The sequence below is a fragment of the Rana temporaria genome, chromosome 5 (genome assembly GCF_905171775.1).
Source record: "Rana temporaria chromosome 5, aRanTem1.1, whole genome shotgun sequence".
Classification (NCBI taxonomy): Eukaryota; Metazoa; Chordata; class Amphibia; order Anura; family Ranidae; genus Rana; species Rana temporaria.
This window is the reverse complement of record NC_053493.1, coordinates 303,751,819-303,823,907: the sequence shown is the minus strand read 5'-3', so window position 1 is coordinate 303,823,907 and position 72,089 is coordinate 303,751,819. Positions and strand designations below refer to the sequence as shown.

Here is a 72,089-nt window from a genome sequence, read left to right as displayed (position 1 = left end):
GGCCCCTTTACATTACACAGCACCCTGCACCTCTGGACCCCTTTACATTACACAGCACCCTGCACCTCTGGACCCATTTACATTACACAGCACCTTGCATCTCTGGACCCCTTTACATTAGACTGCACCTCTGGACCCTTTTACATTACACAGCACCCTGCATCTCTTGACCCCTTTACATTACACAGCACCTCTATATCCCTTTACATTACACTGCACCCTTGCACCCCTTTACATTAGACTGCACCTCTGGAAAGTGCAAACCCCTCCCTACAATACAGAACACCCCCCTACAATACAGACCCAACAACAATACAGAACCCCCCCCCCCCACAATACAGACCCACCCCTACAGTTCAGACCCCCTACAATACAGAACCCCCCTTATATACAGAACCCCCCCATACAGATACCACCCCCCTACAATACAGAACACCCCCCTACAATACATAACCCCCCCACAATACAGAACCCCCCACAATACAGAACCCCCCCTATACAGATACCACCCCCATGCAATACAGAACCCCCCCTACAGTTCAGACCCCCCTACAATACAGAACACCCCCCCACAATACTGAACCCCCCCTCATATACAGAACCCCCCTATACAGAACACCCCCCACAATACAGAACCCCCTTCATATACAGAACCCCCCCTCATATACAGAACCCCCTCTATACAGAACCCCCCCACAATACAGAACCCCCCCTCATATACATAACCCCCTATACAGAACACCCCCTCATATACCCCCTCATATACAGTACCCCCCTATACAGAACACCCCCTCCCCTCCTTACAATAGTGCAGAGTGACACCCCCCCTTCAGACCCGTAATGCTGCTGATGTAATGTGATGATCAGCGCGCCGCGTGTTAGAGCACTTGTACGGAGGAGGGGGAGGCGGCCGCAGCTTCATGCTGCTCGGGTCGGCTGTGTGACTGTCAGACAGCCACAGCCGATAGTATCAGAGCCACGGCGCTGCGCTGCCACGGAGAAGGGGGATCATTGCGGCCGGGTCCTGGGCGACAGGTATCACTCGGGTACGGCTCGCACGCCCCCCCCCCCTGAATAGCCAGGCTGTGTGTCACGGACGGTTACCTAGTCTGCCGTCAATCATGCTGTCACCGCGCTGTGCCTCAGTCGCGGAGGGGGGGCGTCGGCCTGACACCCCCCAAGTGTGTAGCACCCGGTGCAAAAAAACGGCATGGGTTCCCCTCCAAGAGCATACCAGGCCCATGGGTCTGGTGCGGATTTAAAGGGGAACCCCTACACCGAAAAAACGGCGAGGGGGTCCCCCCAAAATCCATACCAGACCCGTATGCGAGCAGCAGCCCGGCCGGTCAGGAAAGGGGGTGGGGACGAGCGAGCGCCCCCCCTCCTTAACCGTGCCAGGCCGCATGCCCTCAACATGGGGAGGTAGGTTCTATAGGGCAGGGGGGCGCACTGCGGCCCCGCCACCCCACAGCACCCTGCCCCCATGTTGATGAGGACAGGGCCTCTTCCCAACAACCCTGGCCGTTGGTTGTCGGGGTCTGCGGGCGGGGGGCTTATCGGAATTTGGGAGCCCCCTTTAACAAGGGGGCCCCCAGATACCAGCCCCCCACCCTAGGTGAATAAGTATGGGGTACATCGTACCCCTACCCAGCTGATATATACATATGTCCTACTACCCACTATAACAATGGAGTGAAGGAAACCCTGCCCTCTTCACCTTTGTGATGTGGGATTTTCCTTCACTTCATTGGAGATATGCAATCTTCATATTTACAAATGTGTCACTGGCTTAGGACACATGCTGCATTGCTCTGATGTTCTGGTGCCCCACCCTGGACTAGTGGGCCTGGGTCTTCTTCTCCATTTGCCCTTATTCAAAATGAATGGCATTCCAACACTAAGCTTTTAATTTGAGTTTCCACAATGTAAAGGACTGAATGGGCCTTTAGGCCGCATACACACGGTCGGTCAAAACCGTCAGTCAGTTATCCTTCGGTCAAAAATGTTAGAACTTGTTTTAAAATTGAACCGAAGGATGCCTAACCGATAGGTCAAAACCGACGGTTAGTATGCAAAAGCATCGGTTAAAAACCACGCATGCTCAGAATCTAGTCGACGCATGCTTGGAAGCATTGAACTTCATTTTTCTCAGCACGTCGTTGTGTTTTACGTCACCGCGTTGGACTCGATCGTTTTTTTAACTGATGGTGTGTAGGCACATCAGACCATCAGTCAGCTTCATCGGTTAACCTTCGGACCGTTCTCATCAGATGGACTGATCCAAAGCTTGATTGGGAACATTTTTTGTTGTTGTAGTAAGATCACAATGAGCATGCTTCCTTTCATCTCCTTCCCCATGCCTCAACTCTACATGTCAGATCTCTAAGTCAGACTAGACATGTGCAGTTGGTTTTGTTCTGAAATTTAATTCAGACAAATTTTTGCGAATCCGAATTACAATAGTAACAAATTTAAAACGAATCAGAAATAACTAAACTAAATTTGTCCGAAATTCGACTTTGAATCAAATTCAAATCAGATTAAAAAACAAATTTGAACTTGAAAACAAGAATAGAATAGAATTGAAAATAAAGGAATAGAATAGAGCAAAACAGAATAGAATATAAAATAAATAACAGAATAAAATAGATAATAAAGGAATACAAACCTCGGAAAGGCTCGGGAACAGAGTATTTCCATGTCTGAGCATGTGCGTTTGTACTTTGTACAAAAGTCAGATTGCTTGCTGTACACAAGGTTGGACTAGGCATCATCGGACTTATGTTGATGTAAAGTTTGTCCGTTTGCAGACCAACCTTTTTGACTGATGAAACTCGAAAAAGTTTGTCCGATGGAGCGTACACATGATCGGACTATTTTGAAAACGTGCTCATTTTGAAGTTTGTTGGCAAAAAGTCAGACCGTGTGTATGGGCCTTTATACTTACCTACTGTGTGCAATGGTTTTGCACAGAGCAATCCTGATCCTAGTCTTCTCAGTTCCTTGTTGGCATTCCTGCACCCCCCCCCCCCCCCGCTGAGTGCCCCATAAGACAGCAGTGGGAGCCAACGAGGGACAAATGAGAAGGGAAGCAGGACAGGGGGACCTTGTTCCAAATCAGGGACAGTCCCTGTAAATCAGGGACAGTTGGGAGCTATGTCTGAGCCCATCCATCGCTAGAACGAGATCAGGCTCAGGTATGTTTTTAGGGGGCTGCAGAGGAAGCTGTATGCAGAAAAAACCTTCTGCCCTTACAACTACTTTTGGTTTACATTAAAATAGGGGTTAAATGGGTGGGTGGTTTTAATTTTTTTTTATTTTAATTTTTTGGATGAATGGATGAGAGGATGAATGTATATGGAAGATAATATGCGTATAAGTAGATAAATTATGAAGGGTATATGGTTTTAAGGATAAAGTAACTAGTAGATACTAATCAAGATTTCTACATTTCTACATTAAGATTTGGTATACTGAATAACTAGTGGGAACAATGTATATTGTAACTGAATCTTGTATAATTGTAAAAGCGTTTTGTATTTGAGAAAAAGATTAATAAAAAGAAATTGAAAACAAAATTGGGGTTAAAGAGGTTCTAAAGCCTTAGGCCTCGTACACACGATAGGATAACCAGAGGACAGCGGTCTGAATGACCATTTTCATCAGTCCAAACCGATCGTGTGTGGGCCCCATAGGGTATTTAACCTTAGGTTAAAAAAATGAGAACTTGCTTTAGAATTTAACCGATGGACTGGTAACCGATAGGTCAAAACCGATCGTTAGTATGCAAAAGCATCGGTTAAAAACCTGCGCATGCTCAGAATAAAGTCGACGCATGCTTGGAAGCATTGTACTTCGTTTTTTTCAGCACGTCATTGTGTTTTACGTCACCGCGTTCTGACACGATCGTTTTTTTAACTGATGGTGTGTACGCACGACGGACCATCAGTCAGCTTCATCAGTTAACCTAGGACAACGGTCCTTCAGACCGCTTTCATCGGATGGACTGATCGTGTGTATGAGGCTTTAGGGTTTTTTTCACCTTCTATGCATCAAGGTAAAAAACCTTCTGTGCTGCATCTCATCCACAGCCCCCCCCCCCCCCGCCCTATTTTTCTTACCTGAGCCTGATCCGATCCAGCAATGTGCATGAGCGCAGCAGCTGCAGTCTTTCTCCTCATTGCTTCCCTGCTGTCCCGCTGCTGTCAATCAATACCAGTGACAAGGGAGCGGGGGGCAGGGCCAAGTCTACGGTTTGCACCTCATCCCTTTAAACCTGGACACATATGAATTACACAGGTTCTGAAGCTGATTTACTGTAAATAAGGCACAGAGTTCACCAAAATCAGCCACAGAACCTGTGTAATTAATACGTGTTTAGGTTTAAAGGGATGAGGTGGCAACCTGAGTCCTGAGACCTGAGTCCTGCACGCAGCAGCAGGACTCACGGGTGCTCCCAAGAGAAGCGGCCTTCCGTGGGGACACCCAATGAAGAAGAAGGGCATGGAGCACTTGTGGGGGACCCCATAAGAGGAGGATTGAGGCTGCTCTGTGCAAAACTATTACAAAGAGCAGGTAAGTATAGGCATGTTTGTGTTTTTTATAAAAAACAAAAAACAAAGGTTTACAACCGCTTGAAGGTTGCAGGGCTGGGTTAATGTGAGGGGTCTTAGGGTTGGACATTGCTTTCTGGCCTAAAAACTATCTACGTTGCACTTCCAGAGCCTCACTACTATCTACTCTATGCTTACTTAGGCTTGCTTACTTTTCAGCCTGGAAGCACAATTCTATCTAATCGCTATGAAAACTGCTCTCTCAGGTTAACGTCTGCCACGGTATTTCAGATTTTATTGTTCTGTAAAAGCTGTAGTATGTTTATATTCAGGGCCGTCTTTAATATGGTTTGGGCCCTGGGCAAACATTTTTTTTGGGCCCCCCTGGCTGGTTCACATGTATGTTTTGGCGGTCCTCATTTGTGCAGGTACAGCAGCCCATTGATTTGAATGGGCTGCCATGCCTTTGTTTCCTGCAGAAAAAAGGTGCATTCAGCATTTTAAAAATACAGTTGCCTTGAAATCCATTCTGCTTTTGCACCATGCTACTTACCTGCAGTTCTTGCACACACAAACGCACTGTGTTTTTAAAAGCGTGACCTAAACGTCTAAAAATGCAGCAAGTTTGACAGTGCGGGAACTGCAGATAAGTCACAGGAGACAGCAGAATGGACAGACAGTGCTGTATTTCAGTGCTTGATGGGCATAGGCGTGGTGTGTGCGCAGCCTATTACATGAGGCATGCGCTTTTCTTTGCAGGAAACGCAGGCATGGCGGCCCATTCAAATGAATGGGCTGCTGTGCCTGCGCAAATGTGGGCCTCCAAAACACATATATGTGAACCAGCCAGGCCCAAAAAAAGCCCATCAAGCAGTTAAATACAGACAGTAATGCCATGTGCTCTGAGGCCTTACTCAGCCTGGACTGCAGGTCTGGTCTGTGATTTAAAGAGTTCCTCTATTTTACACATGGCATGGCATGGGGTCCCATGGTGCTAAAGCAGAATGGACAGACGGTGCTGTGAACCCATGCCATGCCATGTGTAAAATAGAGGAACTTTTTAAAACACTGACCAGACCTGCAGTGAATCATCAAATATTATAAAGACTTTGGGCACACTCTACAGAAAACTTCTATTTACAATATAGATTAGCAAACAGTGACATACCTTGAGCAGCAGGACATGAAGAAGTCAGCCTCGGGAAGAGCAAACTGGGGATGTTATAAATTCACATTCTAATTCACTTTTATATACAAGCAGCACCCAGTGGCAGGAAGGGAGAAGCCAGGGGTGCTGTACATTTTAAAACACTGGGAAGGGAAGCAGTACTGTCACTGGCTGCGTGCCGCTGATGATTTTCAGCCTGATTTGTGGGCAGCACAGGGGCTTAACGGGCGGCAGGGCCGCCATCAGGAATTATGGGGCCACTTACACAGATTCAGGCATGGGCCCCCTGGAGCAGAGAACCCGGGATGGGGGGGTGCTGCCGCCAGAAATTGAGAAGCAGGGAGGGGGGCTGCCGCAAATTTAGAAGCAGGGGGCCCTTTACAAAAAAAGAAATAAAGAAAAATATATATAAAAAAGGGGTGTAGCCATTTAATAAAAAGAAAAAAAGAAATAAAAAAATATATAAAAAATATATTTTAAAAAGGGGGTTGCCATCTGGGGCCCTGGGGACCTCTGGGCCCTTTAATAGTTTTTTTAATAAAAATAAATTACAAAAAAAAGGGGGTTGCCATCCGGGACCTCTGGGCCCTTTAATAAAAAATAAAAAAAATATATATAAAAAAGAAACATTTATAAAAAAAAGGGGGGGTTGCCATCCAGGGCCCTGGGGACCTCTGGGCCCTTTAATAAAAATAAAATAAAAATATATATATAAACAAAAATAAAAAAATAAACATTTATAAAAAAAATAAAGTGTGTTTGCCACATGGGGCCCTGGGGACCTCTGAGCCCTTTAATAATAATAATAATAATAATAATAATAATAATAATATAATAAAAAAAAGGGGCGTTGCCATCCGGGGCCCTGGGGACCTCTGGGTCCTTTAATAATAATAATAATAATAATAATAATAATAACATTTATATAATATATATATATATATATATATATATATATATATATATATATATATATATATATATATATATATATATATAAAAGAAATAAAGAAATATATATAAAAAAAAAAAATTATATAAAAAAGGGGGGTTGTCATCCGGGACCCTGGGGAACTACGGGCCCCTGGGGACCCCCAGACCTCTAAAAAAAAATGTCCCTTTAATAAAAAATAAAATAAACCCCTAAAAAAAATTGTCCCTTTAATAAAAAATAAAAATATATTAAAAAAAAATTTTTTTTTTAATTTAAAAATAAATAAAAAAAAGGGGGGTTGCCATCTGGGGCCCTGGGGGCCTCCGGGCCCCTGGGGGCCTCCGAACCCCTAAAAAAAAAAAAAAAAAAAAATATTTTTTTTTTTTTTTTTTTTAAAGGGGGTTGCTTTGGGCCCCCAACAGTGACAGGGCCCAGGGCACCTGCCCCATTTGCCCTGCAGTAAAGACGGCCCTGTTTATATTAAAAGACAACAAACACCACAGATGGATATTAGTATCCATTTTGTAGCCCAAGCACGGCCATGATTATTTCAGGGTACATGGAGCCTGTAAGTATCATATATGGAACAGCGGCGACATCTTGTGGTCTAATACAGCAAATGACATTTGACGAATTGTGGAAATTGAAATTCAAACTATTGTACATTAAATATGTTCATACAGATTAACGGACAAAGAAATGATTTACAGATTAATATCCACATGCTTTAGACCCATGCAGTATGAGAAAACATTGAACTGAATTGTTAAGGGCCCATTTACACAAACAAAATGAGAGCACCCATTACACACCTAATGCATGACACGATAATGTTGCATTTTTAATGTCACATTGAAATAGTGGCAATAGTTGTGGTACACTGCAGGGAACTGAAAAGGTTAAAATGGTTGTAAACCCTTACATATACACAGTGAAGGGATTAACCCTTAGGTGATACACAGAGATAAAACAAAGCCTCATACATACATTGTATCTTTCTATCTGCAGTCTTCTCTTCTCTACAGCCATTCAAAGTGCTGAATTTATAAGCTTGCCTGAGGCCTCGTACACACGACAGAGTTTCTCGGCAGAATTCACCGAGAAACTCGGTCAAACCCGGATTCTGCCGAGAAACTCTGTCGTCTGTACACTTTTGGCCCGATGGAGCCGTCGAGGAACTCGTCGAGAAAATAGAGAACATGTTCTCTATTTTCTCGTTGTTCTATGGGAGAAGGCGTCCCGCCGAGCTCCTCGGCAGCTTCATCCCTGAACTCACCGAGGAACTCGACGTGTTTGGCACGTCGAGTTCCTCGGCCGTGTGTACGAGGCCTGAGACTTTAGAAAAGAGGGGACAGATAGCTGAAGTTACACTCTGCAGAACTCAGTGAGGAGAGGTCTGAGAGCTGATTTGAGGGAAAAGACACCCCCACCCCCCCTACACACACACACACACAGCTCACAGGAGCAGAGGTGAGTCTATCAATCTGCTGGAGGTCCCTCCCTGTCACCATTTTTCTCTTGGTGTCAGAAAAAATTGTCAGAAGTGATTCATTCTAATAGCAGAGGAACAAAGCAGCAGACAGAAACGACACTTAAGCCCCGTACACAAAATTAGAAAAAAGAATGAAAATGGCAGATTTCAGAGCGATCATACAATAATCTGATCATTAGTACAGAGCTTTCGAGAGCCGAAATTGGTGCACAAATATGGAGCTCAGAGTCAAAGGTAAAAATCTCCCTGCATCGGTGGTGTCACTGAAAGGGAAAATATTCTTGCATCAGCGGTGTCACTTAAGGAAAGAATTTACAATGTGATGCCACTGACCAGTAGGGATGAGCCAAACACCCCTCGGTTCGGTTTGCATGCGAACATGCGAACAGACCAAAATTTCCCCATGAACATTCGAACACTGTTAAAGTCTATGGGACTCAAATGTGAGAAATCAAAAGTGTAAGTTTTAAAGGCTAATAAATGTTTGAGGACCCGGGTCCTGCCCCAGGGGACATGTATCAATGCAAAAAAAGTTTTAAAAACTGCATTTTTTTCGGGAGCAGTGATTTTAATAATGCTTAAAGTGAAACAAAAAAAGTGAAATATTCCTTTAAGTTTCGTACCTTGGGGGTGTGTATAGTATGCCTGTTAAGTGGCGCGTGTTTCCTGTGCTTAGAACTGTCCCTGCACAAAATGTCATTTTTTAAGGAAAAAAAAGTAATTTAAAATGAATTGTCGGGTCCTGCCAACACAGATACAAATCATGCCATTTTTTTCAATGACTTTTATCTGTATTGCTGGAACCCAACAATTCATTAATAGCCGCGAGTAGTTTTAAATGACTTTTTTTCCATCAAAAATGACATTTTGTGCAGGGAACCAACATTTTTTTTTAAACAAGGAAAAGAGGGGGGGACAAGAGAGCGCCCCCCCTCCTGAACCGTACCAGGCCACATGCTCTCAACATGGGGAGGATGCTTTGGGGGTCTGTGACCCCCAAAGCACCTTGCCCTCATGTTGATGGAGAGAAGGGCCTCATCCCCACAATCCTTGCCCGGTGGTTGTGGGGGTCTGCGGGCGGAGGGCTTATCGGAATCTTAAAGGCCCCTTTAACAAAGAGGACCCCTAGATCCCTGCCCCCCTATGTGAATTGCTAACGGGGTACATTGTACCCCTACCATTTCACAAATTGTTAAAAACCACACAGACAGCTTGGGACAAGTCCTTTATTAAAAATAAAGAAATAAATAAAGATTCCAGCGATGTAATCCATCCTCGGTATCCAGCGATGGATGATCTCCACTCCAGCGATGTACATTCTCAGTATCCATCGATGGATGATCTCCACTCTCCAGTGATGATATACAGTGAGGAACACGCACACGATCCTGACTCCACCAGAGACACCCCGTGAATCACGCAGCGCTAGCCTGACAGCTCTTATGTAGCTGAGGGCGTTTTTTTTCCCCTGGAGCAGGACCCAGGTCTCCAAACACTGTTTATGACAATAACTTGCATATTAACCTTTAAAATTAGCACTTTAGAATTCTCCCATAGACTTTTACAGGGTGTTCCGTGGCTTTTTGAATTTGCCGTGAACACCCCAAATTGTTCGTTGTTCGAACTCGAAGCTCATCCCTACTGACCAGTTACAATCTATCTGTTCCATCCTAGAAGTGCTAATAAAGAAGAGGAAGAGCAATGGGGAGATTTCAAATCCCTGGACAACTAAACCACTGAGGAGCCATGACAGACCAGGATCCCCAGAGAAGAGTACAGCAAGGACCTGGTAGGTGGATGGGGGGGGGGGGGTCTGGTGTTCACTTCTGAATGTTTTCTGTATGTGAACTAACACTTTAAAAACATGTACATTTCTATGGAAATTGGGAATAGTTATAATCTTCTGTATGTACATATAAAGATATTTTCTTCCTGTACTGTCCCACTTGCAACTGTCCCTGATTTTGAGGGACTGTCCCTGATTTGGAACAAAGTCCCCCCCCCCCTTCCTCCTCATTTGTCCCCCATTTTGGTCTGATATATATAGTTGTATATAAAATGCACTATTTAGCTTTCAAAAAGTGTTAAACCTTTCATCCAGTTTTTTAATTTCTGCATTTGTCAAATTCAAAAGTCAGTTTATAATTCTCGTTTAAAGCGGTAGTTCACCCTCTTGTACTTGATTTTACCATCGAGACAGGCATTGTAGCGCGAGCTACTGTATGCCTGTCCCGATTTTTTTAACCCCGTACTCACCTCGTAGTCGTCCATCGTAGATTTCGGCTCCCGCGGGGAATGGGCGTGCCTATGGAGAGGGAGGATGATTGACGGCCGGCCCTGGCACGTCACTCTCCCCGAAGACAGCCGGAGTAGGTCTCGGCTCTTCACGGCGCCTGCGCACAGGCTATGCGCACGCGTCGTGAAGACCAAGCCTATTTCGGCTATTTCCGGAGAAGCGTGACGCGCCAGAGCCGGCCGTCAATCATCCTCCGTCTCCAGAGGCACGCCCATTCCCCGGTATCTTCGATGGACGACTACAAGGTGAGTATGGGGGGAAAAAATTCGGGACAGGCATACTGTAGCTCGCGCTACAATGCCTGATTTAAAGGTAAAAGAAAAAAAAAATTTTTTTTTCCCGTCGATAGGGTGAACCCCCGCTTTAAGGGGCATGGCAGATGATATGTCCTTTGCCTATATCCTTTTCCTAATAGATGTCCCTCTTTCCCATCTCAAAAATGATTGCCACAGTGAAGTAATACTTGTCTTAGGGCAGGCAGGACTCATTTACACTAGTGGTAATCAGCAGTAAAATGTAATTTTAATGTGTGACACACAGCACCTAAATGCACAACATACTTGCAATATAGTACACTACAATGCAGAGATGTACACCATTTGTGTGTTATTGTGTATTGCTTTAAAAAGTAGTATGTCTGATATTAGTATATTGCAATGTGTTGGCAGTCTGTGTTATCATGCTTCATTTACACACTACCCATGTGAATGGACCCTAATGCCGCGTACACAGGGTCGGAATTTCCGACAAGAAAAGTTTGATGTGAGATTTTGGTCGAAAATTTCGTAGGAATTCCGACAGCAAAAATTTGAGAGCTGGTTCTCAAATTTTCCGACGGGAAAAGTTCTTGTCGGAAATTCCGATTGTCTGTATGCAATTCCGACTTGCAAAAAAACATGCATGCTCAGAATCAATTTGACGCACATTCGAATCATTGAACTTCATTTTTCTCGGCTCGTTATAGTGTTGTACATCACCACATTCTTGATGGTTGGAATTTTGTGTGACCCTGTGTATGCAACACAAGTTTGAGCCAAAATTATGTCTGAAAAAAATCCACGGATTTCTTGTCGGAATTTCTGATCGTGTGTACACGGCATAATACTTTCTAAATCCCTGACCTGAAACAATTACATTATGTTTCATGTTTAAGGTTAGGAGTTTCGACCTCCACTTTCTTCATACTTTCTTCATACTATTTTAGGGTCATTATTAAAGCCAGTGACAGTCAGGCAACTAGTATTTTTCAGAAGATTGTGGTTCTATCAAGCTCAGTAGATTACTTTAAAAAGGGCCTGGATTATTTCTTAAATGTACATAAATAACTGGTTACTGACATTTACGTATATGTAACGTTGATCCAGGGAAAATCAAATTGCCTTTCGGGGGATCAGGAAGGAATATTTTCTCCCTGCTGTAACAAATTGGATCATGCTTTGCTGGTGTTTTTCGCCTTCCTCTGGATCAACTGTGGGTGAAGGAATGTGTATATGGAATTGTATTATTTATTTTTTTGGTTGAACTAGATGGACTTTTTCTTTTTTTCAATCTAGCTATGTAAAATCAGGCAGTGGCAGTGGATCAACTGTGGGTGAAGGAATGTGTATATGGAATTGTATTTTTTATTCTTTTTTGGTTGAACTAGATGGACTTTTTCTTTTTTTCAATCTAGCTATGTAAAATCAGGCAGTGGCATATTTCTCTCAGTTCAAGTTTCTTTTAAAGGGGACACTTTTGTATTACAGCAATTTAGGTACCTGCTGTAAGAGAACACAGAAAATGACTAATGCCGTGTACACACGATCTGACATTCCAACAACAAAACCGTGGATTTTTTTCCGACTAAATGTTGGCTCAAACTTGTGTCGGATACGGTCACATACGGTCACATAAATGTTGTCGGAAATTCTGAACATCAAAAACGCAGTCACGTACAACACTACGACTAGCCGAGAAAAATAAAGTTCAGTGATTCCAAGCATGCGTCGAATTGATTCAGAGCATGCGTAGGATTTTTGTGTGTTGGAACTGCATACAGACAATCGGAATTTCCAACAAGAACTTTTGTTGTCGGAAAAATTGAGAACCAGCTCTCAAATATTTGTTGTTGGAAATTCCAACAGCAAATGTTCGATGGAGCATACACACGGTCGGAATATCCGACCAAAAGCTCACATCGAAAATCTGTGTGTACGCGGCATAAGTATTAGTCTAGGTTCACATCTATGCGGCTGCGCTTGATGCGTTTTTCAGGAACGTTCTTTATGCGTTTTTGCATGCAGTATTCATGCATTTTGCATTTTTTTCTTAAACGCACTGTAAACACACTGTATATAGCTGGTTGCTAAGCAGGGGGCCAGGAAGCCAGTCGCTGTGTCCTTAACAACCGATGAGTCATCAGCTGTCAGCGGGCTTCACTGCTGAGAGTTGAATGTAAAAGAAAAGAAACGCTAAAAAAACAGCACAGCCCCCCCCCCCCCCGGTCTATACCAGGCCCTTCAGGTCTAGTATACACCAAAATCGTTTTATTAAATGGCGTGGTGCCTCCCCCAAATTTCATACCAGACCCTTATCCGAGCATTCTGCCCGGTAGGTCAGGAAAGAGGGGACGAGCAAGGGCCCCCCCCAAACCATACCAGGCCACATGCCCTCAACATAGGGGGGGTGGTTGCTTTGGTTGCCCCCCTCATGTTGATGAGGACATGGTCCTCTTCCCAACAACCCTGGCTGGTGGTTGTCGGGGTTTGCAGGCAGGGGGCTTATCGGAATCTGGAATCCCCCATTAACAAGGCAGCCCCCAGATCTCGTCCCCCTTATGTGAATGGGTATCGGGTACATCCTACCTCTACCCATTCACCAAAAAAAAATGAAATGTTAACAAACTACAAGAGCTGGCTTTTGACAAGTCCTTTATTAAATAAGAAGCCTGGAGCCATCGTCTCCCAGAGCTGTCTTTTCCCGTAGCCGTCAACTCCCAGTGCCGTCATCTTTCAGTTCCGTCATTTACCGGTGCCGTCTTCTTCCTTGCCACTACCATCTTCTTCTTCCTCACTGCTGCCATCTTTGTATTCTTCATCGCCGAAAAAAAAAAAAAGCCGGTCTTGTGCTGAAGCTGTTTTTCTCCGTTGGGATGTTGCCGCTGTCCGGCATCTCTTATATAGGCATGGGTTGTGGCCATCCAATGCCATCGCCCACAGAGCCCGCCCCTTGTGACGTCATGTTAAATGGACTGTAGTGCATTTCTGAAAACTGCAAAAGGCACTAAAAAACACATAGGTTTGAACCTAGGGTTACTTAGTGACATATTTCCTTAAGAATAGGGCTACAGGTAAATTTAGTTGTGCTGGATGGTAGCCAGCCTGGCTAATTTGTAGTGTTTAATAGTTAAATGATTTCTGTGCTAATTCCATGTGTTTGTAGCTTCTCCCTTTTGTCAGTAGGTGGCACTGCTGCCTTTAACATTAGTATGATGATCTACAGTATATGCAAGTTATGGATAAACATAGTTGTCTCAGCCAATCATATTCTCTGCGATGCATGCTGGGAAAAGCTATTTAATGGAATGAAGTTAGCTGACCAGGGTCAGTCTTCCTGCCCAGGGCTTCGGCCTGGGTGGATGTGTATACAGTTCCTGGCTGCTAGACCTGAAGCCTAAGACCTATCCAGGTGCCTGCCGGCTTCTAGGCCTATCCAAGGCCTATGTGGGTGTTCAAGTTTATGCAGAGGAAAGCCTGCCAAAGATCTGAAAATGATTCTTGAGAGATGGAGTTCTAAGGGAGCACCAGAGAGGACTTTTCATGAGCTGGAGGCTATGAAATGGCTCATCCAAGGGAATCTGAGAATGAAGCTGTGAGTAAAGTTCAGTTACTAGAGGAGACAGCCTGTCCTACAAAGTACAGATGTGCTGGTTGAGCTTAAAGGCTCTTTTTTATTATTATTATTATTATTCAGGATTTATATAGCACCAACAGTTTGCGCAAACAAAATAATAAAGGCAGACATTAGTTACATTAGATTTTGGTACAAGAGGAATCAGAGGGCCCTGCTCATTAGAGTTTACGATCTAAAAAGGGAGGGTCAATTGATACAAAAGGTAATAGCTGTGGGGGATGAGCTGATTCAGGGATTGTCTAAAGATGGATAGATTAGGGGGCAGTCTGACAGATTGGGGTAGGGAGTTTCAAAGGATGGGAGAAGCTCTGGAGAATTCCTGAAGACGAGTATGGGAGGAGGTGACAAGGGAGCTAGAGAGCAGGAGGTCTTGGGAGGACTGAAGAGAGCGGCTTGGTTCCTCTACTGCTGTCTACCTTATCTCACCTATTTTTGTCTAAGGAGTCTGCCAATCTGCCTGTTTCTGATCATTATTAAGGGGGTCCTGTGCCCTATTCCTTTCTCTCCCACACTTTTCCTGTTCTTTTTTAAAGCATAAAAGTGACTGGTGCCCAATGTTCTTTCTTAATTATCACCCACCATGCCCGCAAACCTGCACCCTGAAAATGTATGTCAGCCATCCCTACCCCGGTGTCACCATCAGGCTCCCAGAAAAACGGGATAGGCGCTACAAGTATAAAGTCCTGTACACACGATCGGATATCTGATGGAATTTAATCCGATAGATTTTTTCGTCGGATATCCGATGAAGCTGACTTTCCTCAGTCTTGCCTACACACCTTCGGTCAAAAATCCGACCTTGTCCAATCGCGGTGACGTAAAACACTACAACGTGCTGAGAAAAAAAAAGTTCAATGCTTCCGAGCATGCGTCGACTTGATTCTGAGCATGCATGGATTTTTGACCGATGGACTTCCATACAGACGATAATTTTTTTCTAGCGTTTTTTTATCTATAGGAAAAATTTAAAACATGTTCTATTTATTTTAACAGATGGAAAACAAACCGATGGGGCCCACACACTATCGGTTTGACCGATGAAAACAGTCCATCGGTCTGTTTTCATCGGACAAACCGATCGTGTGTACAGGGCTTCACAGTTGATTTCTGCTAAAAGCATTTATTCTACTTTCTCGAACACTATAAAGTAAAGAAGGAAATGTGTCACCATCTGTTTAAAGAGAATAAACATTTCCAATGACATGAAGGTAAGAAAGTGAGACAAGCACAGGAAGCATGAAGAGCACAGAGATAATCTGCTCATAATCAGAATTAATTCACATCACTGTGTGAACACTCAACAAATGGATATCCATCTCATTCTGATTAAACACAATACACTTTATTAAAGCAGATAGTATAACGCAGTATAAACATTTGCCCCTTTTTTTTCATAAAATGCTGATTTACCTATTTTTATAGGCAGGGCCGCCATCAGGGGGGTACAGGCAGTACACCTGTAAGGGGCCCGGAGGTCCCCAGGGGCCGGGATGGCAACCCTCTTTTTTTTAGGGGTCCGGAGATTCCCAGGGGCCCGGAGGCCCACAGGGCCCCAGATGGCAACCCGCTTGTTTTTATTTATTTTTTATAAAAAAATATATATATTTTTTAATATATTTTTATTTTATTTTTTATTAAAGGGCCAATTTTTTTTTTAGGGGTCCGGAAGTCCCCAGGGGCCCGGAGATCCCCAGGGCCCTGGATGACAACCCCCCTTTTTTATAAAAAAAAAATATATTTTTTTTATATATTTTTTTATTTCTTTTATTTTTTATATATATATATTATATTATTATTATTATTATTATTATTATTATTATTATTATTATTAATAAAGGGCCCAGAGGGCCCTGGATGGCAACCCCCCTTTTTTATAAAAAAAATTATTTATGGCTGTTGAGAACCAGGTACTGAAGGACCGGGGCCTGTCGGGCCCGGTAATCTCTACCATGCTGCGTGCACGGAAGTCCACTTCTCGAAAAATTTACCATCGTACATGGAAAGCATACATCTCTAGGTGTGAGGAGATGAAGTGGCACCCCCGTACTTACGTGGTGTCCCGGATCCTGCTGTTCCTACAGCGGGGAGTGGACCAGGCTCTTGCCTTGAGCACGATCAAGAGTCAGATTTCTGCTCTGGCTGTTTATTTTCAGCGTCCCTTGGCAGCGAATTCTTTGGTTCGCACGTTTGTGCAGGGGGTCCGGCATGTGGCCCCCCCGGTGCGCCCTCCGCTACCTTCTTGGGACTTGAAGTTGGTCCTCTCGGCGCTTCAGCGTGCCCCCTTTGAGGACATTCGGGAGATCCCTTTGCTGACCTTGTCGCAGAAGGTGGTCTTTCTGGTAGCTATTACCTCTATCAGACGAGTGTCTGAACTGGCAGCCTTGTCTTGCAAGGCCCCCTACTTGGTCATCCATCAGGATAAGGCGGTGCTGCGCCCGCAGCCCTCTTTTCTTCCGAAGGTCGTTTCGGCCTTTCACATTAACGAGGACATTGTTGTTCCATCATTATGTCCTCAGCCGAAGAACCCGAAGGAAGCCATTTTACATTCTCTGGATGTGGTTCGGGCCCTTCGAGTTTACTTGTCGGCGACAGCTCCGTTCCGGAAGTCGGACTCGCTGTTCGTGTCTGTGTCCGGTCCCAGTAAGGGCCTGGCAGTCTCGTCGGCCACCATTTCCAGGTGGATCCAACAGGTTGTGCTTCAGGCCTATGCCCTGAAGGGGCGGGCGCCTCCCTTTCGGGTCACGGCGCATTCGACCAGGACGATCGGGGCCTCCTGGGCTTTCCGTCATCAAGCCTCTGTGTTACAGGTGTGTAAGGCTGCGACCTGGTCGTCGGTCCACACTTTTTCAAAGTTTTATAAGGTGGATGTGAGTGCATCTTCTGATGCCTCCTTCGGCCGCAGGGTGTTACAGGCGGCAGTTTACGGTTGGAGTTCCTCCGTTGAGTAACTCCGGTTTTGTTTGGGGTGTAACCTGTTTTTGCTGTGTTATTTTCCCACCCCTCGAATTTTTTTGACACTGCTTGGGGACGTCCCTAAGGTCAATGAAGGCTGTGTCCGTCTATGAACGAAAGAGAAAAAAGGATTTTTGTACTCACCGTAAAATCCATTTCTCTGAGTTCATAGACGGACACAGCACCCACCCCTCCTTGGTTTGTACTGCTTGTTACGAACTGAAGCTGCTAGAGCAGAGTGGGGGTTATGCCTGGGGGAGCCACGCCCCCTGGGAGGAGCGGCATGAAGGAAAGTTTTTAACACCTTAAGTGCTGTAGAATTCTGCCTAAATCTCCTGGTAGGAAGAAGCATAACCCTAAGGTCAATGAAGGCTGTGTCCGTCTATGAACGAAAGAGAAATGGATTTTACGGTGAGTACAAAAATCCTTTTATTTATTTACATATATATATATATATATATATATATATATATATATATATATATATATATATATATATATATATATATATATATATATATATTTATTAATGGGCTCAGAGGTCCCTAGGGCCCCATGTGGCAAACCCCCCCCCCCTTTTTTTTATTAAAGGGCCCAGAGGTCCCCAGGGCCCTGGATGGCAAGCCCCCCTTTTTTTTAATAAATGTTTATTTTTATTTTTTTTATATATTTTTTTTATTTTATTTTTTTATTTAAAGGGCCCATAGGTTTCTTTTTTTTTTATTAAAGGGCCCAGAGGTCCGGGATGGCAACCCCCCTTTTTTGTAATTTCTTTAAAAAAAAAAAATTGTGTGTGTATATATATATATATATATTATTAAAGGGCCCAGAGGTCCCCAGGGCCCCAGATGGCAACCCCCCTTTTTAAAAATAAATACATTTAAATATCTATTTTTTATATATATATATTTTTCTTTTTATTAAAGGGCCCAGCCAGAGGCCCCCAGGGCCCTGGATGGCTACCCCCCTTTTTTTATATACATTTTTCTTTATTTCTTATTTTTTTTGTAAAGGCCCCACCCCCCCGCTTCTCAATTTGTGGCAGCCTCCCCGCTTCTCAATTTCAGGCGGCAGTACCCCCCCCCCCCCAGGTTCTCTTCTCCAGGGGGCCCATGCCTGAAGCTGGGTAAGGGGCCCCATAATTCCTGATGGCGGCCCTGTTTATAGGTACAATGAACTAGACCAGCACCCAGGGATCTTGCAGTGGAGCTTGTGTGAGCCACACAGTGCAGTGTATATATTAACTTGTGGATCCCATCTACATGCACACCTCTCCGCCATCATCTGCACATGATTGCTTTAGACAGAGTTACTGATAGTGAAAAAGTGTTTGTACAGCCACCTATAGTGTTCATCAAAATTACATTTGAACGTATGAAAACACAAGAGAAAACTGGGAGACGCGTTTTTCCCCATAACAGGAATACTCCTCGGAGAATCAAGAATGGGGTAACCCTTGTGAAAAAGATGAACACTGCCTTGGAGTTGGCATGGTGGGCAAGATCACAATACTTGTGCTATCAAGTTGGGCCATCTCTAGAGAGACTGCCTCAAGGATACATAGAGGAAACCCCTAAACTTGAATGTCCTGCTTCCAGAAGTCAAGCACTGAGGCAGCAAAGTGGAACAATTCTTTATCCCACAGCCAAAGATGTGGTGGTCAATGGTTGTGTCAGAAACTATGAATCAGACCGAGACAGAAGTGCAGTTAAAATCACACTTGTTTATTATTAATAATAATAATAATAATAATAATAATAGTAAAAGGTGAACAGAGCAATGTAGTCAAATTATAGCCAGAGTTCAGTAACCAAAATGGATATTCAGACAAGCCAGGATGTCAGAAAGCAATAGATTAGCGTACAGGAAAACAGGAAACTGGAGAATCAGGAGCCAGAAGGGACATCAGCCAAGCAAGTCTTCAACAGGTACACAGGAGAGAGTCCCTGGATGTGTTGACCAAGGCAAAGGCAGAGAGGAACTGAACTGAACAGCTTAAGTAACCAGCAGGACTGATGAACAGGATATCATCATCAGGTGAATCACTGTGGAAAAGAGTGGAGCTGGCAATTACCCGACAGCTGAGCGGCCTGCTCTGAGAAGGAATGGCTGAGCCCAGCCCTGACACCAAGATATCTAGTGTCTTTTTGACAGCTTGCAAGTCTCTACCCTTCCAGACCTTATATTCCAGCAATACATTGCTAAGAATAAGATGAGCCCAGACACATATTTCATTGACAGCAACTAATGAACTCCCGATAAGATATCTGGACTTACCTGGATGCAGCCATGGCTGGTGCTACCTATCAGCAAGGTAGGCGTCAGCCTAGAGCACACAACAGTCAGGGGCAGCGTTCCGCTGGCGTGTTAAGCAAGATCTACAGAACTTTTTGTATAACGGCTGGGTCCACAGGCACAGGGGCAGGCACAGGGTCTGCGGTCCACAGTTGGCATAAGGAAGCGAGTCAGTGCCTTCACTATTTGTCTTCAGGCTGGGTCTAGAGGTGCAGGTGTAGGCTTGCGGACCACGGCTGAAGAAATAGGTGGAGAGTCAGGGGCAGAGCAAAATGAGGTTTCGCAAAATGAGGTTTCGCCTTGGGTGCCAAAAGTTCTTGCACCAGCCCTAGATGTAGTTCCACTGTTGCCTGGGCCCTTAAGGTGCTACTTAGAAACTGGAACTCCAAGACTCTTCCACTCCATCTGCTTCCCGAGACAGCGGGGATGGAACTGGCCCAGATCTTAAATGTGACTGCCCCCAAGGTGTGGCACAAAGAACTCAGAGTGTTTCATGGTAGTCACTACATTACAAGAGTAAATATGTCTCAGTGGTCAGCAGGAATAAGCCAAGAGTGTGCAGGAGAGAAAATATTACCACTACAATTTACTACCAAGGAACTGAGAACCACACATGATAGGTGGTCACAACGGTTCTCAAAAAGGGGGCCATGACCTGGTCTGTAGCAATCCAGGATAGATATTAAAGTAGATATTAAAGTATACCTCCACACCTCTACCAAGATGTCTAGTAGATACAAGAACAGATGATGCAACAACAGGTGATTTAAAAAGTAAGAGCGTATAAACAACTCCAACCATCTTAGCGAGGGCATCCCCTGATAATGTGTGGACTATAGGCGCCTGAATACTGTTATCTTGAAGGAAGATTATTGCTTTGTACAGATTGAGTAATCTTCTGCCACCCTAGGACAGGCCACATTTTCGATCCCACCGATGGATATTGGCGATTGCCTGTAGGGTTCAGCACTTTCTGCAACAACTTTGTCCCATGCTTAGCAAGTCCTAATCAATAGTCTTGCTTTTAAATGTATCCTCCACATTGCAGAACATCCCTTTATATCGGACTGTGGTGTCTGGGTTGAGTATGAGGGGCTGCCATAAGAAATCATGGGGCCTTGTACAGCCTGTCTTAACACCACCCTTCCTCCCACTGTACACCTATCTCCACCACCTAATACACAGCTTCTGCCTATCCCCACCAGTAAACACACAGCTCCAGCCCCCACCTGTACATAAACACAGCCTTCCCACCTGTTCATACACACACACAGCAACTCCGTCTCCCCCACTCGTAAACACACGGACCCCCTCATACACACACAGACTTACTATTTGTATATACACACACAGATCCTCCCCCACCTGTACACACATAGCTCCCCTACCTGTACATACACAGCCCTCCCACCTGTACATACACACACAGTTCCCTTCCACCTGTACACACACACATCTCCTCCACACCTGTATACACATAGCTCCTTCCCCCGACCTGTACACACACAGCCCCTCACCTGTACATACACACACAGATCCCTCCCACCTGTACATACACACACAGCTCCTCCTCACCTGTACATACACACACACAGCTCCTTCTCACCTGTATACACATAGCTCCCTCCCCACAAGTGTACATACACATGCAGCTCCTCCCCACCTGTATACACATAGCTCCCTCCCCCATCTGTAGACACAGCACCCCACCTGTACATAAACACACAGATCTCTCCACCTGTATACACATAGCTCCCTCCCCCCACCTGTACACACAGCACCCCACCTGTACATACTGTGACAGGAAGTCAGGTAAATCGGTGGGTGTTGTCACAGACGGGACATACATTTCTGCCTTGTTTAGACAATACACCAATTGTTATTAGGCGTCGGCTGCAAATGTAGCCAGAAAAGGCTAAAGGCCGTTGGAAGACTCCAGCTGTTCAGAATGAGGCAATTAAGGCCTCTATAAGTAGTCCAGAAGATTACCACTGTTTTGCATCATCCTGAGGCTTTGTGAGTAAGGAGAGCAGTACTGAAAGTCTTCTGAGGGGGTGAGGAGAGGATTGATTTTTCTGTGTGATAAAAATCAAAAGACTATTGTTTTTCTGCTGTATGACCAGCACTGTCTGCCCAGCACTAGGCTGAGCCAGACTCCATAGATAGGTTCCTGTGTGGAAGGTAGACGCCCAAAGTGGCCAGGGTTTATTTTATGTTTGATTTTGTTTATGCTGTTTGGATGCTTGCACTTGTTTTCAGCAAGATGAAAGAATAAACCAAAATCTTTGTTTTCAACCGTCTTCGACTGCCTGTCTGTATAAATTCAGTGTGTGGTGAACCCATCCAAGGGGTCACACACCCCGCTACCGAGCTGACCCCTTACAATACACACACAGATCCCTCCCAACTGTATACACATAGCTCCCTCCCCCACCTGTACACACAGCACCCCACCTGTACATACACACCCAGCTCACCCCAACGGTATACACATAGCTCCCTCCCCCCACCTGTAAACACAGCATCCCACCTGTACATACACACCCAGCTCCCCCTAACTGTATACACAAAGCTCCCTCCCACACCTGTACACACAGCACCCCACCTGTACATACACACCCAGCTCCCCCCAACTGTATACACACTACATAGCTAATCCCATTCCCCCATCTGTACACACACAGCTGGCCCCCCTCCCAACCTGTTCATGCACCATATGTTGTAATATGTTGGACGATTTATTTAGGATATTGTGTATTACATTATCATATTGACCAGGATTCAGTTGAACTGTCGAAGCCAGCTGAATTCTAACATATCAAAGGTACAGAAGACCCTTAGATGTGTTAATCTTATGCAATACTACCTAGGTGTGTAAGCTGGCCCGTTAACCTCAAAGGGTACATTGTTTACATACGTAAGGAGGTATTTATTGATGGTAATTAGACTTGAGGGGGTATTCATTCATGGGAAACATTTGGTTGGGGTCATTATCTGTCACTCTGAAAGACAGTATGTAGATCAAAGACGGCCAATCAAATTGCTCAGCTATTCAGTGGATAGGGAATATAATGCTGGAGGTCAGTCTTGTTACTCAGAATATTCTCTGTATATTCTCTTAATATAAAGGCACAGGTCTAGGAAAAGATGAGACTTTGAATTACTCTGTTGGATTCGTATCATCTGTGGAATTTGGACTTTATTCTGTATTGGAAGTCAAAGAAATGCACTCTCTGGAGAACTTGAGGTTACTGCGGAACAACATAACTTATAGTCATCATACTAATACCTAAATATCAATTATCTAACCGGACACCACTGGATATGACTTCACTACACCATACATTTATATCCCCTACCTGTACACACACAGCACCCCTTCCCACCTGTACCCTCTACTATTTAAGGTCACCTTCCTACTAGATGGACTTTGAACTAGATGGATGTGTCTTTTCTAAACCTGACTAACTATGATGTGGAATTCTCTACCACAGGCGGTGGTTTCAGCGGGGAGCATCGATAGGTTAAAAAAAACTATTAGATAAGCACCTGAACGACCACAATATGCATGGATATACAATGTAATACTGACCTATAATCACATAGCTTGGATTGATGGACTTGTGTCTTTTTTCAACCTCACCTAATATGTATATAACCAATGAGTTAAGACCAGAAATAGTCAAATTATAATTATTAAGTAAAAAAATTACATTAAATGTCTGCCATTAAAAAAAATGAAAATCAAATACTAAAAAACCCAATTCTAATAAAAATGCAAAAAGCACAGGTGCAGTGGCACGTGCAAATAAGATTTTATTTATTTTAAGCTGCTTATCGAGGTTAATTACACCTTGGGCAAGAAGGAAAATGAGACCACCATCTTTTTTATCAAGGAGGATGTAAAAAAAAAAACTTAATTCTAGATATTATGTACAGATATTACTCATATGATGCTGCATTACCTGCATGATGGCCATAAAATGAGGAAATGTTATGCGCTGGGTAAAGTGGAAGGAATCTAAGCACAGATATTTCTATGGATTTGTAAACATGAATCTTTAATGACATTGCCAATGCTTTCTAAAGAAAGCAATAGTACATATCTCACAACCTGCCTAGCTTCCAGAGTCAGCATTCCATCTAAACCCATTTGTATATTAACATTACTGGCATTTACTCATCAGGGTACTGTGAACACACTCAGGCTTACATAATATGAAAATGCAAGTAGAAGTGATAACTCACATGAATTAAATATACATAAATTATGTAGAACAGAAGAGTAAAAGTATTTTTCTCCAGTAGTCCATTGCTTATTCCCAAGAGGTCCAGCAAGATTCACTGACTTTCAGAGAATCAAATGCTGCTAACACCTACACAGAAGAAAGCAGCTCAGGCTCTTGTCTGTCTGAATTGGGCACTGAACCATCATCTGCTTCTATGGGATGTATGACAATATAATTAGTAAACAGAGGTAGGATTAAACCAAATGGAAAACACACACATAAACACCAACTACACCAGGAGGCAACTGCGTAATAGCATATAAAACCAAATGCAATTTTGCTGAGAATGGTGCACTTAGATACAATAGAAAAGGAAGTGTTGTAGTTCGTTCTTTCTGTCTGCTGTGCCTTTCTTGTTCACCTGTTAGGTTTGAGTGAATTTCTTAAAGTTATCCCAGAATAAAGCTAAAATCATCCTGGAAAAGGGGAAGATTAATACTTACTGTTTTGGCAAGTGATGTGCATTCCTGGGAACTTGACGGCTTTTTGTGTTGCATGGCATGCTTGTAACCTAAAAATCAGAGCCGGTGGGCAAGGCTACCATACTACTGGCTCTGCTGGACTGCTGCAGGCCCTTGCGAATCACACTGTACTGCCTGCCTGTCACTGGTTGGAGGAAGGGGAGGGGTTTGCTGAAGGTTTCCTGGGTCACTGTGGCAGAAAACTGATTGGATGCCGTCAGCCCATGTGACTCTGGTGGCCATCTTGGGTCAGGCAGAGTCTATTTAGGTCCCTGGTTCCTGGTCTTGGCTCGCATTTTGTGTGTGGGTAGTGTAACAGAGTGAGCGCCTGGAAGAAAATGAAACCTGCTGTGCTGATGCTGCTGACTGATCATCAATAATACTCAAAACATCTCTACTTTTTGTGCTGAGGTTTTATAGTTTCACCTACAGTGACTCCTACAGCCATTCAAGCTTTCTGCGCCTTCTAATGGAAGCCTACCCATGCCATCCAAGGGAACATTTCTGCACCCTGTAACCACAGTCAAACCTGCATCTGCCTTCTGCCAAAGTCTGATCAAGCTTGGCACTGTCCCCAACATCACCTGTGAGTTTTTCTTTGTCCTCATCCTTAATGGTCATGCTCATTTATATGTACCTGGTGGAGGAGATTGGAACAATGTAGGGTCTTCTCTTGCACCTTCTGCCAAACGCTAAAGGTGGAGACAGAGAGTTTGTAGGCAGTGGCACAAGTTCGGTGGTAGCTGGCTGACAGAATCCTCACTATAGGTGGTGTAGCACCCCCCTGACCCCCAGCATCAGGGAGGGCTAACATTTCACCTCAGGGTGCTCAGGGTGCTAGGCATGGTGGGTGTAGATGGTTGCAGAAAGGATGTGCACCAGTCACTTTTAGGATGAACAAAAGTAAGTTTATTGTTCACAACAGAAAAATGCGGGAGAGAGGGTTAGGGCACAGGACACCCTAGGACCGTAGGCATACAGATCAGCAGATTCCAAAAATAAAATAGCCAGGCAGACAGAAATACAGAACAAGGACCTTAGGCCTGCATCCAATGTTCTACATGAATGAGTCCCTTTTTTTACACTTTCCCAGCCTTTTCACAGTCCCCCGCTCATGTACCTCTGGTATTTCATCTCAGAACTCCATCCTTTTCCTGATGCCTTTAGGCAAAACGGGTCTCTCTCTCTCTGCAGCTCATCACACTAATGCCAAAGGCAACAGTGTCACCTATTGACAGAAGGGAGGAACCACAGTTAAACCAGATTTAGGAGAAAACCCAAATGATCACAAAGGCTATAAATCAGCCAGATTAGTTCCTACCTACAGGGCCATCTTAATAGCATCATGGGCCCCTGGGCAAGGTAATGCTCTGGGGCCCCTACAATGATGACAGTGCAGGTAAACAGACATCAAGTAGGTAGGAGGCAGACTGCCTCCCCTGTGTATTTATCACTCTCAATGCCATCATGGGGGCCCCCAATTACGGGGCAGTGTGGGCTCAAGGACCAGATGCTTTGGGGAAAGTGCAGGGGCCCCCCATGCAGTTGGGGCCCATGGGCAGTGCCCAGGTGTGCCCTCTCATTAAGACAGCCCTGCCTACCTAGCACAGCTAAATTTACCAGTAGTCCTTGTTTAACCACCTTCCACCTGCCCGACGACTTTTTACGACTGCAATGTGGATCTTAATTGCCGGGAGGCCGTCTATATATGGCCTCCGGCCTCCAGCGCACGCCCGCCACGTCACTCAGGTGCCGATACGCGTGCCTGGCGGCCGCAATGTCTGCCAGGCACCCGCGCTCGGCAGTCACAGAGACAGGGATGTGGAGCTCTGTGTGTAAACACAGAGCTCCAAGTCCTGTCAGGGAGAGGAGACCGATGGTGTGTCCCTTGTATATAGGGATAACCATCGGTCACCTCCCCCAAGTCATTCCCCTCCCCCACAGTAAGAATCACCTAGCAGGGCACACATTAACCCCTTCCTCGCCCCCTAGTGTTAACCCCTTCCCTGCCAGTTACATTTATACAGTAATCAGTGCATATTTATAGCACTGTTCGCTGTATAAATGTGAATGGTCCCAAAAATGTGTCAAAAGTGTCCGATGTGTCCACCGTAATATCGCAAGTCCTGACAAAAATCACAGATCGCCGTCATTACTAGTAAAAAAAAAAATGTCATAATTCTATCCCCTATTTTGTAGGCGCTATAATTTTTGCGCAAACCAATCACTATACGCTTATTGCGATTTTTTTTTTTTTTTACCAAAAATATGTAGAAGAATACGTATCGGACTAAACAGAGAAAAACATTTTTTTTTTTTATTGGATATTTGTCATAGCAAAAAGTAAAAAATTGATTTTTTTTTCACAATTGTCGCTCTATTTTTGTTTATATCGCAAAAAATAAAAACCGCAGAGGTGATCAAATACCACCGAAAGAAAGCTCTATTTGTGAGAAAAAAAGGACGTCAATTTTGTTTGGGAGCCACGTCGCACGACCGTGCAATTGTCATTCAAAGCGTGACAGTGCTGAAAGCTGAAATTTCGCCTGGGCAGGAAGGGGGTATATGTGCCCAGTAAGCAAGTGGTTAAAGAGAATAAAAAGATAAACCTTGTGAGCTGAGATTAGCTAAATAAGCATAACAATTCATTAAATTAAACTATAATCAGCTGCCCGCACTTCCCACACTTCCCCAAGATGTGATAATACAATATATATAACACCCTGTGCAGCCCTAATATTCAACCCTTAAAATAAGTGATGATCAGATTTCCAGTAAGAAAATATTATATACATTATCTCACAAAAGTGAGTACACCCCTGTACCCTTGTTGTCTTTGGGAAATAGCCTTTTGAGTGCTGCCAGTCTTGCTGCAGAGGTTGAAGGGATGGGGGGTCAGCCTGTCAGTGCTCAGACCATATGCCACACACTGTATAAAATTGGTCTTCATGGCTGTCGTCCCAGAAGGAAGCCTCTTCTAAAGACGATGCACAAGAAAGCCTGCAAATGGTCGAAGACAACTAGACTAAGGACTTGGATTACTGGTACCATGTTCTGTGGTCTGATGAGACCAAGATAAACTTATTTGGTTCAGATGGTGTCAAGTGTGTGTGGCGGCAACCAGGTGAGGACTACAAAGACAAGTGTGTCTTGCCTACAGTCAATCATTGTGGTGGGAGTGTCATGGTCTGGGGCTGCATGCGTGCTGAGGGCACTGGGGAGCTACAGTTCATTGAGGGAACCATCAATGCCAACATATACTGTGACATACTGAAGCAGAGCATGATCCCCTCCCTTCAGAGACTGGACCGCAGGGCAGTATTCCAACATGAATTCCCAGAGGAAGTCAAGAGATTGTGACAAAACCTGTAGGAGGAGCTTGATCGGGTGATGTTGTGGTACCAGGAAGTGTTGCAGAGCAGGCACAGGACACAGTGTAACCAAGGCTGCAGATCTGGATCACGGGTGAATCATCACCCCTCAGCACTCCAGCATTTAAAAGGCGATTTTTATTCATGTGAAACGTGAGTTGTATGTGAGTGGAGTTTTGTTTACAATTAAACCTTTTTTAAAAACGTTATTACGCTATTGCATGCCTCTGTCATTTTTCGCATGTGGTGTATATGAGGCAAGTCTTTGCACAAACCAGGAGCAAATAGTGGCTTTTGAGCTGGGCTATCATCGGGAGGATCAATATACCTGTGTTTTACATCAAGGCTCCATAACCTATATAGAACAATGGTAATAAAGAAGGATCTCAGCAGGCTAATGCTATTAATTACAGGCTTATTGTTTAAGCCTATAAGGTGAGGGTACTTCTGGTGGGGGATCTGTGCACACCGCATGAAGACACAATTATAATAGATTATAAATTATAGATTGTATATAATATATAATAAATAATAGATGTTATTATGGACTTTCTTTGTTCCGTTTAATACTTTATTAAGGAATGAGTGTGAATCACAGAGCACAAGCACGTTATGTATTTATTTTCATATATATATATATATATATATATATATATATATATATATATATATATATATATATATATATATATATATATATATATATATATATATATATTTTTTTTTTAATGATGTTGCATTTTATATATTGTTATATATAATATTGTCTTACTGGAAATCTGATCATCACTTATTTTAAGGGTTGAATATTAGCACTGCACAGTGTGTTATATACCTTGTTTAAAGATTAAGTAAACTTCCTTTACTGACTTTTACCTATAGGTAAGCCTATAGTAAGGCAGGTGCCACTTCCCGGCTTTACCCCAGGCAAAAAGGTATTTTCTATGTATTTATCTTCTATAAATATTAAAACACAGGAAACAAATTATAAACTTTTGTCAAGGTGGTACAGGGTTCCAAAGATGCTGGCCATCGCATACCCCTCAGTCTTGGATAGATGTTGGTGGGGCTGCTGGCAACAAGGCTCCCATATTCACATCTAGGGGGAATATCCTAAGATTAGGCCATTCTGGGCCAAGCTCAGGAATGTGACCTCACAAATAATAATGGCCTCGATCAGGGATAACTTGGTGCAAACCCTCTTTCGTGGTACCCAAAGTTCCATTAGGGCATATAAAAAGAGTATAGCTCCACATTTGTTGGATGCAGCTACAGGGCTAATTCCGATCTATTGGAAAAAGCAGCAAGTACCTACTATAGAACAATGGGCGAGACAGGTTAACAAAATTATGAAAGATGAGAAATGGGTTTGTACTAATAGTAATAGATTGGAAGAGTTCCACGCTAAATGGGAACCATGGGATTAGTTATAGCACAGTGAACAGGAGTACATAGTTTCCTTTCCCATGAATGGAAAGGACATTAAATTCCCCCCTTTTTTTGTTTGTTTTTATCACTCTTTGCGTTTGTTGGTTATATGTTTGTTTAATGAGTGTAAAAAGAAAAATTAATAAATAAAGATTATAAAAAATAAATGTTTCCAAGTCCTGTATTTGAAGTTCCCCAAAGCTGGCTCAACAGTTGGCTCAACAGTGCTGAGATACAAGACTCAATACCATTAGGTCCCGCTGGACTGGGAGTGCCAAGGAGCGACCCCTGCAAGACTCGATATGTCAGTGCACCAAGCCCTCCTGGACTAATTCGGCTAACACTATTATCAGTGTTACCACCTCCCGGATTCTTCGCAAAAGATGTGGCAAAAGTTGAAACAGAGGGAAAGCTTAAAATAAGGTAGAACTAGGCCCTATGGTGTTACCAGTGCATCTACCCCTATTGCCAGTGGGACCCTCGTACCAGAAACAACCTGTCCCAACCTGTTGTAGAACTTGGAATCTAGTAGACCTGCAGAGTTCCCCCTGCCACTATACCTGGAATATGCACTGATGATAGAGACATCACTTGCCCCTGCAGAGGCTTTTCTGGATAAAACCTACAACTGGTTTGTCCAATAATCCAGAGCAAGGTGTACTGGCTAAAAGTTCCAAGATATTTATGGGAAGTATTTGCCCCTGTGGAGACCAAGTCCATTGAACTGTAGCCACCCTCAAACCAAATGCAGAAACTGGCATCAGTGGTTATTATCTTCCAATACCTGAAAGGAAGAATTCAACCTTTCTAGATTTCGAACCATCAACCACCAGTCTTTAGCTGTGCAACACCCCAGGAACAGAGCCCTCCGGCAATCCAATGCCTGGATCTTCAAGTTCCAGAAAGAGGGAATGAGCCTCTACCAAGACCTGGAGTAGGACTGTACATAAGGAACGTGCTTTGACCTAGATACAGATTCACACTGCATAATGTATCAAAGGAAATACTTTACCAACTGCTTCCTGAGCAAATGTTATTGAGGTATACAGAGATTGACTCCCCCTGTGTCTTAAGCAAGTCCAGCACCAGAGCTAAAAGCAAAAAAGAAAACAGACAACATTCCACTGCAATTACAGAATCCTTGATGAGGCTGAAAACAACCCGGCACAGAAGATGTGGGTTTACTGATGATTATGGGCCCTGCAATCTACCTCTTGCAGAGAGGTCATCGCTAGTGTTGAGCAGAATACGCCATATTCGATTTCGCGATATATCTCGAATATATAGTCGAATATTCGAGATATATTCGCTAAATTCGAATATTCGTGATATTTTATCGAAATGAAATGATTGCGAATTTTCGCTATTGCGAATGCGAAAATAATTGCGAATTTTCGATAACTGCGGTAGGAGCACTCTGATTGGCTCAGAATATTCGTGATATTTTACAACACAAAATAATTGCGAATATTCGGCAAATGCGGAAGGAGCACTCTGATTGGCTCAGAATATTCTTGATATTTTACAATACAAAATAATTGCGAATATTCGGCAAATGCGGAAGGAGCACTCTGATTGGCTCAGAATATTCTTGATATTTTACAATACAAAATAATTGCGAATATTCGGCAAATGCGGAAGGAGCACTCTGATTGGCTCAGAATATTCTTGATATTTTACAATACAAAATAATTGCGAATATTCGGCAAATGCGGAAGGAGCACTCTGATTGGCTCAGAATATTCTTGATATTTTACAATAGAAAATAAAAAGTGTTTTGCATTGGTGGTGATTCTTTACTCTATCCATCTGTCACAGCCGTTTGTCAATCAAACACCTTGAAGATTGAACACGTTCATGCTGCATGCTTTGGACTTTTTTTCACTTCACATATCAAAGACATGTTTATGAAAGATTATTTTTCTATTATTGGGACTATATTTCTTTATATATTTGTTTCACTGTGTATTTCACAAGTTATTTGCGCTTGCTTATTTTATAATTTGCCCACATGTCTTGTCACTAGACATATTTTTTATTCTTGTAGAGCGACTCCATTTTCTGTCTTGTATTAATTTATGTTGTATAACATTTTTGAGTTGCTGCTGTATTCTCCCCTTTTTTTAAGGTATGCGCAATTTTTTCCTTCTTACAAAAAAAAATAATATCAAACATACAAATATTCATAACAGAAACATACACAAAGCCCCCCCCTTTTGCATCAGAGACAATCAGAGTTCTCCTACCACAGTTATCGAAAATTCGCAATCATTTTCGCATTCGCATTAGCGAAAAATCGCAATTTTTTTTTTATATTCGGCAACATAAAAGGATCGCCTCAGCTTAGCTACTCGGCCCAGGGTCTCTAATCATACCAGCAATGCTTTTAGACGTCGATAGGATGTGATCTGTTTTAAAAATAAAATTGAAAAAATGCGAATATTCGGAATTGCGAATATTCATTGCGAAATTCGAAATATATCGCGAATACTCGAATATGCCATATTCGAGCCGAATATTCGCAATACGAATATTCGTGAGCAACACTAGTCATCGCTGAACAAACTGAGCCTATCTGAAACAAAAGGATGCCCAGTGGATTGAGATCTTATGAAAGACCTCACGTCCCTATTCAGTTTTGAAGCTGCTATCATTTAATTGTTTTACATTAATGAGCCCATAACTTTTGCTCCAAGAGCCAACGCAAGGCAAAGACTGACCCGACCAAGGAAGGAGCGAACCACCTCAGAAACTGCTCTAAAATCTTATGGTCTGAGATACTCTCACCAGTGCCGATCCTGACCTCCCTGGGGCCCTAAGCAAAATGACATGGCACATTAAAAATGAGAAGCGGGGGGCGCTGACGACAGTGACATGTCACACATGTCACATTAAAGAAAGTTGAGAAGCGGGGGGAGGGGGTGTTCTGCTGTCGGAAATGACATCTTACATTAAATTGAGAAGCAGGGGGTGCTGACTTATTACCTCTTCTCCCATGCAGCCAGCGAGTTGAGAAGCGGGGTGAGGGGGCGAAAATGACTTCTTACCAGATGGGGCCTCTAGTAATTTGAGGGGCCCTTCGCAGCTTTGCGGGGCCCTTAGCGGCTTGCATAGTGAGCCTATAGGGCGGATCGGCCATGACTCTCACACACAGCAATCTCAGATGCCTCCCTCATTTAGGAGGGAAACCTGGGCAGTCTCCCATCCAAGCACTAACCAGGCTTGATCCGAGATCAGGTACAACACAGTGGCTCAGATCAGGAAAATCAGACCAGGAAAATCAGATTAAAGTCAGATGTACTTAATCTCAATATATGTTCTAGGTTGGTGTTCTGCGTGATTAAGCTTCAAAGGGCAGAGTGAAACACATTGGCCCAGATTCAGGTAGATTTGCCCATTACTTACACCTGAGCCGCTCAGCTGAATTTCTCTGCGCTGGAGCAATTTTGCCAAATTGCCACCTGATTCAGGAATCGTTTGTTCATTTAATTTGCTCCTGTTTAAGGCAAAGCTGAGGGCGCAAGGCCGTGCAAGTCAAAGTGGGTGTGCCCCTATGTAAATGAGGAATTTTCGGCTCAGCAGAGGTTTGCTAGCATAATTTCAGGGCAAATCCTGCTCAGCTGCTTGCACTGAGCAAATAAATAGGAGCAGACTTGCGCAGGTTCTTTGCTGAATTTCATCCTGCTTTTTCCTACCCCCCCTGAGCAAGGAAATTCAGCCCTTTTGCAAGACATGGCACCTCCCAAAGGGACCAAAAAAAGGAAGGCCAACTTTGTGGCTGCAGAGATGGACATCCTGATTGCTGCACTCCAGCAGCATAAGGAAGTCCTATATGGTGCCCAGCGGGCAAACACCACCATTGCCCAAAGGAGGGCTATATATGAAGCCATTGCCCTGGACATCAATGCCCTGGGTAATGAAGTGCGTACCTGGGATGACATCCAGAAGAAATTAAATGATATGAGGCGCAGGGTCCGTGAAAAACTGGCTCTTATCAGGAAGCATACCGGTGGCACGGGAGGTGGTCCGCGATGTATGATCCGGCTCAATCAGGAGGAGCAGCTTATTGCACAAACGTTCGTGCAGGAGCAGGTGGAGGGACTTGAAGGGTACGACTCCACTGTTGGGAACTTGGGGACTGGTAAGTTATTTTTCTTTCATATCTGCTGTGCATCATGGGAGGGGGTACAAGTGAACATATTTGTGGGTAGAAGTGAAGATGTAAGTATTATTTTTCTTTCATATCTGCTGTGCATCATGGGAGGGGGTACAAGTGAACATATTTGTGGGTAGAAGTGAAGATGTAAGTATTATTTTTCTTTCATATCTGCTGTGCATCATGGGAGGGGGTACAAGTGAACATATTTGTGGGTAGAAGTGAAGATGTAAGTATTATTTTTCTTTCATATCTGCTGTGCATCATGGGAGGGGGTACAAGTGAACATATGAGAAGTGTGTTGCACCAGCAAAATATGTCGTTTTGGTGTCATCCACAGGTGGTGATGAGGAAGAAGAAGCTGGGCCGTCTTCGGCTGCGGCTCGACCCAGCCCATCCAGACCAGAGCCAGGGGTCCAGTCAGGCCCCATGGACATTTTGGCTATGCTGGTCCAGGAGGAGATCCTACCGGGGCCAAGTATGGTGGATGAAGTTGTGTTGGAGGAGGATACCTTTCTCCTCATCCAGGAGGACTCTGGCTCCCTCCAGGAGGATACCACCATCCCTGTGCAACCCACCACCCCCCCGCCCAGCACGTCATCCCCCTCCAGGGCAAGCCCCTCCCTTGTGGACCCCTCCCCTTTTCCCTCTGTCCGTGGCCGAGCCTCTCCTCCCAGGAAGGCTCTGTCCAAAACGAGGCATATATCCTCCAGCCTCCGTGACGGTCTGCTGGAGGAGCAGGCCCTGCAGACCCGCCATATAGGGGCCATGGTGGGAGAGGTGCGTCGTCTGGCGGACAGCATGGCATCCACCTCCACCTCTATGCAGCATGCCCTTACCCTGCATGAGGACCGGGACAAACATGTGGCACAGAGCCTGGGGGAAATTAGTGGCAACTCTAAGGCCATAGTCACCTGCTTGGTGGCTCTGGAGACCACACCAGCTTTGTTAAGCAGGATGACAGCTGCGGTGGAGGCCAATACCGCTGCTGTGCAGGCCAACACCGCTGCAGTGCAGGAGGAGGCGAGAGTTACCCGCCGGCATCAGCGGGATACCACCACCCGCCAAATGCGGATGTTGGCCCAGACCAACACCATCCTTGCCCGCCTGGCCGCCATGGAGGGCATGCAGCCACCACCTGCAAGGAGTGTGGAAGTAGGGGTTGATGCTCCTCCCCCCTCCTCCCCCCACCCCTCCATCCCCACCCCATGCCTCCTCCGCCCCACTGAGATTGAGGAGCCAGAGCCGGGGCACCCTTGGCCCAAAGAAAAAAACAAAAAAATAATTTTATGTCTACATTTTTTTGCTCAACACAATATGATTTTTTTATTATTTTTCTATATGCTCAGGGTATGAGATTATTATTTTTTTATATGCTCAGGATATGAGTTTCTATTTTTTTTATATGCTCAGGATATGAGTTTTTATATTTATTTGTAGTCCCTACACACGGTGAGGAGTGTATACTACAGTGTGACTGGTGTGTGAATGGGGGGGGGGTGGCACTCCTGCTGGAAAAGGGGTGTCACCCTCTGCCATGTGAAAGGTGTATGAATGGACAGCAACATAATTGGAGCCTTGACGCGGCGTTGCTGCTCCCTAATACCATGGGGTATTGTTGGGTCTAATCCAATTGGGGGTGCATGTGTCGGGTGTGTGCTAGGGACTACAGTGGTGTACATACATGCATTATACTTGTGACAAGATCAGGGTGTGTTTAATGTGCAAAGAGACGTTCCACAAGACCATTCCGGATTGCTCTTCCCTCAGAAGATCCGGTAGTGTTTCTTGGGGGGGGGGGGTTGCGTGGTTCGGGGGTAAGGTCATTGCGTAGCTCAATGTGCATGCCCCTTCTTTGAGCTAAATTGTGGAGAATACTACATGCCCCTACGATTTGGCATACAAAGTTGGGTGAATACAATAGGGTCCCCCCTGATTTATCCAGACATCTGAATTGAGATTTAATGAATGAATGAATGAATGAAAAACTTATATAGCGCGGCACATGCGAACTGAATCGCCTCTGGGAGATTTAAGGATGCCAAATGTGCGCTCCACCACCGCACGGGTACGTGCATGGGCTTCGTTATATCTTTCCTCTCCTGGTGTTTGAGGGTTACGAAATGGGGTCATCATGTGAGGTCCCAGGGCATAGGCAGAGTCACCTGGAAGGGAAAAGACAGGAGGATGTTAGTCGTGCATGTGCCCCTTGTGATGTGTGCATCATGGGGGGGGGGGCAGTCATACCTGACACCCATGTCACTCACCAATCAGCCAGCTGTCTCCATACATGTTCTGGTCAAACTCGGTTGGGATGGGGCTGTGTCGGTAAATAAAACTGTCATGGCTTGAGCCTGGGTGTTTGGCACGGACATGCCATATGAGGCCATGTGCATCCACAATCATCTGCACATTTATCGAATGCCAATGTTTCCTGTTGCAGTAGATATGCTCGAGGAGCCGGGGGGGGGCGTAGTGCCACATGGGTACAATCTATTGCACCCACAGTGCGTGGAAATCTGGCTAATAAATAAAAATCACTGATTGCCTTCTGCCGCACGTCAGCCGTGGTTGGTTTGATAAATTGTGTGCCCATTCGTCTGAGTATTGCAGGGATCACTTGGTGCACACACCTGCTCATGCTGGATTGGGACATCCCCGCCACCACTCCACCTGTGCGCTGAAATGAGCCAGTTGCCAAAAAATGAAGGGTTGCCACTACCTTCACCAGTGGCTGCACTGCCTGTCCCCGATGGGTCGGGCTGCTGATGTCATCCTGCAGGATTGTTACCAACTCAAGGATGACTTCAGGGCTAAAGCGAAACATGCGATACACCTCAGTATCACTCATCTGAAAAAGGTTGTAGCGCCCTCTGTAAATCCTCTCCCGTGCCCTCCTACGAGTCGGCTCAGTCAATAGAATATCAAGAACCATAGCTGCCCCTGGCATGTTGGTGCACAGATGTGAGGTCCCGAAAATGTGGGTGCTCTGCTTGTTCAGCTCGTCTGTCTAGGTGCTGCTGAAGTTGCGCGCTCCTTCAGATGACATTTGGCCATCTTTTGCTAACTTGCCCCTGCTTTTAACAGGAGCAAGTTTGCCCAGGGAAAAAAGCTTGCACGCTTCCAGTGCAAGATGCGCATCACACGCGCATGTTTCTGAATCATCGGCAGTACCTAATTTGCATATTCGCTGAGGGAATTCCATGAAGGCGCAACTTACACCCCGCGCAAAATTGCGCGAAAATTGAGCTGGAACAGCTAGGCTGCGTGCGCGGGAAAATGGCCGCATTTCAGGCTTAACTGGTTTACAGAATCAGCCGCAAATTTGCATAGGAGCAAATCAGTACTTGCGCGGCGCAAATCACACTTGTTCCCGCGCAAGTGCTTCTTGAATCTGGGCCATTGTTGGCATGGCCTGGATGGAGTTTGGACTGGGGATGCATTTCATCCCACTTCATGCATATGGGTTTGCTTCATGATGTGCAGCTTATGTATCTTTTCCTTTGACATTGCTGCAGCCTGGAGCTAGGAAGAGCGCCCTGTCCCTGCCTGCACCAGTGGTCTAGTTGCACTTTACCTCTCTACCCGAGCGTTACTTAAATTTTGTCTTTTTGGGTTCTAGATTGGTGACTCAAAGTACAACCAGGAAACAGGCAGACCACTAGCATTTTCTGAATTGCAGACTTCATGTTTATCCCTTTTAAAGGTTTCCTTTAACGGATTAAAGAGAGCTATGGCATGATACAATTATTATGCTAATAAATACAGTACTTTACCACCAACAACATAAAAATACATTTAATTTTGCAAGCAATCACTTTTAAATCTAAATGTTCCAAATGAATGTGATTGGTAAAATGGCTGACAATTGCATTTTAGCTACGTTACTCATTTGTTTTGTTTATAAATCCCAAGTGAATATCGCAAATCCAAGACAGGCAATTCTACAGATGTTTCCAAGCCCTTTGCCAAAGTCTAAGCCGCATTCTGCTAAATTTCAGAGGCATATCATCAGAGTGATTTCAATGGTTTAGAAAGATATACAGTAAATGTAGTGTTGAATCATAGCCTAGGCATCTGATAAGAATTTTCTACTAAAGTTGTAAAATGAAATAACATTCCACAAGTGCGTTAGGGTGTACATTGTACAGGTGTTACATTGCACACCAGTTACTAACAATCATCTTTGGGAACTGATTATGGAAGAAAACTAAAGAGAAGAATTCATAAAAAGTCTTTAAAAGTACGCTATAATAAATTCAGTATAAGTGAGACTGCAACATTACAGCATTTGACATCAGGAAAATGCATTATTGGGTGGGGAACAAAGTAGGACATATTTCTATACCTAAGTTAAATTAAGAGCAGATGCAGGGTCATAATACAAGGGATATATTGTTTTTTTTTCTATTTGGAGTTTAAACAAAGTCAGTTATGTCTATGTTATTCTACACTTGGTCAAATAGTCTTATAATCTGGTAATTCTGGTATGCTGGACTGGCTTTAACTTTTTTTTCTTCTACTGTACTATGTGATGTTTTGCCAGCAGCAACCAAAAAAAAACTACAGTACACACCAAGTGTCATCCCAATAGCATAATGTTGGTTTGGAGCTGTCTGCCCTGGCTGGTGTATTGTCTGTGGGATGCTTAAAGACAATAATAAAGCTTACACATTGTTTATTTTTTTTAAATATTATTTTAGGAACATGCTCTGGAAACAATATTATATGTTAAAATCAAGGGCATCACTGCTTAGTGACCTCACTTTGGTGTGCAGGCAATCCTGAGCAAATTCTTCTCCTGCACTAACATTACAGCCAGGGTGCTGGAGTGACATGGAGCCTCTTCTCTCAGGTAAGTAATTACAGCTGCAAGTCTTTTTGGAGATGTCTCTACCAGCTTTGCACATCTAGAGAGTGAGATTGGATGGAGAGCGTCTGTGAACAGCAATTTTCAAGTCTTGCCACAGATTCTCAATTGGATTTAGGTCTAGACTTTAACTGGGCCATTCCAACACATGAATATGCTTTAATCGAAATCATTCCATTGTAGCTCTGGCTATATGTTTAGGGTCGTTGTCTTTTGCAGACTCTAATGCCACGTACACACGATTGGTACATCCAATGAAAACGGACCGATGGATTTTTTCATCAGATATCCGATAAAGCTGACTTTCATCAGTCTTGCCTACACACCATCAGTTAAAAATCAGTTTGTGTCAGAACGCGGTGACGTAAAACACTACGACGTGCTGAGAAAAATGAAGTTCAATGCTTCCGAGCATGCGTCGACTTGATTCTGAGCATGCATGGATTTTTACCGATGGACTTGCCCACAGACGATCGTTTTTTTTCTATCAATTTTTTAACCATCAGATAATTTTAAAACAGGTTCTAAGTTTTTTCACCGATGGGGAAAAAACGATGGGGCCCACACACGATCGGTTCGTCCGATGAAAACGGTCCATAGGACCATTTTCATCAGAAGAACCGATTGTGTGTACGCGGCATAACAGGTTTTCTTCTAAGATTGCCATGTGTTTGGCTCCATCCATATTCCTATCAACTCTGACAAGCTTCCCTGTCTCTGCAGAAGAAAAGTATCCCCACAACATGATGCTGCCACCACCATGTTTCACGGTGGAGATGGTGTGTTCAGGTTGATAGACAGTGTTCGTTTTTTGCCACACACAGCATTTTGCTTTTAGGCCAAAAAGTTCAGTTTTGGTCTCATCTGACCTGAGCACCTTCTTCCACATGTTTGCTGTGTCCCCCACATGGGTACTTGTGAACTGCAAACGGGACTTCTTATGGCTTTCCTTCAACAATGGCTTTCTTCTTCACACTCTTCCACAGAGACCAGACTTTTGGAGAGCATGAATAATAGATTCTCCCGCCTGAGCTGTGGATCTCTGCAGCTCCTCCAGAGTTACCATGGTCCTCTTGGCTGCCTCTCTGATTAATGCTCTCCTTGACCAGCCTGTCAGTTCAGGTGGACGGCCATGTCTTGGTAGGTTTGAAGTTGTGCCATACTCTTTCAATTTTCAAATGATGGATTGAACAGTGCTCCATGACATGTTAAAATCTTGGGATATTTTTTTAACCTAACCCTGCTTTAAACATCTCCACAACTTTATATCTGACCTGTCTGGTGTGTTTCTTTGGCCTTCATGATAACATTTGTTCACTAAAGTTCTCTAACAAACCTCTGATGGCTGCACAGAACAGCTGTATTTATAGTGAGAATAAATTACACACACAGATGGACTCTATTCACTAATTAGGTGACGTCTGAAGGCAATTCGTTTCACTAGATTTTAGTTAGGGGTATCAGAGTAAAGGGGGGCTGAATACAAATGCACGTTACACTTTTCAGATATTTATTTGTAAAATAAATTGAAAACTATTTATCATTTTTTGCCCACTTCACAATTATGTGCTACTTTGTGTTGGTCTATCAAAAAAAATCCCAATAAAATACGTTAACATTTTTGGTTGTAACATGACAAAATGTGACAATTTCAAGTGGTATGAATACTTTTTCAAGGCACTGTAAGTGAGCACTACTGTCCATCACTGTAAGGCGGCTCGACTCCACTGACCATTAATGTAAAGGGGCTCTTTACCACTGACTATACTGACTACCAATGTAATGGTGGCACTACACTAACCACCAATGTAATAGTGGCCCTACATTGACTACTAATGTAATAGTGGCTCTACGCAGGTTACCATTGTGGCACCACTCTGGCCACCACGATAATGAGAAACTATTCTTACCAACAGTATAAGAATCCTCTACACTGACCACCAACGTAAGAGCAGCACTACATTGGACATCAATATTATGAATGCTGTACATTGACTATCAATGTGATAGCAGCACTACACTGACCATCACTGTAAAAATGCACTTTAATTTAGAAATAATTTGTGCATTGTAAGTAGAGGATTTGCAACCAAAGCTACATTTTTGACTATTGCCATTAAGTAAATGATTTAGGATGGATGGGGCTTAAACAAGAGCATGTATAAAAAAAAAGGGGTAAATCCTACCACATGGTTGTTGAGGCAGGAGATGTATTGACTATGCAAATTTGGTACACATAGACCTGTTGGATTGGATGAGTTTGCCTTTAAATGCTGTTTTTTTTTTTTTTTTTTTATATAATACATGGATTTCTATAGGTATGTTATCCCTACCAGCTCCATTTCTGATTATTAATGTAAGGGTGCACTACAATGACCATGAATGTAAGAGATTACTTTTCTTCTGACCACCACTGAAAAGATACACTTCTCAAACAACAATCAATGTAAGGAGGTAATACACCAACCAGCAATTTTACCTGCATTTCTTGTGTGTTCTAAAACTGTGACAGTTTTGGTGCCTAGGGCACCAAGGAGAGAAGAGCATCTGTGATTCCAGTAGACCACTGATGACAGGCTTAAACATTCTTAATCTGCCCGTCATATGCCTTTAATGCTTTAAAGCTGAATTCTAGGAATCCAGCTACTTTGTAAAAAAAAAAGCAGGGACACTATAAGTCACAGTAAGTCCAAGGAGGTGAAGGACAGATCATTCCCTGAATGTATCTCTATTCCTTATAGCTGGGGTTTTGGCTCTGCCGGAGCATATATTGACACCCGGGGCTGTGAGAGAAGGCAGAGAGGCACACGGAGCGTTTATGCCCACCCCTCCCCTTTTCTGCCCATTCATAGAAGCCTTTATATTTTATAATACAAAGTCTTCTGTGTTTGGTCAGAAAAAAAGGGTAGGGGGGTGGGCAGGCATAGCAGCTGCACCAACTCTTATATTGAAGATGCTTAGACCTGAAGTATCGGTGTCCAGCTCCCAGAAATACAGTAATAGCCTTCTCCTGGGAGTGCACTAAAACTGTCAGCTGTAAATGATAGAGATAAGCCCAGGAGATGTCATGCACCTCCTTGGACTTAACTCATAGTGTACCTTCACTTTTTTCAAAGGAGCTGAGTTCCTAGAATTCAGCTTTTGATATGTAAGGGTTCGCCACTTGATCAGATGACTGCTGCTTCAGCATTCTCAACCTTTAGCAGTCACCCTGTTATGTGATATGTACTTGGCTGCCCACAGATTCATATACACTAGAATACTTATTCCCTCTTGAGAAGAGGTCATTAAGGCAAAATGTTACCGTGTATAAATACATAAGCGGTCCATATGGTGAATTTTGTGGTGTAGATTTATTCATTTTCAGATCATTACAGAGGACAAGGGAGCATTTTTTACTGGAGGACATTTCTTTTTACCTCCACACAGAAAGGCTTATTCACAGTAAAAGCTGTGAAAATGTGGATTAGACTCCCTCAAGAGCTAGTATTAGCCTGCTCAGTAGATTGTTTTAAAAAAGAGCTGGATGCATTTCTAAATACACAAACTATAACTGGATAAATAACATTAACACCAGGAATTGTTGATCCAGTGAATATCCAATTGCCTCCTGGAAGGAATTTTCTTGTCTTATGCTGGAGCAAATTGGATCATGCTTTATTGTGTTTTTTGCCGTTCTCTGGATCAGCTGTGGGTATAGGGTTTTATATTTGGAGGTTTTCTATTTGCTTATACAGGGAGTGCAGAATTATTAGGCAAGTTGTATTTTTGAGGATTAATTTTATTATTGAACAACAACCATGTTCTCAATGAACCCAACAAACTCATTAATATCAAAGCTGAATATTTTTGGAAGTAGTTTTTAGTTTGTTTTTAGTGTTAGCTATTTTAGGGTGATATCTGTGTGTGCAGGTGACTATTACTGTGCATAATTATTAGGCAACTTAACAAAAAAAATATATATACCCATTTCAATTATTTATTTTTAACAGTGAAACCAATATAACATCTCAACATTCACACATATACATTTCTGACATTCAAAAACAAAACAAAAACAAATCAGTGACCAATATAGCCACCTTTCTTTGCAAGGACACTCAAAAGCCTGACATCCATGGATTCTGTCAGTGTTTTGATCTGTTCACCATCAACATTGCGTGCAGCAGCAACCACAGCCTCCCAGACACTGTTCAGAGAGGTGTACTGTTTTCCCTCCTTGTAAATCTCACATTTGATGATGGACCACAGGTTCTCAATGGGGTTCAGATCAGGTGAACAAGGAGGCCATGTCATTAGTTTTTCTTCTTTTATACCCTTTCTTGCCAGCCACGCTGTGGAGTACTTGGACGCGTGTGATGGAGCATTGTCCTGCATGAAAATCATGTTTTTCTTGAAGGATGCAGACTTCTTCCTGTACCACTGCTTGAAGAAGGTGTCTTCCAGAAACTGGCAGTAGGACTGGGAGTTGAGCTTGACTCCATCCTTAACCCGAAAAGGCCCCACAAGCTCATCTTTGATGATACCAGCCCAAACCAGTACTCCACCTCCACCTTGCTGGCGTCTGAGTCGGACTGGAGCTCTCTGCCCTTTACCAATCCAGCCACGGGCCCATCCATCTGGCCCATCAAGACTCACTCTCATTTCATCAGTCCATAAAACCTTAGAAAAATCAGTCTTGAGATATTTCTTGGCCCAGTCTTGACGTTTCAGCTTGTGTGTCTTGTTCAGTAGTGGTCGTCTTTCAGCCTTTCTTACCTTGGCCATGTCTCTGAGTATTGCACACCTTGTGCTCAGGGCCGTCTTTAATATGGTTTGGGCCCTGGGCAAACATTTTTTTTGGGCCCCCCTGGCTGGTTCACATGTATGTTTTGGCGGTCCTCATTTGTGCAGGTACAGCAGCCCATTGATTTGAATGGGCTGCCATGCCTTTGTTTCCTGCAGAAAAAAGGTGCATTCAGCATTTTAAAAATACAGTTGCCTTGAAATCCATTCTGCTTTTGCACCATGCTACTTACCTGCAGTTCTTGCACACACAAACGCACTGTGTTTTTAAAAGCGTGACCTAAACGTCTAAAAATGCAGCAAGTTTGACAGTGCGGGAACTGCAGATAAGTCACAGGAGACAGCAGAATGGACAGACAGTGCTGTATTTCAGTGCTTGATGGGCATAGGCGTGGTGTGTGCGCAGCCTATTACATGAGGCATGCGCTTTTCTTTGCAGGAAACGCAGGCATGGCGGCCCATTCAAATGAATGGGCTGCTGTGCCTGCGCAAATGTGGGCCTCCAAAACACATATATGTGAACCAGCCAGGCCCAAAAAAAGCCCATCAAGCAGTTAAATACAGACAGTAATGCCATGTGCTCTGAGGCCTTACTCAGCCTGGACTGCAGGTCTGGTCTGTGATTTAAAGAGTTCCTCTATTTTACACATGGCATGGCATGGGGTCCCATGGTGCTAAAGCAGAATGGACAGACGGTGCTGTGAACCCATGCCATGCCATGTGTAAAATAGAGGAACTTTTTAAAACACTGACCAGACCTGCAGTGAATCATCAAATATTATAAAGACTTTGGGCACACTCTACAGAAAACTTCTATTTACAATATAGATTAGCAAACAGTGACATACCTTGAGCAGCAGGACATGAAGAAGTCAGCCTCGGGAAGAGCAAACTGGGGATGTTATAAATTCACATTCTAATTCACTTTTATATACAAGCAGCACCCAGTGGCAGGAAGGGAGAAGCCAGGGGTGCTGTACATTTTAAAACACTGGGAAGGGAAGCAGTACTGTCACTGGCTGCGTGCCGCTGATGATTTTCAGCCTGATTTGTGGGCAGCACAGGGGCTTAACGGGCGGCAGGGCCGCCATCAGGAATTATGGGGCCACTTACACAGATTCAGGCATGGGCCCCCTGGAGCAGAGAACCCGGGATGGGGGGGTGCTGCCGCCAGAAATTGAGAAGCAGGGAGGGGGGCTGCCGCAAATTTAGAAGCAGGGGGCCCTTTACAAAAAAAGAAATAAAGAAAAATATATATAAAAAAGGGGTGTAGCCATTTAATAAAAAGAAAAAAAGAAATAAAAAAATATATAAAAAATATATTTTAAAAAGGGGGTTGCCATCTGGGGCCCTGGGGACCTCTGGGCCCTTTAATAGTTTTTTTAATAAAAATAAATTACAAAAAAAAGGGGGTTGCCATCCGGGACCTCTGGGCCCTTTAATAAAAAATAAAAAAAATATATATAAAAAAGAAACATTTATAAAAAAAAGGGGGGGTTGCCATCCAGGGCCCTGGGGACCTCTGGGCCCTTTAATAAAAATAAAATAAAAATATATATATAAACAAAAATAAAAAAATAAACATTTATAAAAAAAATAAAGTGTGTTTGCCACATGGGGCCCTGGGGACCTCTGAGCCCTTTAATAATAATAATAATAATAATAATAATAATAATAATATAATAAAAAAAAGGGGCGTTGCCATCCGGGGCCCTGGGGACCTCTGGGTCCTTTAATAATAATAATAATAATAATAATAATAATAACATTTATATAATATATATATATATATATATATATATATATATATATATATATATATATATATATATATATATATATATATATAAAAGAAATAAAGAAATATATATAAAAAAAAAAAATTATATAAAAAAGGGGGGTTGTCATCCGGGACCCTGGGGAACTACGGGCCCCTGGGGACCCCCAGACCTCTAAAAAAAAATGTCCCTTTAATAAAAAATAAAATAAACCCCTAAAAAAAATTGTCCCTTTAATAAAAAATAAAAATATATTAAAAAAAAAATTTTTTTTTAATTTAAAAATAAATAAAAAAAAGGGGGGTTGCCATCTGGGGCCCTGGGGGCCTCCGGGCCCCTGGGGGCCTCCGAACCCCTAAAAAAAAAAAAAAAAAAAAATATTTTTTTTTTTTTTTTTTTTTAAAGGGGGTTGCTTTGGGCCCCCAACAGTGACAGGGCCCAGGGCACCTGCCCCATTTGCCCTGCAGTAAAGACGGCCCTGCTTGTGCTTTTGGGCACTCCAGTGATGTTGCAGCTCTAAAATATGGCCAAACTGGTGGCAAGTGGCATCTTGGCAGCTGCACGCTTGACTTTTCTCAGTTCATGGGCAGTTATTTTGCGCCTTGGTTTTTCCACACGCTTCTTGCGACCCTGTTGACTATTTTGAATGAAACGCTTGATTGTTCTATGATCACGCCTCAGAAGCTGTGCGATTTTAAGAGTGCTGCATCCCTCTGCAAGATATCTCACTATTTTTGACTTTTCTGAGCCTGTCAAGTCCTTCTTTTGACCCATTTTGCCAAAGGAAAGGAAGTTGCCTAATAATTCTGCACACCTGATATAGGGTGTTGATGTCATTAGACCACATCCCTTCTCATTACAGAGATGCACATCACCTAATATGCTTAATTGGTAGTAGGCTTTCGAGCCTATACAGCTTGGAGTAAGACAACATGCATAAAGAGGATGATGTGGTCAAAATACTAATTTGCCTAATAATTCTGCACTCCCTGTATTTGTATTGATTGAACTAGATGGACTTCTGTCTTTTTTTCTACACAATAGAGACCACTACCAAGAGGGACATTAAGACCAAAGTATAAATAAACACTTTGAAAATTAAGTGAATAGTTTTGCTAGTCATACACTTTAAAATGTATCAGAATAAGCAAGGATCAGATAACTGGGACAAACAATTGATTTTGACCAGGTTACTAATGAAATATGTTTGCTGATGAGCAAATTCAATTAGGTTTAGATCAATGATATTGATTCTGACAATTTATTCTAAAACAATTTACAAATCCTAATGTGTATAGCTAGCGTAAGGTTAGTTTTTCTGGGGGCTTTTTCTTTTATAGGCTTCATGTACACTGGCCTACATTTACCACGGCCATGGGAAAATGTAAAATGCGTCAAAATCACTGCAATTTCGCATTTGGGAGAGGAAGCTTGAAGCTCACCTAAATGCTGCAGCTCCTCTGCTAAAAGCCCATGTGTACATTGACATATATGGGGTTATTTCTAAAGCGCAAATCCACTTTGCACCACAAAGTGCACTTGAAATTGCACTGAAAGTGCACTTGGAAGTGCAGTCGCTGTAAATCTGAGGGGTAGATCTAAAATTAGGGGAAGCTCTGCTGATTTTATTATCCGATCATGTGCAAGCTAAAATGCTGTTTTTTATTTTCCTTGCATGTCCTTCTCAGATCTACAGCGACTGCACTTCCAAGTGCACTTTCAGTGCAATTTCAAGTGCACGTTGCACTTGTAGTGCAAAGTGGATTTGCCTTTCGTAAATAACCCCCATAGGCTTTTATGGAGTTGAAAAAAATGGACCCTGCCCCCACCTATAACTGGCCTTCGCAGCAAAGATCACATGGAAGGGCAACGCATAAAAAAACAAAACCACATAAAATTCCTAGCTCAACTTACCAGCAAGCCTGCTAGCAACTCCAATAATGGGCTGCCTTGTCGCGGCCTCTACAACTTACGCATGTATTTTCAAATGTGTGCTAGCTAAACCCCTGTTTTTATTACAGGTTATTTGGTTGGTAGCAGGCTGGCTGGCGAATTGAGATGGTAATTTTCCTTGTTTTTGTTTTACCCTTCCTTTGTGCTGCCCTTCTATGTGCTCCTTGCTGCGAAGGCCAGTTATAGGTGGGGGCAGTGGTCATTTGTTTGTTCTGTTGGAATACTGGTGAGGGGAAACACTGGACACATTTGCTGCCATTGTGCTATATGCTGGGTGTCTAGTGCACCCTGTGCCTTTAAGGAGGTTTGGGCTCCCATGAGGCTCATCTACCCTCTGCCTATCCATTATAATGCATGTGCTTCTACTATGGAAGCTCTCAAAAATGTATAGCTTTAGGACTGCAGATAATACTGGGGTGCCTTGTTGCGGCTGCATATGTATGTTTGTAATCTAAACCCCTGTTTTTTAACGCAAACTGTTAGACAGGATTAATTCGGTTGGTAGCAAGCTGGCTGGCGAGTTGAGCTGGGAATTTTCTTCGTTTTTTATGGAGTTGAGTTAAGGAGCTTTGGCTCAAGTTTAGGAGCTGTCAGCGTAGGCTAGTGTCATATGTGTGCGCAGCCTATGGCATTAGGGTGTGCATCCTAACGCTCAAACACACACATGTGTGTGCAATATATATATATATATATATATATATATATATATACACACACACACAGAGACACACACACACTCTTATGTCAGAGCCGGTACAGTGAAAGAGAAGTACGGTAGCATTTCATTAATGGCAGAACTGGTCAGAGGGAAATATTTTCCATCTCCCCGCTGGCACACAGATAATAATAATGCTAATGTGCCCGGAATGATTAGGATGTGCCCAGGCACACTCGGCACACGCCCTGCACACGTCTATGGCTAGTGTACATAAAGCCTTACAAGTTAAAAACGTTTCCATTAATACAAGTAGAAAGTTAACTGTAATATACAACTTATCCACTTGATGTCAGTGTTGTACAAGAACAAATATGATTGGGATGTTGGTGAAATACCCTACCTACAATCAGATGAAAAAACATTTGGCTTTTCTTTGACTAGGAAGTCAGTAACACAGACGAATTTAAAGTGGTTGTATAGTCTTTTTTTTTTTTTTTACTTTTATCTACAGGTTTAGGAGATATTCCCCTTGCAATGAGCCACTGCGCATGCGCACAGGGGATTCTCGGCTTAAGGCACGGCAGACGCCGGACCTTGTCGGAAAGAAGTCTCCCGTGCGCGAGTGACGACATTGCGGCTCCAGCCACTCACAGCGCTGGAGCCGCGATACCCGGAAGACACACCGAGGGGAAATGTCATCTCCCTCGGCGTGGACCGGCAGAGGTACTGACGTCTCGTTCTAAAGTAAGTATTTCATAATGAGCTAGTATGCGGTGCATACTAGCTTATTTTGCTTTTTTCTTTACAGGTGGCACAAAAATAAATAAAAATAGGACACTATACAACTGCTTTAAGCTAGACACCTGAATACATTTCTCAGATACCCGACCTTAAAGTAGATTAAAATAAAGTAATTTTGTCATTATGTTTTAAAACTACAGCTTTCTTTAAAAAAACTACCTGGTGAAATTGCTATGAAGGTTTTTGTTCAGACACTTCCTGGTAATAGGGAAACCAGAAGTCCCCAGTTTTTGGATTTTAGGTTGCTGTTCCTGGGGGAAAAAAGTGTTCTTCATTTTATCTCTTGATAAAAGACGTGGCTCTGATTTCTTTGCAGCTTTAATAATGATGTTTCTGGCCCAGGAGGCTGCAAAGTAATCAATTTTAGCAACATTTTTGTGATGGCCTGGAGGTAAGTCAACAATACACTAGGGTACAGGGCTGAAACAAGGGGGTGGGTGGGCATCCGGGAGGAACAGCTGCCCCATGCACAGTGTTTTAATGTGGGGGAGGTGGGTGATGCTGTGTGGCTAAGAAAATAAGTAGCCGTAGACATCAATGACAGTTTGCAACATTACTATACTGAACTGAATTGTGACTGGAGAGCCCTCTGCTGGCAGCCACTGCTAAATGCATCCTAGGACATGACCTGCCCCAGCGTGTTGGTGATTGCCTATGCAGAGAGAGGCATGGGGTGTTGGAAAGGTGACATGCCCTATCTGATGCCACAGACCCCTCCCTCTCCTGCAAGTACTGGTGCCTTCTGCAGCTGTACAGGTGATACCACTGAAAATGAGGGGAGAGAACTCACCAGCAGATATGGTGGACTGTGGGGACTCACTAGCAGTGCCATGCCAAGGTTAGGTGTATACAATTCAAGGAATGGGGAATTTGTGCTGTTTTGTCATGGGGGGGGGGGGGGGCGGAGAGAGAGAAATGGGGAATTTAATTTGGGCCAAGTGAGCGGATTTTATTTGGAGGCACTCTGTGTTTTACTTCCATCAGTGCAGAAGCCGCATAGTATATGACAGCTCACCAGGTTGCTGTTGTCATCTATAAACAGAGAAGTTGGCAGAGGAGGTCTTCCATTACTCATGTCCTCTGCTGCACTCTACATTAGGTCATGTCATCTGTCAAAGCCACGGAGGTGAAAGTCTTCCTGTGCCTACCTCTGGGTTTATACTCACCTAGGTGGATGCAGCATCAGTCTAAAGCTACAACTGACTCCCACCAGCTCTAACAATGAGAACCGAGCAATCAAACACTGATGATTGTTAATGTGTTTGTTTTATTTACATATGACTGGTGTTCACCTGTGGCGGCCTACCCTCTCTCCCTCCCCTCCCTCCCTCACCCTTCTCTTTATTTTCTGCTTCTCCTTTTTCTTTTCTTATTTCTTTCCTCACCCTTCCTCCTACCTTCTTACCTTCCAATGTTCCTCACTTTATTTTAAGCATCTTGGCTCAAGGACATTTTAATAGTGATATCGAGAAGGGGCATCTTTCGGTCTTGCCGAATGGTATCTGGTCATAGTCAGACCGTACTCTCTGCCCCTTCCTCCTTGTACCTCATGTTACTTTGATTTAATGTCCTTGATTTGTTATTTGTTTTTGTCTTGGAATGGTCTTCTTTTTCATTCCCTTTTGTATTTGTATATTCTGTATACTTAATAAAAACTTATTGAACAAAAAAAAACACTGATGATTGCACAGTTCTCAGAGCTCCCTCAGGAAAGAGCTGGTGACTGTCAGTCACGGCTCTCTACTCTGCCCCCCCCCCACCTATTGCTCACTGGAGTGCTGGGCTGTGGAGGGGCACTGAGAGGCTGAGCCTAGTGTTGGTCCAGGCATGTGGCAGATACCGACCATATGGTCACGATCCTTCCTGAGCCTGGACCAGCTCTGTGACATCAGCCAACAGAGGATTTCAGCCCACTGTCTGCTGAAAATGGGTCACAGGAGTGCAGAACAATCTGCATTTCTGATCTGCATCTACAATCTGAACCACAGGGGAAGAACAGCCAAACAAGCTTTGGCTGTATTTATCTTTTAATGATTTAGATCTCTAGGTCCCCAACTGGCCCCCTTTGGCCTTAGGACACATGGGGGGTGATTTACTAAAGGAAAATACACTTTGCACTACAAGTACACTTTCAAACGCAGTCACTGTAGATCTGAGGGGGACATGCAAGGTAAATAAAAAACAGCATTTTTTCTTGCACATGATTGGATGATAAAATCAGCAGAGGTTTGCCTAATTTATAAGCTTCCCCTCAGATCTACAGCGATCTACAGCGACTGCACTTACAAGTGAACTTTTAAGTGCACTTGTAGTGCAGAGTGGATTTCCCTTTAGTAAATCAATCCCATGGTGTCCATGTGGGCTGCTATGAAGGATGAGGACTACTTATTCATCATTAGCAATCAGGAAAGTTGACCATTTTCAATTTGCGGAAATTTTAGTGAGAATCAAGACACTTTATGGAATTGTTATCATTACAGTAAAACGCAACTGGTAGAGTGAAGGTTGTTTTGAAGGGTACAATTTGCTTTAAATGGCTCCTGATCTGTGTGTGAGTGTGTGTGTGTGTGTGTGTGTGTGTGTGTGTGTGTGTGTGTGTGTGTGTGTGTGTGTGTGTGTGTGTGTGTGTGTGTGTCTGTATTTTTTCTAATGTATTCTTGTAATTTCCTGTTATTTGACATTAAAAAAATAAAGCTGCAGTAAAAAGTAAAATAATAATTTTCTAAAGAGACAGTACTCAATTTTTTTTTTTTTTTTTTTTATTTTACGATTTTCACTGTCTTTTCATCTGTTTTTAAAAAAAAAAGCAAAGTACAAAAAAAGGAAAAAATAATACGTTGCAAAACAGCATGCAGAGGTTTTCTGAGGGGTATATGTTTTTAGGTAAATATTGCTTAAGCAGAAAATATGGTGATATAAGAGGCAAATTTTGTCAAAAATTTGGCAATGTAATTTCACAGTGAAATTTATTTCACTAAAATTATTTCATTCATCCCTACTCATTGACTCAGGACCTTGTTTTGGCAAGAGATTGACTGGTGGTCTGGTACTGGGGTCCTTTTTTCATCTGATAACTGTCCTTCCTGCTCTTATGCTCACTACATGTTACAATTTAATTATACAATTTAATTTAGATCTACTCATAACTATGCAATGTACAGTAGGTTTTCATATTAAGCAGATCTGGTAAATTTAAAGTTGATTATAAAGCCATATAATGGCCCGGATTCAGGTAACACTTACGCCAAAGTATCTATAGATATGCCGCGTAAGTGTAAATGTGCGCCGTCGTATCTCTGCGCCATACCCATAGAACTAGATACGCCTAAAAAATAGGCTTCCTCCGACCAACGTAAGTTTCCTACGCCGTCGTATCTTGGGCGCATATTTACGCTGGCCGCAAGGGGCGCTACCATTGATTTACGCGTCGAATCCGGCCCAATGTGTTTAGTGACCTTTATCATCGCAGGCAGATTTGAGACTGTCACTCTCAAGGTGGATAAACAATTTATTTTTTGGACCCTCTGGAATTTTTTAATTGCTGGGACTTGAGTTACACGACTATGTGCTCTTTCATGGTTTTATGTAATTAATTAGCTATGAATTTAACCCCAATAATGTGCTATTGCAATGGAAACGATAATTCTCAGTGTGCACCGGTTAATATTTAGGTATTGTTAGTTTCTGATTTGGGAAGAGGTGTTGGTGTGTGTGGTCCCACGGTTTATTTATTTTTTCAATAATGTTTTTTAACACAGAAAAACTGCATTAAAGTTTTTTTAAATGCGGGGTGGCAAAATGGATACAGAAAGGGATTAATTGATGAATTGAAGAAGAATAACCAGCAGGTGACATTAAACACAGCTGGAGACACACAAACATCACAAAAGCCCACTGAGATAATAGTAAGTAAGGAATATGGTGCCCAACAGATGCAAAACGTACACACAAGCAGAGCTAATGATTTTGCCATTTTCTTGTCCTTGGACAATGCTGAGTTTCTGGCAGAATCCAAGGTCCGAACTCTTTTTGACATTTCACTGGTTTTTGCAGCTGGTTGAGGATGATTTCTTTTACAAATCGCTACAAAATATCTTAAGAAGTTGTGCTTATTTGTACAAAGATCCCGATTGGGTTGTTTCAAAGCTGCCAGACTAGTTAAATTGTCTTCTTTACAATCTATAACAAATATGTCATTGCTTCCTAAACCTTCTGATAAAACAGTTGGATTATTGTCAAGAGATGGGACTTTATTCTTCATTCTACTCCTGATATTAAAGTATATACTGAGGTTAAAAAATGCAATTGCTGTCATTGGAGTGAAAAAGTCAAAAATGGAGGAGTAAAGTGAGTAGCGGCTTGTGTAAAATTCTGGGTTACATTCTCCTTCTGGTACTACGCTGTAACCCACCACATACTCCCAGATTATTATTGCTGGGCCAAAATTAAGAAAGGCTATAATCCAGACAGAAATCATCTTCACAGAAGCCAGTTTCATTTTATTTTGCTGATCACGATATTTTACCTGTAAGAAGATAAATAGCTGTTACATTTCCTGGAGCTAGTTAGATGCAGATTTCTGTATAGCTCACATTGCCCATGGCCTAGAACAGCAGGGCTTCAAGGGGTGGAACAGAGATATCAGCACATCATGTTTCTGACTTTCACAATCACATTCCCTTGTATAATACATAGTTATTGCCTACTACCCTACCTGCCCTAGTGTTGCTGTCCTTGAACAGTTTGTACATCCGTACTGGTGGGATGGTGTTGTGCATACTTAAAATTCATCCACCTTGAGTCTGTTCCCCTACAACTGAACGACAATGGTTTGCCTGTCTCTTTGGTTCCTGGTGTGCTGTAGCGAAATGGTCAAAAGTCTTTCAGCCTCTGTGCCCCCATGCTTGTTGTACCTTATGTGACTATAACATATCTTGGTAGATCGCTGAAAAGGCTTATCAGATGAATGGGATAGGATGGCAGTACATACCAGTTATACAGAGGGTGTATATTTGGAATTGTATTTAAAATTAAGTGGTGTGGTGGGGAGCCAAATTGTTCCACACTCTCCATTGATCATATATAATTATGTAAATTTTCAAAACAATAGTCCTATTTTTTTAATTGCTGACCCTGATTTTATGACATATGCAATATACTAAGTCAAACTAGCATCTGTTGTAGTCTGAACTGTATTCATAATACATTTATGAGACTCTCAGTTGAGTGTTACTTAGGCTGGCATGAGGAGTCCGACCAGTTTACATTTGAAAAAGATATTAGCCCCTATAAGTTGCAGCCTCTGTGATCTGGAATTATACAGCATCTACTTTCTTCTGAACTGTACTGGTATGGTCATTTTAAAACCCATTGGATTTCAGCTGATGGACACAAAGAGGTTTGCAGAACCTTTTAATAAAAGCAGCTTGCCTAAATATAAATGAATCCCCATAGTTTAAAGTGTTTTAACAGAATTAATAATTTGACCCAATATCAGACAGAGCATACCTGTAACTTGCAGTTTACTAAACAGGTGCAAAGTTAGACAAAGTGATTCAAAATAGGTTCAGGATAACAAAAACATGCATGCACTGCAGAATAATGAAAGCTGCACAAACATGGACTCTTCACAGCAATGTCTCTGTGACTTAATCAGGTTAACATGTGGCTAATAGCATGGTCTCTATAAGACATTGTACTAACAGAAAGTCTAGCTGAGAATCACTACTTCAGCAAAACAGTACAGAACACAATTACTTGTAATTACCCTATAGGCATTGTCCTTCCCAGTGAAGTTCAGGGTAGCCCTGATAACTAGAGATGTAACATTTCTGGAAATTATGAAGCCTTGAGAAAAAAAAAAATTTCCTGGTGCCAACATGGCAGCATTCATATGATATAGCTCTGCCTCTTTATCCACCCAGCTCTATAAAAGTCTGATTGAGAGCTACATCTCCCATTCTCCTTTTTGTCTTTAAAGATCAACACCTACAGACCGTTACACTCAGGATAAGCTCTTACCTGCCAACTATTAGCCAGATTCAGAAAGAGTTAAGCCTGAGGCTGCATTCACACCTCGGCGTACTGAATTGCGGCGGCAAATAGCGGCGTTTTGTACCGCGATTCGCGGCGATTGTGAATGCAGCCTCACCCCCTCTATGGAGATGGTTCACATCTCCTATGCCGAACGCTGAAAGAAGCCTGAAAAAAAGGTCCGGGACCTTTTTTCAGGCGGCAGGCGTCACGCGTCCGGCGTTCGGCGTGGAGATGTGAACCATCTCCATAGCCGACCATGTAAAATCACCCCTCTTGTAATTTCCTGTTATTTGACATTAAAAAAATAAAGCTGCAGTAAAAAGTAAAATAATAATTTTCTAAAGAGACAGTACTCAATTTTTTTTTTTTTTTTTTTTATTTTACGATTTTCACTGTCTTTTCATCTGTTTTTTAAAAAAAAAAGCAAAGTACAAAAAAAGGAAAAAATAATACGTTGCAAAACAGCATGCAGAGGTTTTCTGAGGGGTATATGTTTTTAGGTAAATATTGCTTAAGCAGAAAATATGGTGATATAAGAGGCAAATTTTGTCAAAAATTTGGCAATGTAATTTCACAGTGAAATTTATTTCACTAAAATTATTTCATTCATCCCTACTCATTGACTCAGGACCTTGTTTTGGCAAGAGATTGACTGGTGGTCTGGTACTGGGGTCCTTTTTTCATCTGATAACTGTCCTTCCTGCTCTTATGCTCACTACATGTTACAATTTAATTATACAATTTAATTTAGATCTACTCATAACTATGCAATGTACAGTAGGTTTTCATATTAAGCAGATCTGGTAAATTTAAAGTTGATTATAAAGCCATATAATGGCCCGGATTCAGGTAACACTTACGCCAAAGTATCTATAGATATGCCGCGTAAGTGTAAATGTGCGCCGTCGTATCTCTGCGCCATACCCATAGAACTAGATACGCCTAAAAAATAGGCTTCCTCCGACCAACGTAAGTTTCCTACGCCGTCGTATCTTGGGCGCATATTTACGCTGGCCGCAAGGGGCGCTACCATTGATTTACGCGTCGAATCCGGCCCAATGTGTTTAGTGACCTTTATCATCGCAGGCAGATTTGAGACTGTCACTCTCAAGGTGGATAAACAATTTATTTTTTGGACCCTCTGGAATTTTTTAATTGCTGGGACTTGAGTTACACGACTATGTGCTCTTTCATGGTTTTATGTAATTAATTAGCTATGAATTTAACCCCAATAATGTGCTATTGCAATGGAAACGATAATTCTCAGTGTGCACCGGTTAATATTTAGGTATTGTTAGTTTCTGATTTGGGAAGAGGTGTTGGTGTGTGTGGTCCCACGGTTTATTTATTTTTTCAATAATGTTTTTTAACACAGAAAAACTGCATTAAAGTTTTTTTAAATGCGGGGTGGCAAAATGGATACAGAAAGGGATTAATTGATGAATTGAAGAAGAATAACCAGCAGGTGACATTAAACACAGCTGGAGACACACAAACATCACAAAAGCCCACTGAGATAATAGTAAGTAAGGAATATGGTGCCCAACAGATGCAAAACGTACACACAAGCAGAGCTAATGATTTTGCCATTTTCTTGTCCTTGGACAATGCTGAGTTTCTGGCAGAATCCAAGGTCCGAACTCTTTTTGACATTTCACTGGTTTTTGCAGCTGGTTGAGGATGATTTCTTTTACAAATCGCTACAAAATATCTTAAGAAGTTGTGCTTATTTGTACAAAGATCCCGATTGGGTTGTTTCAAAGCTGCCAGACTAGTTAAATTGTCTTCTTTACAATCTATAACAAATATGTCATTGCTTCCTAAACCTTCTGATAAAACAGTTGGATTATTGTCAAGAGATGGGACTTTATTCTTCATTCTACTCCTGATATTAAAGTATATACTGAGGTTAAAAAATGCAATTGCTGTCATTGGAGTGAAAAAGTCAAAAATGGAGGAGTAAAGTGAGTAGCGGCTTGTGTAAAATTCTGGGTTACATTCTCCTTCTGGTACTACGCTGTAACCCACCACATACTCCCAGATTATTATTGCTGGGCCAAAATTAAGAAAGGCTATAATCCAGACAGAAATCATCTTCACAGAAGCCAGTTTCATTTTATTTTGCTGATCACGATATTTTACCTGTAAGAAGATAAATAGCTGTTACATTTCCTGGAGCTAGTTAGATGCAGATTTCTGTATAGCTCACATTGCCCATGGCCTAGAACAGCAGGGCTTCAAGGGGTGGAACAGAGATATCAGCACATCATGTTTCTGACTTTCACAATCACATTCCCTTGTATAATACATAGTTATTGCTTACTACCCTACCTGCCCTAGTGTTGCTGTCCTTGAACAGTTTGTACATCCGTACTGGTGGGATGGTGTTGTGCATACTTAAAATTCATCCACCTTGAGTCTGTTCCCCTACAACTGAACGACAATGGTTTGCCTGTCTCTTTGGTTCCTGGTGTGCTGTAGCGAAATGGTCAAAAGTCTTTCAGCCTCTGTGCCCCCATGCTTGTTGTACCTTATGTGACTATAACATATCTTGGTAGATCGCTGAAAAGGCTTATCAGATGAATGGGATAGGATGGCAGTACATACCAGTTATACAGAGGGTGTATATTTGGAATTGTATTTAAAATTAAGTGGTGTGGTGGGGAGCCAAATTGTTCCACACTCTCCATTGATCATATATAATTATGTAAATTTTCAAAACAATAGTCCTATTTTTTTAATTGCTGACCCTGATTTTATGACATATGCAATATACTAAGTCAAACTAGCATCTGTTGTAGTCTGAACTGTATTCATAATACATTTATGAGACTCTCAGTTGAGTGTTACTTAGGCTGGCATGAGGAGTCCGACCAGTTTACATTTGAAAAAGATATTAGCCCCTATAAGTTGCAGCCTCTGTGATCTGGAATTATACAGCATCTACTTTCTTCTGAACTGTACTGGTATGGTCATTTTAAAACCCATTGGATTTCAGCTGATGGACACAAAGAGGTTTGCAGAACCTTTTAATAAAAGCAGCTTGCCTAAATATAAATGAATCCCCATAGTTTAAAGTGTTTTAACAGAATTAATAATTTGACCCAATATCAGACAGAGCATACCTGTAACTTGCAGTTTACTAAACAGGTGCAAAGTTAGACAAAGTGATTCAAAATAGGTTCAGGATAACAAAAACATGCATGCACTGCAGAATAATGAAAGCTGCACAAACATGGACTCTTCACAGCAATGTCTCTGTGACTTAATCAGGTTAACATGTGGCTAATAGCATGGTCTCTATAAGACATTGTACTAACAGAAAGTCTAGCTGAGAATCACTACTTCAGCAAAACAGTACAGAACACAATTACTTGTAATTACCCTATAGGCATTGTCCTTCCCAGTGAAGTTCAGGGTAGCCCTGATAACTAGAGATGTAACATTTCTGGAAATTATGAAGCCTTGAGAAAAAAAAAAATTTCCTGGTGCCAACATGGCAGCATTCATATGATATAGCTCTGCCTCTTTATCCACCCAGCTCTATAAAAGTCTGATTGAGAGCTACATCTCCCATTCTCCTTTTTGTCTTTAAAGATCAACACCTACAGACCGTTACACTCAGGATAAGCTCTTACCTGCCAACTATTAGCCAGATTCAGAAAGAGTTAAGCCTGAGGCTGCATTCACACCTCGGCGTACTGAATTGCGGCGGCAAATAGCGGCGTTTTGTACCGCGATTCGCGGCGATTGTGAATGCAGCCTCACCCCCTCTATGGAGATGGTTCACATCTCCTATGCCGAACGCTGAAAGAAGCCTGAAAAAAAGGTCCGGGACCTTTTTTCAGGCGGCAGGCGTCACGCGTCCGGCGTTCGGCGTGGAGATGTGAACCATCTCCATAGCCGACCATGTAAAATCACCCCTCCAGCGTATGAGGGGCGGCTGCGGCGTCGCGCTTCAGGCGTATATACGCCTAGGTGTGAATGCAGCCTGAATCTAAGCCGTCGTATCTTTAAGTGTATTCTCAAAATGAGATACACTTAAATGTAGCCAAGATACGACGGCCTGCGCCGTCGTATCTTTTCTTTTTCTACCTAGGCCGGCCGCTAGGGGCATGAACGCGGATTTACGCCTAGAATACGTAAATCAGCGAGATATGCCTATTCACGAACGTACGCTTGCCCGTCGCAGTAAAGATACACCGTTTACGTAAGGCGTTTTCAGGCGTAAAGTTAGTCCAACAAAAAGATGGACGTCGTTCCCGCGTCGAATTTTGAAATTTTTACATTGTTTGCGTAAGTTGTCCGTGAATGGAGCTGGACGTAATTTACGTTCACGTCGAAACCAATACGTCCTTGCGGCGTACTTTGGAGCAATGCAGACTGGGATATGTCCACGGATGGTGCATGCGCCGTTCGTTAAAAACGTCAATCACGTCGGGTCACGAGTCATTAACATGCCCCCATGTTCCTCATTTGAATAAGGCGCCCTTACGCCGGCCCATTTACGCTGCGCCGCCGTAACTTAGGAGGCAAGTGCTTTGTGAATACAGCACTTGCCTCTCTGACTTACGGCGGCGTAGCGTATATGCGATACGCTACGCCGCCTCAAAGTTAAGCCAGTTTTTTTTAATCTGGCTATATGTCAGAGTCTGTCTAGGTTCAAGCCTCTCAAAGAAAGGCAGTCCCACATCTAAGGCCCCGTACACACGGTCGTTTTGGTCCGATGAAAATGAACCGAAGTTCATTTTCATCGGACCAAACCGACCGTGTGTATAGGCTATCGGTCTGGTTTCCTTCGGTCCAAAATTTCTAAACATGCTTCAAAACCGAACCGATGGACCGCTGCCCGATCGGACCAAACCGATGGTTAGTACAGAAAAGCATTGGTTCAAAACCCGCGCATGCTCAGAATCAAGTCGACGCATGCTTGGAAGCATTGAACTTCGTTTTATTCAGCACGTCGTCTGTTTGACGTCACCGCATTCTGACCCGATCGGATTTTGGACTGATGGTGTGTACGCATATCAGGCCGTACGGCCACTTCAGAGGTGAACCGATGAAAACGGTCCGACGGGCCAGTCTCATCGGTTTGGTCCGACCGTGTGTACAAGGCCTTAGGCTGCTAAATGCACCAACAAGGTGGGGAGCCCTTTCTGGTGGTATTTTGGGGCAGAAAAGTTCTCTAATCAGAGACAATATCCCTCTTATGGCATGCCTGCTGTGGGGTCCGGATCCATCAGCTGGGACTGCATGATGTCTTCTCTTCTATGGAACTCTCTCCAGGTCTGTCAGTTTTCTATAAAATGTTTTTATTTCTTTTTCTTGCTCTCTCATGTCTCTAAGACCCCATACACACTGTGCAGCTTTTGTTGTCTGATTTTCTTTACATTTTTTCAGGACAATGTAGTGCAGGAGCCTGCCTGATTACATACAAATTAAGGCACTTAAGGTTTAACCTCCTATTGTGTAGTTTTTGTAAATCTGAGGTGAAAAAATCTGCAGAGGATTGTATGATGTGTAGCCAGCTTAAAAGTGTCATTTTGTGTGGATGGACGTTGGCTTCCCCCCAATTGTACTATCCATATTTTGATTAGAACAGAGGTGGGGGGGGGGGTGCTGAGTCTCTCTCTCTCTCTCATGTGCTCTATTTAAAGGGCACTAATGGCCAGGTAATGGATGCCTTTGCGATTCAGGCATCCAGAAAGGCAGCATCTCATTCTGAGGAACAGTCATTGACAGGTAAGTCTTGCTATTCTAGTAATAGGGATAGAATCAGGGGAGCAAGGAAGAATGTATTACTAGGGGATGGGGGGGTTGCCCAGATTTCTTTTGTTTAAATTTGTTTATCTTTGCCAAAAAAGAAAAAAGGGGGTATATATGTATTTTTTCCCCACTCTCACTTCCCTTATTTCTTTCTGTTGCCATGCGGTCCCCTTTGCGCCTTTCGGTTCTTCTGCCAAGAGCCTAACACCACATAACCAAGACCACCACAATACCAGGTAAGCGCCAACTTTGGGTAATTAAGAAGATGCAGGAAGAAGAGTGCATTATACCCTGACGAGCATGCCTTCTTGTCTATTGCAGCCCCGCCGGCTCCCACTCCCACTCTAGGAGGTCCAAAGGCCCTCTGGATTGACAGGATTTTTCCAGGGCAGAATGTGACTCCTCCAGTCCTGGCAGACCCCAGTACAGGGTGCAAATGTATGCTTAAGAGAAAGCACACAGCTTCTCCTCTGAGGGCTCAGCGCCCAAAAGGGAAATGTTGGTCATGTGGAGATGACCCTGTGCCAGGAAAACTACTTTGCAGCAACTGCTTCAGACAGCATGCCAGAGACATGGAGTATGAGTTAGCAGGTGTCAACCTTGCTCAAGAAAGTAGCCTGTGACTCCCTGGCAGAATTTTCTGGACGTTTTGGACAACCAGGGACAGAAGCGAACAAACAGAATTGGGCCCTGCACCGGGTCTATATCAAGCCATTTAACCCTCTCTAACTAGAGAGGTACCAGGCACTTCAGGAGTGTTGCCTTTTTGATCTTCTCAGCAAGGGAAGCAAAGAAACCTAGTTTGACAAAGCAGTTCTGCAGCTCAGTTGGAAATATCTCGATGGTTTGAAGACAGGCGAGAATAAGGCTTTCTGGATCTGCACAACAACTTTTACAATAAATAGCCTGACCCACTTTTACCAGAAATGTGTCTCATACTGTTGGCATGCGTTACTGCATTTACAAAAATATTTGTGTAAAACACATTTTAATTTAACTTACAGCCCTGGTGACTGCCAGAAAACGGTCACAGCTGATGAGAACAATGTTATAAACTGTACACTGACACAAGGTATAATCGACTGTAAGCCAAAGCTTGCAAATATGTTTTCCAAGAACCCATTCTTTGTTGATAATGAAATTCTTCAGGTAGAGTGGGAGAGAGAAAGTACCTTAAAAAAACAAAACATATGCCCACTATTAAATTATGTACTATATTTTCAGATACACTTGATACATTATATTAGTAAACAATTAAAAATATTTTCCTAATGAAAGCATTGGTATTAGATTATGGCTTCATTTAGACATGTGGTTCATGGGTGGCAAAAATGTGTGGTTGAGCCGCATTTTTGCTGCCCACCAAAAGCCACCCTTAAAGAGGAACTAAACAGCTTAAAATTTTCTTTAAAAAAAAAAAAAAAACCTGCAAAGTAAAGACATATTGTGCTAGTATGCACCGCACACTAGCAAATTATGAAATACTTACCTGAGAACGAAGACCTGCACCACCATGCTGTGAGCTCTGACAGATACTTCCATCTTCACCCTGTCTTCTTACGGGTTTGTGTCCTCTGGTCGTCTGATTGGCCACGCTGCGATGACGTCACTCCCGCACATGCGCACGGTAGTCACGGACCGCGGCACGGAGCTCTGAGGGGATGGCATGGGTATACCATCCTTTCAGAACGCATTTGACAGTGACATCACCGGCTGCATGAAGTGTGAATATCTCCTAAACCTTCTACTCATAGTACCTACAGGTAAGCCTTATTACAGGCTTACCTGAAGGTACAAACCTGCAGAATTGGTTTACTTCCGCTTTAATTACGATAGACAGCGGGTGGGGGTGTTTACATGCTATGGGTGCCTGTTTCGCTTCAATCCCAAGGCAAAGTTTACCTCATATGTAGTAAGCCATATCAGGTGTTTTCGTTGGCAAAAAATGGTCAGTGAAAACATCGGAGACGTCACATCGATTTCTCATCGCCTGTCAGTAGCCTCGGAACCGCATTCCAAATGCATGTCTAAATCTACGCAAAAAAGAGGGGTTCGAGAATTGAAGCATACTAAGGGTGCTTTCACACTGTCCCCACTGCAGTGCAATGTATGGTTTTCATGCATGCTTTACTATAGACTTCTATAATGTCCTGTGTTTTTTTGTTCACCAGTAGAAGTCTATGAGAAAGTGTAGCTGTACTGCGGGTACACTGCAGCCAAATAATGTAAATTGATTTACCTGCCAAAATAAATCTTTGGAATTGTGCTTGGTCAGGTATATGATCCAGGTACACCAATCAATTGCAAAGCAATGTTGATGATCTTCCTTTTCTGTACAGCTTGGCCACCAACCTGCTCTCACCCCCTCACTGTGTGATTGAACAATGAAAGAGTATTAGTACTATGACAAGATCATCACTCTGTTTTCTCTGCTCTCCTGCAACACCATTTAAACTGTTATATTCAGGGGGCCTTTAAATGATCGTTATACCCAAGGGTGATATTTTAGTATTTTAGTAGTGGGCTGAGAGAGCCCCTGGCTTTATATTTTTAGCATGCTCTTGCAACAGTGAAAGCTCCCTAAAGCCTCATACACACAATCGGACTTCAAACAAACTTTTCCGTGGATTTTTGTTCGAAGGACGTTGGCCGTGAACTTGGTATGCATACACACGGCAGGACTTTTTCAGCAAACTTTCCCCAAATCACGTGTTTTTTCTGCTATTTACCGCCACCCTTTGGTCAACTTCTGTTATTATTGGTTGATTTTAACATTGGTTCTGAGCATGCGTGTTTGTACTTTGGACTAAAGTTCGATGGGATAGGATTTTGCACCATAGGACTTTTGTTGCCGAAAAGTTTGTCCGTTTGCAGAGCGAACATTTGTCCGGTGAAAAACAAAAAAGTTTGTCCGATAGGAACGTACACAGGGTCGGATTTTTTTGAAAACCTGCTCATTTTGAAGTTTGTTGTCAAAAAGTCCAACCGTGTGTATGGGGCTTAACATTATTCTCAGATGTGTTCCTATCCAACTTGAAGTTTTGGGCATTCCCGACAACTTTGCATGCTCCAACACCCTCTGCTGCATTCTCCATAATAGACTTAAAAAAAAAAAAGAAGGAAATCCAATAGAGTGGTAACCTATATACTGCTTACAGAGCTCATCATGCTTTTTATTCACAGTTTTCTTCTTTTTTTTTTTCTTGATATCTGCATGTAATATGGTAATATGGGAGAAACAAGGAGGCTGCAAGATACTGTCATATTTTAACAGAAATCAACCATACGGAAAGTAGCCAATAATGCTTGAGCTGCTTTGACATTAGATTTTGTGTACTAATTCTGTACTCAGAAAAAAAATAAAAAGTTTAAATCCAATTTCTGCCATTGTATTATTAACTTTATTAACAACAACTTGCATTCAACCACTCTTCAATAAAAAAAAGACAACTGGTATGTTTTCTTTAGAAAACAAATCAGACCTTATTAATAATGTGCCCAGTGTAGGGAGCTCTTTGAAGTGGAAAAATATTTAGCACTAGACAAATTTTATAACTTATGCAATGATCATTTATAGAGTAATATATCAAATCTTAAAGTTTATCTAAAGCCCAAACTTTTGTTTCTTTGCAGTCGGTGCACCAATAAGTAGATTTAGCTTTACTTCTTTTCCGGTAGACAAAAAGTCAGAGGAAATATCCCCACAATGAGGGAAATTCTTTAATAGTTGTCACCAGAACAAATCTCTCCATTGGAAAATGTCTACTCTATTCCTGTTCTGAACATGCCTTGCATACAAATGGCACACAATTGCCGGGCAACAAACACAAACGTAGTGACGTACTGCGTCGTTTTTCATCTCTTTAGCGCCACCCTTTGGGCACCTTCTGCTAATGTGTTTGGTGAGCATTGCTTCCGAGCATATGTGTTTGTAAAGAATTTTAAAACAATGCCACACTAGGCCTAGTGGCACACCTCAGCGCCAGGATGCACAGCCACAAATGATATGTTGACAAATGAATCAATCACCCAGAGGTTAATAGTCTGACAAATAACCTCTAAGCAGTTAAACTAATATGGATATATTAATATTTACCAAATTATACTCAAAACAGGCAAATATTGTGTGAAAGCAGCTATTTAAAACATACTATCAAAAGACGTATGCATCAAAACATAATGATGAAAAAAACACTATATAAAACAAAAAAGTTCAATATGGTCAAACAGCGCTGAAAAATTGGTTATAACTGTCCAATTTCAATAAAATAAGAGCATTCATCTGAAAACGGATTTAGAAGATCAGGGTAGTGAAGATAGTTGATAGAATATCCTACACCTCTTCCCAGGATAAGACACCACTTGTGGGGCACACTCCCCTTCGGGGTACTCACTCACCAGAAGGCAAAATATAATATACACTGAAAGGTATCTTTTCTCTCTGGATCCTCCGTTTCTCAAGTAGGTATCAGGTAAAGGAAAGGCTCCACATAGAAACACAAAGGGTACCAAACAATAGTGTAATCCCGTTTTTATTCCACAAAAAGAAGCAATCCCTTTAAAACACCAGATCCCCGCTCTAAATGCACGTACCGCAAAATAGATGATAACAAACGTTTATCCTCGGTAAGTGAAGGTGTCCTCTGACCAGCATCCGATTCCCCACGTAAACTTTACAACCAAACTTGCTGAGAAAGTTGCAGGAAACCGTCGCATATGGAGAGTACACTTTGGAACGCACGCTTGGAGCGCACGCGTCACTTCCGGGTCGCCGTTTAGAATCCACCCTGACCAGTTTCGCTGTCCAATCAGCTTCTACAGAGGGCGTGGACTGACGGCGATAATAGCCACTATATATACACAGCTCATTGTTCACGTAGCACACATGAGCGGCGCATATTAGTAGCGTCAACAATAACACCAGCACGGAAGCCGAGAAGGCTCAAAAAGGTGTCAATACATCGGGGAAATTAAATAATTACTGCACAAGTCAGTAAACAGAAAAAATGACATAACTTTTGATATCACTATTCTGTATACGAAGCAGTTGTTAGTCATATAGACTTAGCATATATTAATGTGTCAAAAAATATGTAACTAACAACTAATTAGAAAAAATGTCTATGGAAAAAGCGGATGTTATATGTAAAGTGCCCTGGGGTCATGGATCACCAATCAGATACACCTCCTGAAAACAGGATAAAATACAGTATAAACTTGAATAAATATTAATCCTTATATGTATAATCTCATTTAAAGAAAACAAATAGGTATATATGCAATAGGTGTATATTCAATATAAGCATTCCAATAATTGGTTTAAAACTTATTAAAAAATATATATGTCAAAAATTAATAATAAATATAACACTCATTCCTTAACAAAACGAAATGGTGTGGTAGATACTCGGTCATAATTCAATATATCAGCCATATTTTAGTATAGATTAACCTGTCACATATACACAATTAAATATATATGTGGTATCTGTGCATTGAATAGACGTATACATAGTATCTGCACAGCAGAATCTCAATATGAATATATATATAAAAAAAAAAAAAAAAAAGCAGCAATAGGTTTGAAACAAGAGACGATATTAAAAACCAAGCACAACTGTATATTCACATTCTTAAAAATGTAAAATTAATTTAGAAAATTTTAATTAAAAGTTATCAATTGTTAAAAACTGGAAAATAGAATAAGTAGTGAGGAAGATAATTGAAATAATATAATAATTAAAAATCACTAATAAAACAATTAATATCCAATTCCACGTTCAAGCCTCTCGGAGCTGATTGGACAGCGAAACTGGTCAGGGTGGATTCTAAACGGCGATCCGGAAGTGACGCGTGTGCTCCAAGCGTGCGTTCCAAAGTGTACTCTCCATATGCGACGGTTTCCTGCAACTTTCTCAGCAAGTTTGGTTGTAAAGTTTACCTGGGGAATCGGATGCTGGTCAGAGGACACCTTCACTTACCGAGGATAAACGTTTGTTATCATCTATTTTGCGGTACGTGCATTTAGAGCGGGGATCTGGTGTTTTAAAGGGATTGCTTCTTTTTGTGGAATAAAAACGGGATTACACTATTGTTTGGTACCCTTTGTGTTTCTATGTGGAGCCTTTCCTTTACCTGATACCTACTTGAGAAACGGAGGATCCAGAGAGAAAAGATACCTTTCAGTGTATATTATATTTTGCCTTCTGGTGAGTGAGTACCCCGAAGGGGAGTGTGCCCCACAAGTGGTGTCTTATCCTGGGAATATGTGTTTGTACTTTGGACTTTTGTCTGAGTGACTTGTTTACACATGATAGGAAAATCTGACAACAGATCGTTGTCCGCTGAAAATTTATAAGCCTGCCATCCAACATTTGTCTGCGGAAAATCCGACAACAATTGTCTGAAGGAGTGTACAAATGGTCAAACAGGCCAACAGTCTGTCAACACACAATTCCCGTCGGAAAATCCGATAGTGTGTATTATGCCTAGTACACACAAGAGGATTTATCCACGGATACGGTCCTCCGGACCGTTTCCGCGGATAAATCCTCTGAGGATTTTGATTCGATGGAGTGTACACACCATCGGATCGAAATCCGCGCCGAATTCCCATCGCGATGACGTGTCGCGCTGTCGCCGCGATGATGACGCGGCGACGTGCGCGACGCTGTCATATAAGGAATTCCACGCATGCGTCGAATCATTACGACGCATGCGAGGGATGGGTTCGGACGGATCGATCCGGTGAGTCTGTACAGACCACCGGATCGATCCGCTGGAGCCGATTCCAGCGGATAGATTTCTTAGCATGCTAAGAAATTTTTATCCGCTGGAAATCGGTCGGCCCGAAATATATCCGCGGATAAATATCCGCTGGATCGTACACACCAGCGGATCTATCTGCTGAAACCGATCCGCGGATCAATTTCAGCGGATCGATCCTCTCCTGTGTATGGGGCCTTAGGCTTTAGTCCCAGTGACAACAGTCACCAGGATAAATAGAGGGAGTGAACCTCCCTAACAGGGACGCAGACCACAATAAAAACTTAGCAGGGGTTCTAGCTGTCTGGCTTTAAATAAACTTTAACATTTTTTGAGAAACTTCTCCAGAAGAGATGAGCATATCTTGAGGCATTCAATATAATGTACAATTATTCTCTTTTGTCAAGATTAATTAGTCCCCCAAGCCTATATGCTATAAAATAAAAGGACTAAATGTTTGATTTAGGTGTGTGAAATTAGAATTTTTTCTAAACTTGCTGTTATCTGAATTGTTCTAGCACAAACCCAAACTAATAGGTGTGTTATGAAAGGTGACTATGCAATTTATATTCTTCCACATCTGTCTATTACATTGACAATTTTGGAGTGGATTTACTAAAACTGGAGAGTGCAAAATCTGGTGCAGCTCTGCATAGAAACCAATCAGCTTCCAGGTTTTATGTTAAAGCTTAATTGAACAAGCTGAAGTTCGAAGCTGATTGGCTACCATGCACAGCTGCATCAGATTTTGAACTCCAGTTTTATTAAATCAACTACTTTCTATCAGTAAACGCACTAGCTGAATTGTGTATTCAGCTTCTCATAGTCCCTTTTAATGCCAGGGATATTTGTTACTCCCTTACCAGCATTGGTATGGAATTAACTACAAATCAGTATTTGGATATACAATGTATCCCTGTGCAGTTCAGTAGTATAGTAGGAACTGTCTTATGTCAAAGGAAAAAATCCATAAGCCGCACATCATGAAGCAGACCCATGTGCATGAAAGCAAAATTAATGGCAGCCTCATCCTCAGGAACTTTTCTATAGCGTAAATGTGCAATATTTAATGTTTACCTGTGAAGAAGTCGCTAATGGCCAGGTTTAATAGAAAGTAGTTACTTGGAGTCCTAAGTTTTTTATTTATTATAAAACCAAGAATCACCAGAGCATTTCCTGTTCCTGTTACACTGATCATGCAGGACATCAACACAGCTTGAATTATTCTGGAATCTTCGGAGAAAGCTTGCCTTTCATTAGAGATATTGAAAGTATAGAAGGAGCCATTCCCAAAATAGGCTTGCATTATGAATACTTATTGCGTGGTGTCACTGAAAGGTAGGAAATATTTTAGCTTACTATGCATACTAAGTACTAAGTATGTTAAATGTTTTGTAATAAGCTAAATCTGTGCCTACCTTAAATATAAAGCTGAATGACAACAGGCAATATTAGATACCCAGAATTCATGACCATCCTCTGGTGGAAAAATTCAATAATATAGGTTTATATATACATAATGTTCCACCAGGGACATTACCTACTGAGACACAAGCAAGTGACTTATCGTGCAGGATAGGTTTAATGGTCCCTAGTTTATCCTATGGCAATTACACAGTGGTATTAAAAAGAAAATTACAAGTACAAAACAATTTCTAGAATACATATTTAACGGTTCCAATAATAGAATAATCACATATTCTTAACAAAGAATACATACTTTACAAATGTGGTACAGTTATTCTGCACATCAAAATGGAGGGCTCGCCAAAATCTGGAGGTATTTAGTCAGTCATTCCTCATAGAGTCAATCTTTTGACTGATCTAATCTTATTCTACTGTGATAATATTGCTAAGGGGTTGTGACGCACAAGTATACAAAAGTACAAACGTGAAACCAGGACAGGACAGGGAATATACAGAAGTCTATGCAGAAAATGCAAATAATATTTACTAGGCAAGAAACAGAGAATAAAGAGACTGCATATCATCTGATTCTACTCTGGCTCCCACACTCTTGTCTGCTCCCTTGTTTTCATAGATTGTGCATCATCATTCTTTCCTGACAGACTCCATGGCAGTCTACATGTGGGTTAACCCCGCCTCCTCTCCAACGCTATAAGACCCCACTCCCATAAATTTTAGCTCACCGCTAGCGACTGCGTTACATTTTGGACCTCCAAGCAATGCACTTACATTTACACATATCCAAGTGTTCGAGGTTGATGCCAGGCATACGTTCTAGTGCTGTCGGGACAGCCCAGGGCCCAGCCATGGGCGGGTGCGTGGCTCCAGGCCTCTGTGTCCAGTGGTGGGGACGGCCTCCGTATGCCCAGGTGCGATGGATCGGCTGGAAGGTCTGAAGATTTCCCCTTTTTAGCAGTTTTTGTTTGTGTGCCTTGTCCATTTCCCCCAGGTGCCCCCTTTTTCTCCTTTTCTTTTTCACCCTTCTTTCTGCCTTTTTCTTCCTTCTATGGCACCTGGAAAGCAGGAGCTTTCCAGGACACAACTCCCTCCTCTGGGTCGTGGCTCCGGTTCACTTCCGCGTATTTGCGGCTGAGGCTTGGTTTTGTGTGTGCGCGGTATGGCCCGGGACCCGGCAGACACGCAGGCGCTCTACGGCAGGTCGCCACTGTGCAGGCACAAACCGGACAGGGAGGTGACGTCATTACGACAGGGATATTTAAATCCCTGCGAGCCCCTGTCATATTGGGGATTACTGTGGGCAGCTTGAGACAGCTCCTCCAGGCACCAGGCTCTTAGGTCAAGGTAAGCTCCAGCTTGGGGAAGCTGCACTAAATTTGTACTGCTTTTTTTCAGGACGTGTGTGTGTTCCTACAAGGCTGCAGGATTGTCACCTATTTGTCCGCCAGGGTGCCATGGACAGGTCATCACCTCTGTGCGGCCAGCCCTCACGCTATAGGTACGTGGGGTGCGAGAAGGGAGGCCAGGTCCAGGCGGAATGGACATATCCCCTAACGTTATGTTTTCTGCCCTTCTCCTTTTTAGCCCTTTTCAGGTCGGATCGATAGTCTACGGTCCAACATGACAGGGACCTTGCCAGGCCGCAACCTTCTTCATCCAGGTCCAGACGTGACTCTCCGTCTAGGACCCATCAACAGAGGCGATGCTCCCATTCCTCCTCCAGACACCACACCCAACGCCATGACAGCCACTCTGATCGCAATGCCTGCTGGGGATATGGGTGCCTGACCCGAAAGGTGAAGCGTTCCAGGGGGTATACTCCCCTCTCTTCCTTGTGCAGGAGAAATACGGTTCGTTGTGGCCCATGATAGACCTAACTTACTGTACCTAAACAAGTTTATAAAATATGAAAGATTCAAAATAGAGACTCTGTCTACCATCCAACAAGCCATGCAGCCAGGCGATTGGCTAATCTCAATCGACTTGAAAGATGCCTATTTCCACGTGCCTGTGGCAGAAGAATTCCACAAATACCTCTGGTTCAGAGTCAGGCAAGAATATCTACAGTTCATCTGCCTCCCTTTCGGGTTGACAACCTCACTCCAATGAAAACGCCTCTATTGTGCAAAATAACAAAAGTAGAAACCATAGCAGGCTACAGGATAAATTAACTGACGCGTTTCACACTCTCAACAGTGCTTAGTCATAGCTATGATAATATATCCCCTGTGGGCAGGGCCGGTACAAAGGGGGGGCAGATTCCCTGGGCAGGACAATTTACTCCAGGTGGGGGGCGCAGGTGGAGTGCTTCTAAATTCGGTGTGTGTGTAACTAACACACTCAGTAGGCGGTCGGCCGGCAATAGTTGTAACGATGTGCCAAGTGCTCTCCTGCACCCGGCATAACATTAGCATAGCCCAGCCCTTCACTTCCTATCAGCGGCAATAAACCCCCTGACAGGCTTTCCGTAGGCCCGACGTGACTTCAATAAGAGGCTGGCCACTGGCGGAAGGCGGGATTGGAGAGGACTCAGAGGAGCATAGCGTGCTGCAGCTGGAGCTGTAACATAGAGCCGCTGAGCCGAGGAGGATCCAAGCACAAGTAAGCAGATTACAGATCTGCCATCTGCATATGGAGTAACAAAGGGGTTAATTAACTGCCACTGGTCACTAATGCATCAGTAAACAATGGCAATACATTAACCCCCTCATGCTGCAGATTACAAATACTATTGGTAATTAACCACTTGCCGACCCATCACAGTACTGCGATGGGGTGCCAGCTACAGGCATACGTCACTGCCTGTTCCAGGGTTTGAGGCGCATGTCCCCACCCACCTACATTCCTGTGAGTTGACACAGCAGGAGACTCATCAGATCCCAGCCAATGATTCATGGCCGGGACATGCTGACCAGCTGTGTCAGCCTGGGTTCACACTATATAGCGTACATAGACATTGCATGTGATTCGCAACCGCACTGCAGTTGTATGGCTGAACTCACATTGAATTTGCAGAAAACTGGTGCAGGGACTTTTTTTCCTGCACTGGAATCGGATCGCATGGGTGTTCTCACCTATGTGATTTGATTCCTGTGTGAGTTCGCATTGCAATCTGTAAACAAATCTGAGGGTGTCATTAACATTGTATTAAAAGAAAAGAAAGGAGGGCGCTCCTAGATGGTCCGTGAGGGGGTACGCCCCAGAAACGCGTCAGCCGTTCAGACGTCTGAAGTTCTACTGGCAGGTGCCGTAAGGTCCAGTCCAGCTGTCTGAAAAGCGCTTACTTATTATTCTTTTGTGAGTAGGACCATTGCTTTTTATTCAGTTTTTATTAAAAAAATTAAGTGGTAATGCACAAGGTCGGTGCGCCCTCCTTTCTTTTCTTTTTGTTTTAGCCTTATGAACACCCTTTGTTCTGTGGAGGGCTGCAATACTTCAGACTTTGCCGTTAGACTATACTGCTGTACCCGGTTTGGCGAAACACCAGAGCGCAGGAGTTTTTTTGTGTATTAACATTGTATTGACACCCACAGCGGTTCACAGAGGGCAGTGTGAACTGCCTGTGGGAGAGATGCAATGTGGTAAGCGGCGCTGTAATCGCGCCGGTTCCCGCATCACTACAGTGTGAACCTAGGCTCAAAGCATGTTGACAATCAATACAGGGCTTTTTACAGATGTAATGATCGTTTTTTTTCCGCCACCTCTTTCTTTCACCATTCACTCCCACTTCCCGCTGTCACTTGTAAACACAGAACCCTTCTGTGTTTACAAGGGACATCTCTGCTCTCAGTGGCTCCCAGAACTAACAGATCCCTGTACACAGTCAGGGCAGGAACAGATCTACAGTATATTTCTTTTACTGTTTTTACTGTTTAATAATAACAGTATATTTATTTTTGTTTATCATATTGCAATATACTTCTAGTTATTAATCACTTGCTGTGCCATTCCTGTTGTCTAGACCTA

The 72,089-nt window shown here is 42.9% G+C and overlaps 1 protein-coding gene across 1 annotated transcript; it reads right to left on the bottom strand.

Annotated features, from left to right (window-relative positions):
- Positions 1-19,207: 19,207 nt before the first annotated feature.
- On the bottom strand, positions 19,208-68,004 carry LOC120941271 (histamine H4 receptor-like). Its single transcript, XM_040354593.1, has 5 exons — positions 67,776-68,004; positions 60,936-61,105; positions 55,730-56,309; positions 30,143-30,221; positions 19,208-19,487 (listed from the first exon to the last, which is right to left on the bottom strand). Exons 1-5 carry the CDS (start codon positions 68,002-68,004, stop codon positions 19,208-19,210), a joined length of 1,338 nt encoding a protein of 445 aa, XP_040210527.1.
- Positions 68,005-72,089: the final 4,085 nt, after the last annotated feature.

What these genes read in the sequence shown, in the direction of transcription:
- LOC120941271 (XM_040354593.1), bottom strand. Translation starts at nt 68,004, where the DNA reads ATGCAAGCCTATTTTGGGAATGGCTCCTTCTATACTTTCAATATCTCT. An exon ending in ATCATTAGCTCTGCTTGTGT is followed by an intron (nt 30,222 to 55,729) that starts GTACGTTTTGCA and finishes TTTTGCTTTTAG; the next exon opens with CTCTGGTGCTGGACTTGCTT. An exon ending in ATTTGCTCAGGAAGCAGTTG is followed by an intron (nt 19,488 to 30,142) that starts GTAAAGTATTTC and finishes TCTTATTCTTAG; the next exon opens with CAATGTATTGCTGGAATATA.